This window comes from Hyaena hyaena, unplaced genomic scaffold (assembly GCF_003009895.1).
Source record: "Hyaena hyaena isolate Hyena2069 unplaced genomic scaffold, ASM300989v1 scaffold_267, whole genome shotgun sequence".
Classification (NCBI taxonomy): domain Eukaryota; kingdom Metazoa; phylum Chordata; class Mammalia; order Carnivora; family Hyaenidae; genus Hyaena; species Hyaena hyaena.
Genome location: NW_024080903.1, coordinates 2014738 through 2086826, shown reverse-complemented (window position 1 = coordinate 2086826; position 72089 = coordinate 2014738). Strand labels below are relative to the sequence as shown.

The following is a 72089-nucleotide window of genomic DNA, read 5'->3' as shown; positions in this document are numbered from 1 at the left end:
CTACTAAAGAATGAATGGGCCAATCAGGCAATTAGAGAAAATATTTAAAAATATATGGAAACAAATGAAAACAAAAATACAACAGTCCAAACTACTTGGGATGCAGCGAAGGCAGTACTAAGAGGAAAGTATATGGCAATCCAGGCCTATTTCAAGAAACTAGAAAAAGCACAAATACAAAATCTAACAGCACACCTAAAGGAACTAGTAGGAGAGCAGCAAGAACACCCCAAACCCAGCAGAAGAAGAGATATAATAAATATCAGGGCAGAAATAAACAATATAGAAACCAAAACAAACAAACAAACAAACAAAAAACAAAAAAAACCCAAAAAACAAAAAAACAAAACAAAAAAAAACCTGTTGAACAGATCAATGAAAGCAAGAGTTGGTTTTCTGAAAAAATAAATAAAATTGATAAACCTCTAGCCAGGCTTCTCAAAAAGAAAAGAGAGAGCACCCTAATAGACAAAATCACGAATGAAAATGGATCTATTACAACCAATCCCTCAGAAATACAAGCAATTATCAGGGAATACTATGAAAAATTATATGCCAACAAACCAGACAACCTAGAAGAAATGGACAAATTCCTAAAAACACACCCACTACCAAAATTCAAAAGGAAAGAGATAGAAAACCTGAACAGATCCATAACAAGTGAGGAAATCGAATCAGTTATCAAAAATCTCCCAACAGATAAGATCCCTGGACCTGATGGCCTCCCTGGGGGATTCTACCAGACATTTAAAACAGAATTAATACCCATTCTTCTCAAGCTATTCCAAAATATAGAAATAGAAGGAAAACTTCCGGACTCATTCTACGAAGCCAGCATAACTTTGATTCCCAAACCAGACAGAGACCCAGCAAAAGAAAACAAACAAAACTATAGGCCAATATTCTTGATGGATACAGATGCAAAAATACTCAACAAGATACTAGCAAATCTAATTCACAGCATATAAAAAGAATTATCCACCATGATCAAGTGGGATTCATTCCTGGGTTACAAGGCTGGTTCAATATTCACAAATCAATCAATGTGATACATCACATCAACAAAAGAAAAGATAAAAACCATATGATCCTATTGATAGATGCAGAAAAAGCATTTGACAAAATACAGCATCTCTTCTTAATAAAAACGTTCGAGAAAGTCGGGATAGAAGGAACTTACTTAAACATCATAAAAACCATTTATGAGAAGCCCACAGCTAATATCATCCTCAATAGGGAAAAACTGAGACCTTTCCCCCTGAGATCAGGAACATGACAGGGATGTCCACTCTCACCACTGTTGTTTAACATAGTGCTGGAAGTCCTAGCATCAGCCATCAGACAACAAAAGGAAATAAAAGGCATCAGAACTGGCAAAGGTGAAGTCAAACTTTCACTTTTCGCAGACGACATGATACTCTACATAGAAAACCCGACAGACTCCACCAGAAGCCTACTAGAACTGATCCAAGAATTCAGCAAAGTTGCAGGGTACAAAATCAATGTACAGAAATCGGTTGCATTTTTATACATCAACAATGAAGCAACAGAAAGAGAAATCAAGAAACTGATCCCGTTCACAATTGCACAAAAAACCATAAAATACCTAGGAATAAACCTAACCAAGGATATAAGAGATCTGTATGATGAAAACTATAGAAAACTTATGAAGGAAATTGAAGAAGACACAAAGAAATGGAAACATACGATGCTCATGGATGGGAAGAGCATCCAAATTGCACCAGCATTCTTCTCAAAACTAGAACAAACCACCCTAAAATTGTATTGGACCACAAAAGACCCTGAATAGCCAAAGTAATATTGAAGAAGAAAACCAAAACAGGAGACATCACCATCCCAGACTTTAGCCTCTACTACAAAGCTGTCATCATCAAGACAGTATGATCTTGGCACAAAAACAGATATATAGACCAATGGAATAGAATAGAGAACCCAGAATTAGACCCACAAATGTATGGCCAACTAATATTTGACAAAGCGGGGAAGAGAATCCAATGGGAAAAAAGAGCCTTGGGGTGCCTGGGTGGCTCAGTCAGTTAAGTGTCTGACTTCGGCTCAGGTCATGATCTCACAGTTCGTGGGTTCGAACCCCGTGTCGGGCTCTGTGCTGACAGCTCAGAGCCCGGAGCCTGTTTCAGATTCTGTATCTCCCTCTCTCTCTGACCTTCCCCTGCTCATGCTCTCTCTCTCTCTCTCTCTCAGAAATAGATAAAACATTAAAAAAAGAAAAAGAAAAATAGACAGCCTCTGTAACAGATGGTGCTGGGAGAACCGGACAGCAACATACAGAAGAATGAAACTAGATCATTTTCTCACACCATACACAAAAATAAACACTTAATGGATAAAGGACCTGAAGGTGAGACAGGAAACCATCAAAATCCTAGAGGAGAAAGCAGGAAATAACCTCCTTGACCTCCACCGCAGCAATTTCTTACTCGACACATCCCCAAAAGCAAAAGAATTAAGAGCAAAAATGAACTATTGGGACCTCATCAAGATTAAAAGCTTCTGTATGGCAAAGGAAACAATCCATAAAACTAATAGGCAACCGACGGAATGGGAAAAGATAGTTGCAAATAACATGTTGTATAAAGGACTAGTATCCAATGTCAATAAGGAACTCATCAACCTCCACACCTGAAAATCAAATAATCCAGTGAATAAATCGGCAGAAGACATGAACAGACACTTCTCGAAAGAGGACATCCAGATGGCCAGCAGACACATGAAACGATGCTCAGCGTCACTCATCATCAGAGAAACACACATCAAAACCACACTGAGACACCACCTCACGCCGGTCAGAGTGGCTAAAATGAGCAAATCAGGAGACTCTAGATGCTGGCTAGGATGTGGAGAAACAGGCACCGTCCTACACTGTTGGTGGGAATGTAAACTGGTGCAGCCCCTCTGGAAAACAGTATGGAGGTTCCTCAAAAAATTAACACTAGAACTCCCCTATGAACCAGCAATAGTGCTGCTAGGAATTTACCCAAGGGACACAGGAGTGCTGATACATAGGGTCACATGTACCCCAATGTTCATAGCAGCACTCTCAACAGTAGCCAAACCATGGAAAGAGCCTAAGTGTCCATCAACGGACGAATGGATCAAGAAGATGTGGTTTATCTATACGATGGAAAACTACATGGCAATGAGAAAGAATGAACTCTGGCCATGTGTAGCAACGTGGATGGAACTAGAGGGTGTTATGCTGAGCGAAATAAGTCAGGCAGAGAAGGACAGATGCCATATGTTTGCACGTATAGGAGGATTAGGAGGAACTTAACGGAGGACCATGGGGGAGAAGAAGGGGGAAAATAGTTGGGGAGAGGGAGGGAGGCAAACCATGAGAGACTCTTGAATGCTGAGAACAAACTGAGGGCTATGGGAGTGTGGGGGACAGGGGAAGGGGGGTGATGGATATGGAGGAGGGCACTTTTGGGATGAGCACTGGGTGTTATATGTAAACCAACTTGACAATAAACTATTTAAGGAAAAAAACTTGCACCAGCATTCTTCTCAAAGCTAAAACAAACAATCCTAAAATTTGTATGGAACCACAAAAGACCCCAGATAGCCAAATATTGAAGAACACCAAAACGGGAGATATCACAATCCCAGACTTTAGCATCTACTACAAAACTGTCATCATCAAGACAGTATGGTATTAGCACAAAAACAGACACAGAGACCAATGGAATAGAATAGAGAACCCAGAACTGGATTCACAATGTATGTCCAATTAATCTTTGACAAAGCAGAAAAGAGTATCAAGAGGAAAAGACAGCCTCTTTAACAGATGGTGCTGGGAGAACTGGACAGCAACGTGCAAAAGAATTAAAGTAGACCAGTTTCTTGCACCGTACACAAAAATAAACTCAAAATGGATGAAGGAGCTGAATATGAGACAGGAAACTGTCAAAACCCTAGAGAAGAAGGCAGGAAACAACCTCCTTGACCTCAACTGCAGCGATTTCTTATTTGACACATCCCCAAAGGCAAGGGAATCAAGAGCAAAAATAAACTATTGGGACCTCATCAAGATAAAAAGCTACTGCACAGCAAAGGAAACAATCCATAAAACTAACAGGCAACTGACGGAATGGAAAACGATAGTTGCAAATGACATATTAGATAAAGGGCTAGTATCCAAAATCTATAAGGAACTCCCCAAACTCCACACCTGAAAAACAAATAATCCAGTGAACAAATCGGCAGAAGACATGAACAGACTCTTCTCCAAAGAGGACATCCAGATGGCCAACAGACACATGAAACGATGCTCAGCGTCACTCATCTTCAGGGAAATACAAATCAAAACCACACTGAGATGCCACCTCACACCGGTCAGAGTGGCTAAAATGAACAAATCAGAGGACTCTGGATGCTGGCGAGGATGTGGAGAAATGGGCACCCTCCTACACTGTTGGTGGGAATGTAAACTGGTGCAGCCCCTCTGGAAAACCGTGTGGAGGTTCCTCAGGAAAGTAACACTAGAACTCCCCTAGGACCCAGCAATAGCACTGCTAGGAATTTACCCAAGGGATACAGAAATGCTGAGGCATAGGAGCACATGGACCCCAATGTTCATAGCAGCACTCTCAACAATAGCCAAAACATGGAAAGAGCCTAAATGTTCATCAGCTGATGAAGAGATCAAGAAGATGTTGTTTATCTATACAACGGAATACTACATGACAATGAGAAAGAATGAAATCTGGCCATTTGTGGCATGTGGATGGAACTCAAGGGTGTTATGCTAAGTGAAATAAGTCAGGTAGAGAAAGACAGATACCATATGTTTTCACTCATAAGTGGAACAGGAGAAACCTAACAGGACCATGGAGGAGGGGAAGGGGAAAAAAATAGTTGGGGAGAGGGAGGCAAAACATGATAGACTCTTGAATACTGAGAACCAACTGAGGGCTGATGGGGGAGGGGTAGAGGGGAAGGCATGGAGGAGGGCACTTGTGGGGATGAGCACTGGGTGTTATATGGAAACCAGCTTGACAATAAAGTATAAAAGAAAAAAAGTAAACAAGTGTTGGTGAAGATGTGGGAAAAAAGGAACCCTTTGCACTGTTGGAGGGAAAGTAAATTGGTTTAGCCACCATGGAAAACAGTATCGAGGGTCCTTAAAAACACTAAAAATATAACTGCCATATGACCCAGCAATTCTACTTAGGGTATTTATCAAGGAAAATGAAAACACTAATTCAAAAAGATATGTGCATTCCCATGTTCATTGCAGCATTATTTTCAATAGCCAAGATATGGAAACAACTTCAGTGTCCATTGATGAATAAATGCATAAAGAAAATGTGGTATACCCTGTCAAAATACTAACAGCATTTTTTCACAGAACTAGAACAAATAATCCTAAAATTTGTGTGGAACCACAAAGACCCTGAGTAGCCAAACAATCTTGAAAAAGAATAAAACCAGAAGTATCACAATCCCAGATATCAAGACATACTACAAAGCTATAGTAATCAGAACAGTATGGTACTGGCACAAAAATAAACACATAGATCAATAGAACAGAATAGAAAGCCCAGAAATAAACCCACATTTATACAGTCAATTAATCTTCAACAAAGAAGAATATGTAATGGGAAATAGTCTCTTCAACAAATGGTGTTGGGAAAACCAGATGGCTACATGCAAAAGAATGAAACTGGACCACTATTTTACACCATACACAAAAATAAACTGAAAATGAACTGAAGACTTAAATGTGAGACCTGAAACCTTTAAAAAGAGAAGAGGGAGAGAGAAGAGAGCACAGGCAATAATTTCTCTGACACTGGCCATAGCAACATTTTTCTAGATAGGTCTCCTGAGGCAAGGGAAACAAAAGCAAAAATAAACTATTGGGACTATGTAAAAATAAAAACTTCTGCACAGCAAAGGAAACAACCAACAAAACTAAAAGACAACCTAGTGAATAGGAGGGGACATTTGAAATGACATATCCAATAAAGGGTTAGTATCCAAAATATAACTTATACAAAACTCACCACCCAAAAAGTAACCCAATTTAAAAATAAGAAGACATGGGGGTGCCTGAATGGCTCAGTTGGTTAAGCATCCAACTCTTGATTTTGGCTCAGGTCATGATCTCAGTTTCGTGAATTCAGGCCCTCCATGGGCTCTGTTCTGACAGCATGGAGCTTGCTTGAGATTCTGCTTCTTTCTCTCCCCCTCCGCCACTCACACTCTGTCTCTCTCAAAATAATAAACTAAAATTTAAAAAAATTAAGCTCATGAACAGATATTTCTCCAAAGAACACATACAGATGGCCAACAGCCACATAAAAAGATGATCAACATCACTCATCATCAGGGAAATGCAAATCAAAACCACAATGAGATATTACCCCACACCTGTCAGAATGGCTAAAATCAAAATGACAAGAAACAAGTGTTGGTGAGGATGTGGAAAAAATGGAACCCTCGTGCACTGTTGGTGGGAATGTAAACTAGTGCAGCCACTGTGGAAAACAGTGTGGAGGGTCCTCAAAACATTAAAAATGAATCGCCATGCAATCTAGTAATTCCACTACTGGGTATTTACCCAAAGAATACAAAAACACTAATTAGAAAAGATATATGCACCCCTATGTTGATTGCAGCATTATTTACAACAGCCAAATAATAGAAATAGCCCAAATGTCCATTGATAGATGAATGAAGAAGATATGGTGTGTGTGTTTCTGTGTGTGTGTGTGTGTCTGTGCGTGTATACTCAGCCATAAAAAAGAATTAATCTTGCCAAATGCAACAATTTGGATAGATTTAGAGAGTATAAATCTAAGTGATATAAGTCAGAGAAAGACAAATCCCATATGATCTCACTTACGTATGGAATTTAAGAAACCAAACAGAAAAGAGAGAAACCATAGAACAGACCATAGAGAGAACAATAATATATATTTCTCTTTAATAGAGAGAACAAACTGATGGTTACCAGCGGGAAAGAGGGTGGGTGAATGGGTGAAATAGGTGAAGGGGATTAAGAGTACATGCCCTATTATGATGAGCACTAATATTTAATGGAATTGTTGGATCACTATATTGTACATCTGAAACTAATATACCACTGTACATTAGCTATACTGGAATTAAAATTCAAAGAGAGATTATATTTTGAAAAAAGAATACGTGGTACACCCACACACACACACACACACACACATACTGGAGTATTATTCAGGCATTTGCAACAACATGGATGGATCTTGAAAGCATTATATTAAGTGAAATAAGTCAGACAGGAAAAGACAAATACTGTATGATCTCACTTATATGTGGAATTAAAAACAACAACAATAAAAGCCAAGCTCATTGATACAGAGAACAGACTGGTGGCTTCCAGGGGTGAAGAATGGGGAAAATGGCTAAAGGGAGTTATAAGGTATAAAGTTCCAATTATAAAAGAATTATAAATTATTATTATAAAATAATCCCAGTTATAAAATAATTGTCATGGGGATATAACATACACCAAGGTGACTACAGTTAATAATACCATAGCACATATTTGAAAGTTACTAAGAGAGTAGGTCTTAAATATTCTCATCACAAGAAGAAAAATTCTGACTATGTGTGGTGAGAAATGTTAACTAGATTTATTGTGGTGATCATTTCACAATATATACAAATATTGAATCATAATGTTATGCTCCTGAAACTAATGTTACATGTCTATTTTGCCCTCAATTTTAAAAATAAAAAATAGAAAGTAAATGAGAATCCAGATATCCTGGTTCCCTAGATTTTCTCCATTAATTAATAAAATCACCTATGAAAACCAAAAAAAAAAAAAAAAATCTGGATGTTGATATACTATCACCTAACCCTTGACCCCACTCCTGCTTTATCAACTGCCCTGATAATGTCCCTTACAATAAAAGCAACACTTCAGGGGCACCTGGGTGGCTCAGTCGGTTAAGGGTCCAATTTCAGCTCAGGTCACAATCTCACAGTTCATGAGGTCAAGCCCTGCATGGGGCTCTGTGCTGACAGCTCAGAGCTTGGAGCCTTCTTTGGATTCTGTGTCTCCCTCTCGCTCTGACCCTCCCTCCTTCTCAAAAATCAATAAACATTAATTTTTTTTCCCAAAAAGTACTAGTTCAGAATCCAGTCAGTCAGTTGTCTGCACTCTCCCTCGCTGTGGAACGGTTCTCAGTCCTTCCTTGATTTTCATGGCCTTGACACTCCTGCAGGTTACAAGCCAGTTATTTGGTAATTTGGTTTTGTTTGAAAAAACCTCACAGCTAGTTTCAGGCAACGGCCTTTTGGCAGGAGGAATCACAGAAGCAATGCTGTGTTCATGGCACATTCCAGCAGGTCACACCCCTTCTGTTTGTCACCCACAAATGATGTCCATTCCTTCTGACCACTTGACCCCAATGGCATCTTCCAGGCTTCCCCACTGTGAAGCTTTTCTTTCCTCTTTTGTAATTATTAAGTGTTTTGTAAGGAGGTATTTTGAGACTAGGGAAATGCTGCATTCCTCATCAAATTTTTAAGTAATTTGTTTCTTTACATCAGTATGGACTCCTATTTTATTCAATTAATTATAAGTCTTTTCATTATTTTGATGTCAGAATGTCTCAGATTTAGCTAGTGGGAGTCTCTTCAAACTGGCTTCTGCATCTTTTTTATATTCCCTCATTATTCTTGAAGCATATTCTTGTTTTCTGGTTCAACTAGATGTTTCATGTTCATCTCATACTTTAACTGCATCGGAACTGAAACCAACCTCTCCCCTCCCCCAGGCCCCAAGGAGGTTCCTTCTGTGGGGAATGGTGTTTAGAAGCCAAGATCTGGGCTGTAGGTGTGCTTACTGTTCTGGGGTGCCACTGCTCTCGGGCCTCGCAGGGACAGAACTGGGGGTTAATGTATGTGTGTGCAATAATACCACACGTGTACACATGAGCAAAGAGAGCTTCCAGGCGTCCTCCACACACGGGCTTAACAGCCCATGCCAAGCCACTGTCACCACCCTTATTCCCACACATGGCCACCCTCTGCTGATGTGGGCTTCACACCCTTCACACCATGCCCTCTTACCCAGCTTGGGCTTTCCATGTACAGACCTCCTGTCGCCCTGCTTGCACCAACGACGACCATTCTCACATCCTGCCTGCCCCCCACCATGGGTTTCTTTCTCGCCCTACTCCAGGCATACAGCCCCTGCTTCCCGCACCCATGTGGAGCTGGGCGGAGTCCTGCCACAGTTTAGGACTAAGAGGGAAGGAAAGGGGATGAGGAAGGCTGTTTCAAGTTCTAGGTACATGCGTACATATATACTGCCATATTGCTATTATCAAATTTATTTACTTACAAAAATTATAGAAAGATGTCTCAGCTTGTCAGACTCTGACCCCACATCCTGAAGTCAGATTCTCTACCACAGAGACTCCCAGTGAGCCTTCCACGCAGCCATTCCCCCAAAGCCACTGCATCTGCTCCTCGCTTGAGGCAGAGCACTCCTTACCTCCTCATGTTTCCCCTCCCCCTCTGTGAAGCTCTGTCTGCTGTTCCCATTCCAGTCTCCCCTCTCCTTGCTCCTGCAATGGAGACAGAGCACAGCATTAGGGCTCAGGATGGGGCGCTCCAGGGGCCCCATTTCATTCGTGTTTTGTCCCCACCAGCCATTAGGGACATGCACGTAATAGGACCCAGTGGATATAGATGGAGAATACATAAGTGATGGCAGCCACATTTCAGGAAAGAGGCAGGAGAGATCATGGATCACAATCCCATCTCTGCAGGCAGATCAGCAGGCAGGACTGCAGCCAGCAGCCAGTTACATCCAAAGTTGCCAGATGTGGTGCTGAGAGGTTTTTTTCTTCAATAATTATTAAGTATGTGTCTAGACAGAAAATGTCTTTTTGCTGTCTTCTGGCCCCTTACCTGTCCCAGTGCAATCTCCGCCTGGGGGGACCAGGGGGGACAGAGGCAGGGCATAGGGGTGTCTCCACCTCCCTGATCTCAAGTTACGATGTAAGGTCTACACCTGCAGTTTTTTCTGCTCAGTAAATGTAAGCAGTGAGGGAGAGAGATAGTTTCAACAAGGTTTTAATGAGGCTGGTGGTGGCAGGATACCTTGCTCCTTGAATTCAAGTTACATAGGTAATAAAAACAGTGAAGTAATTGTCTACCCTAGACCTTCACTGTTGGGGGTTATCAGCAACCAACCAGATGACTTACTTTATTGATTCCTGAACTTCAAGCTTTGAAACTTCTGCATCATCTAGCAGCACCTTACTTCAGCACTGAAAGCAACAATTCCATGTACCATGGTTTAATGGGGCAACTCGACTCAATCACTTTTTTTTCCAATTGGTAACACTGTTAGATGACATGCCACTTATATTTTGAGAAGTACATAAATGTATATTTTAGAAAATTTATAAAATATGAAAAGATACAAAGAAGAATATCACTCCTAGTCTCACCACCCAGGTGTAGCTAGGGCTTTTTTGCACATCACCCATTGATGACCCTTTTACTTCATAGTTGAGCCATACTGGGACCTCTGACATTCAGTGTTAATTAAAAGCAAATAAGAACAATATTTGTATACCCATGTTCATGGCAGCATGATTCACAATAGCTAAATCATGGAAGGAGCCTAAGTGTCCATCGATGGAGGAATGGATAACAAATATTGTAATACACACAATGGAATATTATTCAGCCTTTAAAAGGAAATTCTGACACCTGCTATGACATGGATGAACCTGGGGGACAAAATGTTAAGTGAAATTAGCCAGTCACAAAAAAACAAACCCTGTATGATTACATTTATGTGAGGTTCTTAGAGGAGTCACAATCATAGAGACAAACAGTAGATGGTGAGGGCTGGGGGAGAAGGATGGGGAGTCAGTGTTTAATGGGGACAAAGTTTCAGGTTGGGAAGATGAAAGAGTTCTGGAGATAGATGCTGGGGATGGCTGCACAATATGAATTTATTTAGTATCACTGAACTGTACATTTAAAAATTGTTAAGATGGTAGTTTTTATGTGTACTCTACCACAATAAAAATAATTGGGAGGAGCTAAGATAGCAGAGTAGTAAGAGGACCCTAGGCTTGCCTCTTCCCTTGAACACAGCTGGATAGATATCATTCTGAACAACCAAGAAATCGATCTGGGGACTGACAGAACACACTGCACAACTAGAGGGAGAGAAGAGGCTACATTGTAGAAGGCAGGAAGTACAGAGATGTGATTTGAAGGAGAAAAGGATCACAGGTGCTGCAGAAGGGAAGGGGCCGTGGCCATGGAGAGAGGTGGGGTGAGAGGGGGCAGAGGAGGGAGAGAAATACTTCCCCAAAGCCATTGACCAGGAAAATAAGAGAGGCTGTTTTTCTGTGAGTTTTTACAACCAGTGGGGCTCAAAGACTGGAGTTTTAGACGTCCATGTGATGCCCGGTGTGGAGCCCTGAGGGCACTGCAGTGGCCCTGTGGGGAAGGCGGGCAGAAGCTAGGGACAGACGGTACAATCTAAGAAACGCTGGATGCACTGGGAGAAATGGCTCCCCCTTCTTGGAGCACATCTGGGCGAGGTGGCATTGCCTCTCCAGGGACAAAAGAACCAGTGCACCATCCCATCCCTTTCCCTCAGCATAGGTGCAGAGAAACCTGCTGAGAGTAGCTAACCTGGATACTGGCTCTTTGCCACACTTTACTCCAAAACCAACAGTCCTGCACTTTGGTACAACTTCCCTTCTGTGACAAGCCTGCATCAGTCCTAGCACAGCAAGATCCTGCCCCCAGAGGACCAGCATGGATCCCTGCCATACCAGGTCCCTAAAGTTTGGAGTTTTAAAACTCAGCCAGCATGCCTGGGATAGAACACAGGTGCACTGAGCTGCCAGGTGGGCAGATAGCCCAGACACAGTCAGGGTGAAGGCAGGGATCTGAGGAATCTGGGACACAGGAGGGGAGATAGTTTACTCTTCTGGGAGGGCTTCCCAGACAGCAGCAGGTGCAAACTTCCCTCTCTGGGATGAAGGAGAGGGATGGCACCATTTCTCTCCTCTGCCCCTCAGTGTAAATTTCAATAAGCAGCACAACGCCAACATTGGCAGCCTAAATTACTTAAACCAAGTCCCTCCCCCTGTGTTCTGAAGGTGCTGCTTTTTGGCTCACACTTGCCTAAGAACCAGAGCAGCACGCCCCTTCCCCAGAAGACCAGCACAAAACCACCATATACACAAAGCCTACTGACCACAGAGTGCTGCAAAATTTCAGCACTAGTGCAAATAGCATCAGGTCTCTTTTAACAAGCAGACCAAAGTATACCTAGTTAAAACTTGCCACACTCTGGAAAAGGTCCAAACAGTCCCCACTGCAGGCAAGGAGAAACTCTGCAATTGACTGACCTGAGAGAAAGAACAGCCAAAACACAGCAGCAGAGTGCATGCAGCACACATCAGAGACACCCTAAAGCACCAGGCCATGGACAGTATATGACCTCTTCTTTATAAAGCTACTACTCTCAGGAGCAGGAAATATAACAGGCTTTCCTAACAAAAAGAAGAAGGCAGAGACCTGTCTAGACAAAATGCCAAGATGGAGGAATTCATCCCAAAAGAAAGACCAAGTAAAGGTCACAGCCAGGGCTCTACTCGAAACAGACATAAGTAATATGCTTGATCCAGAATTTAAAGCAACAATCATGAGGATACTAGCTGGTCTCAGGAAAAACATAGAAGACACCAGAGAGTCTCTTACCACAGAGATAAAAGACCTAAAAACTAGTCAGGCTGAAATTAAAAAAAAAAAAAAAAAAAGCCATAACTAAGACGTAAAACCAACTGTATGTAATCACAACAAGGATGGAAGAGGCAAAGGAATGAATAAGTGATATAGAAGGCAAAATTATGGAAAATAATAAAGCTGAAAAGAAGAGGGAAAGAAAAGTATTGGATCATGAATGTAGACTTCAGGAACTCAGTGGTTCCATAAAGTGTAATAACATTCATATCATAGGAGTCCCAGAAGAGAAAGGAGAAGAGGCAGGTTTATTTGATGAAATTATAGTTGAAATATAGTCCCTAATCTAAGGAAGAAAATAGACATCTGAATCCACGAGGCACAGAGAACTCCCATCAAAATCAGGCTAACGCCAAGATATATCATAGTCAAATTGGCAAAATATAAAGAAAAACCAGCAGCAAAACAAAAGAAGTCCCTAGCATACAAGGGAAGACAATTAAAGTTAGCAACAGATCTCTCAAAAGAAGCCTGGCAGGCCAGAAGGGAGTAGCATGATATATTCAGCATGCTGAATGGGAAGAAGATACAGCCAAGAATACATTATCCAGCAAGACTACCATTCGGAATATAAGGAGAGATAAAGAGTTTCCCAAACAAAAACTAAAGGAGTCTGTGATCACTAAACCAGCCCTGCAGGAAATATTAAAGGGCACTCTCTGAATGGGAAAGAAAGAACAAATGCAGCAGAGACTAGAAAGAAACAGAGAAAACCTCCAGAAACAATGATAAAACAAGTAATACAATGGCACCAAATTTATATCTATCAATAATTACTCTGAATGTAAATGGATGAAATGCACCAATCAAACGACATAGTGTATCAGAACGGATTAAAAAAAAAAAAAGATCCCTGTATATACTACCTACGAGAGACTCATCTTAGACCTAAAAACACCTGCAGATTGAAAGTGAGGGGATGGAAAAACAAAAAACACTTATCATGCTAATGGATGTCAAAAGAAAGCTGGAATAGCAATACTTATATCAGACAAACTAGATTTTAAACCAAAGGCTGTAACAAGAGACAAAGGGCACTGTATCATAATAAAGGGGTCTATCCAACAAGAAGACTTACAGCCCCAACTTGAGACACCTAAATATGTAGAAACAATTAATAATAAACATAAGGAAACTCATTAATAATACAATAATAGTAGAGGGCTTTAACACCCCACTTACATCAATGGACAGATCATCTAAGCAGAAAAGAAATAAGAAAACAATGTCTCTGAATGACACACAGCACCAGATAGACTTCACAGATATGTCCATAGTATTCCATCCTAAAGCAGAGTACACATTCCTTTCAAGTGCACATGGAACATTACCCAGAATAGATCACACACTGAGTCACAAATCAGCCTTCAGAAAGTGCAAAAAGACTGAGATCATACCATGCATATTGAAAGAACAAATATTGTTAAAATGTCTATCCTACTCAAAGCAATCTACACATTTAATGCAATCTCTATCAAAATACCACCAGCATTTTTAACAGTTACAAATCCTAAAATTTGTATAGAACCACAAAAGACCTCAAATAGCCAAAGCTCTTAAAAAAATAAAGGCAAAGCTGGAGGCATCAGAATCCTGGACTTAAGTTGTCAAGACAGTATGGTATTGGCACAAAGACAGATACATAGATCAATGGAACAGAATAGAAAACCCAGAAATGGACCCACAGCGAGATGGTCAACTAATCTTTTACAAAGCAGGAAAGAATATCCATTTGGGGAAAAAAAAGACAATCTCTTCAACAAACGGCTTTGGCAAAACTGGACATGCAGAAGAATGAAACTGTACCACTTTTTTTACACCATACACAAAAGTAAATTCAAAATGTATGAAAGACCTAAATGTGGGATAGGAAACCATCAAGATCCTAGAGGAGAACACAGGCAATAATCTCGCTGACATTGGCCATAGCAACCTCTTACTAGATATGTTTCCTGAGGCAAGGGAAATGAAAGCAAAAATGAACTATTGGGACTTCATAGAGATAAAAGGCTTCTGCACAGGAGCTTTTAATCTCCTTGAAGTAAACATTAACAAAACTAAAAGGCAGCCTACAGAATGGGAGAAGATATTTGTAAACAACCTATCTGATAAAGGGTTAGTATCCAAAATCTGTAAAGAACTTATCAAATCAATGCCCAAGCAACAACCCAGTTAAAAAATGGGCAGAGGACATGAATAGACATTTTTTCCAAAGAAGACATTCAGATGGTTAACAGACACATGAAAAGATGCTCAGCATCACTCATCATTAGGGAAATACAAATCAAAACCACAATGAGATACCACCTCACACTTGTCAAAATGGCTAAAATTAACAACTTGGGAAACAACTGATGTTGGCAAGACTGCAGAGCATAGAGAATGCCCTCTTGGATTCTTGGTGGGAATGCAAACTGGTGCAGCCACTCTGGAAAACAGTATGGAGGTTCCTGAGAAAGTTAAAAATAGAACTACCCTACAACCCAGCAATTGCACTAGTAAGTACTTACCAAAAGGATACAAAACTACAAATTTGAAGGGGTACATGCATCCCAATGTTCAAAGCGGCATTATCAATAATAGCCAAATTATGGAAAGAGCCCAAATGTTTATCAATTGATGAATGGAATGGGTAAAGAAGAGGTGGTGTGTGTGTGTGTGTGTGTGTGTGTATTACTCAGCCATCAAAAAGAATGAAATCTTGCCATTTGCAATAACGTGGAGCAAGAGAGTATTATGCTAAGTGAAATAAGTCATTCAGAGGAAGATAAAACACCACATGATTTCACTCATATGTGGAATTTAAGAAACGAAACAGATGAACATGGAGGGAAGAAAAGAAAGAGAGAAACTATAAAACAGACTTTAACAATAGAAAACAAACACAGGGCTAACGGAGGGAGGTTGGTGGGGAGTGGGCTGGATGGGTGGGGATTCAAAAGGGTACTTATTGGGATGAGCACTGGTGCTTCTGTAAGTGATGAATCACTGAATTCTTCTCCTGAAATCAATAATTGCACCACATGTTAACTGGAATTTGAATAAAAACTTGAAACAAATAAAAAAGAAGCAAAGGAGTCCAAACTTTTGGCTGTAGGCACTTTAGAAATACACTTCGGATTCTTGACTGATGTGTTTGTCATGACTCCTTCCTGCTCTGTTTAAGAGTTCCCATGTACAACCATTCTTTTGCACACACCCTGTCTGGTTTCCCTATGGTATGATAGCCCTTGAGGACCAAGACTATGTGGAGCAATAAATCCTTTGGGGGTCTGTTTTTGAGTAGACCTTACAGGCCACATGACAGTTTTTTGAACATACCCCAATTACATTAATTTCTTGGCAATGTATCAGGCTGGTCCTTACTTGCAAGAAACAAAAATGACTAGCTGATTTAAGCAAGGTTTGGAGTGTTTCCAGTGGGAACGGGGGCAAGCAATCACTTGAATATGTTGCTTTCTAACTGGATACGAACTTCAGTACCCAAAGGAGCAGCACAGAATGAACACCACGCTTCCAGCAAAGACAGAGCCTTTGCACCACTTACATTCTAAGGCTCGTAAGAGCAGAGACTGTCGCTCACGCCTCAGCACAGGCCCAGCTGGCTCCACAATTGCTTATCAGCACCTACCTTGGAAGGTGGTCGCAGTATCACAGGAAAGGTGCCCAGCCACCCCGAGGTTCTCGCCTGCCACACAGCAATGCCGGCACAGAGGTCCTCTCTGAAGGACAGCGGGAGGAGCCGACGTTGGGGGCCTTTCTCTGAACCTGAAATGAGGTGAGGCCCCAACGTGAAAGCAGGCAGGGATGGGCTGTGCACCCGCAGTTGTTCGTGTCCTCGGACACGACTGAGTCCTGACCCCTGCACACCTCTGCATACATTTTCAAGCATGACCTGAGCTGGCCACAATACAGCAGCCATCACGGGAACGTTTGCTGTTGTTGGGATTACAGGCGGGGTTTCTGCAGTCACATTTGCAACAGCTTTCACAGGCTGTTGTGATTCGCTGGACTTCCCTGGCTTTGGAAGGATCTCTTTCTCTCTTTCTTTATCTTTCTGTGACTTTCTCTCCTGTAGTTCCCTACCCTCCCTGGGTTGACAACATCGTTAGAGGGCATGAAAGCCAAATACAGGTCGACTCACTTGCCTGGATTTCTTCTTCAGGAGAAATCACACCAATTTAAAGCAACAGGCCATGTTATTCCTAGGCCAGAACAGTGTTCAGGTGTGACTTAACCCTTCCCTCAGGCTCCTTCTGGCAGGGGAAGCAGCGAGCTCATGCAGCGGCACCTGGGCAGCCTCAGCTGCTCCCCATTTCTCCTCATTTAGCTCATTTGTTACCACATAGTTATAACATTGTTTTTTCTAAAGACTTGTCATCATTCTGACATAGCTTATGCTAGGAAACAAGGCAATAGCTCCAGTTTAGATTTGGCTTTACCAACCATTGTCCCATAGGAGCTAAGAAAAGTCACTTAACCCTTGGGGCCAGTTTGCTCATTTGTAAAAAGAAAAGCCTAATGCGCCTCTTGCACAGGACTGACAAGACTCAGACGGGCACGGAATGCAGGTGCTATACAAATGCAGAATATATACTCTCAGGAACCACCGCTATTGGAACACCAAGAAAATCACACCTGTTCCTCACTGGAATTCTCAAAAGCTGCCTTTACAGTAGTCTCTCTAATCACCAAACAATTGAAACGGTACAAGTAGTATAAATGCTCTCCCTCCCACCCAGAAAGACAAGCTTAGGAAGGTAGGTTTCTTACCCAGTCAACAGGGGACAGGTGTTCAATTCTAGCTCCGGTTATGATGCAGGCGCATGGTAAGGTGTCTCCACCTGGGTGTGCTCCCTCTGCCATCATTATTTTAGTTGGCAGGGGTGAAGGGATGACCACAGGGAGAGAGATTTGGATGGTTGCACGTGCCCGTCTACAACTGCACCAGTCATCACTGTTAATAACTGCATCATACACATAGCACGGCGTCACAGTGTACGATACAGATGCCCTCAATACATATTCTTTAAAATTAATACATGCCGCAAAGTACCTCAGCCCTTGCTCCACTATCCCTGTCAGGCTTATAAATGGCAATAATGGAAACAAGAAAAAAGTAGTTAATCAAATTGAATTAATGGCTACTTCTATTAAGCAACTTTCTATCAACTTAAAAACATAAGCGATCCATGTGACGTTTTGCTATTCAAGCTATCAAGCTAATAATCAATGCTATTCTTTGTACAGTCATTAAAAACTTTTTAACAATTCCATTCATAAGTAAAATGCACAAATTTAGTTAATCCTAAAGTAATGTTTATTACAGACCAAAGCCTTTGACAGGAGCCTTGAAGATCTACACAGAGCTGGTGAGCTTGCGGGTATGTGAGATATGCTGCGTTGGGTTAGATCTCAAACACTGCTGTGATTTAAACACTAAGATGTAGATATATTTAAATCAAAACTTTTTGGATTTTAACTAAGCTATCTTAATATTTAGGTTCCAGCTGAATTTGCAACAGATAAAGCTATTTAATCTATTTACTTGTTTTTCATTTCACGCAATTAGCACTTGGCAAAGAATCAAATGTTAGAAGATAAATCTCCAGAGCCTCCAGTGATGAGGGATAGAGTCACTAGAACTCTTTTGGTGCAACATTAATGTCCGACTTTGACTTTAGAAACCTATGGTATGGGGCACCTGGGTGGCTCAGTCGGTTAAGCGTCTGACTTCGGCTCAGGTCATGATCTCATGGTTCGTGGGTTCGAGCCCCATGTCAGGTTCTGTGCTGACAGCTCAGAGCCTGGCACCTGCTTCAGATTCTGTGTCTCCCTCTTTCTCTGACCCTCCCCTGCTCATGCTGTCTCTCTCTCTCTCTCTCTCTCAGAAATAAAAAAAAAGTTACAAAATTTAAAAAAAAAGAAACCTATAATTTGTAATATAGTAACGAAGACCATGCTAATCTAAAATCATGAAGTCAGAGGAACTTATTCTGGCCTCACTCTTTTAGATTTTGGATTTGCAGTAACTCTGCCCATCTTGTAAATCAAAACATACCTCACACTTACCCAAAAGCCACTGAAATGAGGCAGATATAGAAAATTTTGAGATGTGTAAGATATTCTTAAAGATTCAAATGGAAAACTCACAAGAACATGTCCAATAGCTGACGCACTTCATCTTGTGTTACCAAGTCTCAAGCTGCCCTTTGTATTTTTGTTAGCATCTTCCTACTACCAGACACATCATCTAAATCGACATAAGCTGTAAGAGTCAGACACATGTATATAGCATAGTCCCAGGGAAATTTGGTCCAAAGATACTTTAGTGTTTAGGAAGAGCTACATTATTGCTCCCATAGTGAAATATTTATAAAATACTGTAATGCTGCTGAAAATCTTAGAGGATGCCCACAAATAGAGTTTTAATAGTGAAAAGACACTATTAGAATATAACATTACCAAATGAAGGGTAGCAGCTTAATTGTTTAAATATTAAAGTTTAAATGGAAGAAAACTAATCACTCTTGACACTCTTCCTACACATGGCTTATCACCGCAGCCAGAGGGACCTGACTATTGAGGGTGCAGGCGTAAAGAAAGAAATCTCTCAAGACTTTTATGCTAATCTAAATAGTTTGAATTATGTGATGCAACCAAATGACTGGGATTGAGGTAGACTTCACGCTGGAAAGCAAAACCAAAGACTGTTATGGTTACCTGCAAGAACACACCATGTTCCAAACTCTTTAAAACTGCCTGTTCAGTCTTTTTGTATAGACATTAGCAACCCTGAGGGAAAGCAAGTTATAGACACCAACTAAATTATCTTTATGCAAGTCACTGCAAGCAAGCAGCTTGCTGATGAAATGCCTAGGAAGTGGCAAAGACCCATTCTCTGTTTCCAGTGGATGGAAAATGAAATGTATGATTATACTGAAACCACTTCTCATGAAACACTGAAGGAACCACTTCCCATCCCCTGCCATTCTGTAAATGGAAAGACAGGCATATGGGGCAAGAACTTGGCGTGCGTTCTCAGAATGAATAAGGTTAAATAGTTCATTTTCAGAACTTAAGTATTGAGAAATTAGATAGGGGATGTTGTTTAAATTATACTAAATCCCTCAGTCATTATGGTATTTTGATCCTGGGAACAAAGTAGGTTTTATTTGGGCAACAGTGTGCAGTTCTAAATATATATTTAAGGAATCATTTCTAAAGTGGGACTCCAATAGATTAGAACTTATAGACATGGTAATGTCCTTAGACCATTTAACTTTATTACTGAATAGATTTCATACTGAATTTACCACGTTTTTCACGTTAGTTTTAAAAATACTGAATCAAGGGGCACCTGGGTGGCTCAGTGGGTTAAGCATCCAACTTCGGCTCAGGTCATGATCTCACGGTTTGTGGGTTCGAGCCCCACATCGGGCTCTGTGCTGACGGCTCAGAGCCTATTTCAAATTCTGTGTCTCCCTCTCTCTCTGCCCCTTCCCCACTCATTCTCTGTCTCTCAAAACTGAATAAATGTTAAAAAAAAAATAAAATACTGAATCAACATTAACATTTATTGCTACTGAAATTAACATTTCAGTATCTATTTTTAGTACCTCAGTATTACCTTTAGTCATCAAATCAATTAACATGGAGTATTATGTAGATTCCCAGGCATCAGCAATGTCAGTGGCTAGAATACAGCTAGAAAACTGCACAGTACTGGGGTGTTGATATATGTGTGTTGCACTCACTTCTAATTCAGTACTTTACCGGATGAGAATGGTTACTACCATCACCTGCAAATAAAAATGAAGTCAACAGTGAAATAGATTGTGACCAGGACACAGGGCCACCTAGAACCAGTACAATGTCCAGTTCATATGAGGTTATTGGTTTTCTAAATTACAGAAGAACGGTAGAACTGAATGTAGCTAAAAGGCCCTTGTGGATGTATTTGGGGTCATGTGACCAGAGCAGGGCAAGAGGTCACAAGCAGAGGCTGAGCGTGAAGCTCCTTGTGCATTTCTTTTTTTTTTTTTAATATTTTTATTTATTTCTAGGAGAGAGAGAGAGACAGCGTGAGCAGGGGAGGGTCAGAGAGAGAGGGAGTCACAGACTCTGAAACAGGCTCCAGGCTCTGAGCTGGCAGTCAGCACAGAGCCCGACGCGGGGCTCGAACCCACGAACCGCGAGATCATGACCTGAGCGAAAGTCGGACGCTTAACCGACTAAGCCACCCAGGCGCCCCTCCTTGTGCATTTCAAAAATTCCTGCATCAGTTACTATGCCTCCTTTTGTGTAAGTTATCTTGCCGACCTATGCACGCATTCTATTTAGTTATTTGAAAACACATATAAAATCTAAACTAGTTTTTAAAAATTACCTTCCCTCCAAAGTGCATAATTTCACAAGTCCTATTCCACAAAAAAGCCAACTGTAGAGGAGCCCTCTGTCCTTTTTAAGGCCAAAGACACTTTCCTTGTAATGAGAAGACCTTAAATTAAGGTTTCCAGCATTCCTGGGGATACAGTCTATGTGATCATATTAACGTGTGGTGTTGAGAGTGTGGGCTCTTCTGCTTATTCTCCACTGTTTTTCTCAGTATGAGTATTTCATAGACAGCAGAGGGGTCTCCATGCCTTCAGTCTTCCAATTCTGACAGCTGCTTGGTAGGGGGCTGGGGAAGCAAAAGGAGTCAACTTATCTGTAAACCCTGGAAAAACTGTTTTGTATGGATTTTACAACTCAACTAACAATATTATCTTGAGATATTTCTATGTATCTATACAGAAAAGTTGTCTTAAGAAAAATTACTGAACCATTAAAAATCTACCACTCACTGCTACTAGTTATTCAATATTCTCTAGCTTACTTCTAGGTAAATGGTAACTTATTTAACATTATATTAGACTTTCCACATCATGGATTGTAAGCTGGAGGAAACCAATTTCTGAAAAAATATATTCATTCACGACAACTAATTCTGCACTTGTACTTGAATGTAGAACCACACAATCTTAGTTTGTTCTTAGTAAATGTCTCTATGGTTGCTGAAGATTTGTTTATGATTTGAATCTTAATAACATTTTAAATTTTTACTGGAAAAGCTTTCCTTCTGAAAAGGACTCCATATATTTTTTCCCTTAAAAATAAACAAACAGCTCATGAGTTTGCATGGGACACAGAAGTGGTCAGAGGAGCTACCTTTGTCAAAGGCTATGAAAAGCTCATCTGAGCTACTCCTTAGCACCTTATAAATGTTTCCCCTCAAAATGTGTCGACAGATCATGTGCATGAATGACTGGTATTAGTGTTTTTTCTCAATATGACAATATAGTGGACAGATACAACACATTTTTTAGTTTGATTTTAATCTATTTTATAAGGTCTTTCTATTTTATTAGGATGCACTATACATCTGGATACACAAAGACCTAGGTACACGTATGGAGAGAGTAGATATAGTACTAGACACAAAGACAGTATTGCATCATGAAGTGACAGGTCACCTTGAGTAAGTTAAGTTGACCTGGAGTAGGGTGACAAACTTGTCCCTAGTTGCCTGGATGTTCCCAGTTTGGGCCCTGTAAACTCCAGAGAAATACAAGTCCACTGGGACAGCTGGTCATTCTACCTCTAACCCCATTTCTCCACCTATGAAATAAGAGACATCGTATCTTGTCCATCAAGAGCACCAAGCTCTCCTACCTTGGGCAACATAAGGACCTGTCTTATGCATCAGATCCCATATATGTAAAATGGAACACTATCACCTCTCTATAACTAAATGTTAAAGTGCAGATAGCCCTTTAGGAAACAACACAGTAAGCACTCAGCATGATGTGACGTTATCATTAATACTACTGTTAAAGTATCCAGCCCATTTCCTACCAATGGTAAACAGCTGATAAATGTCTAGGAACACTGCTTAAAAACTGAAGTGAAAACTAGGTTAGAGTTTGGGGCCGAGTTTTTCTTCTTTTCTTAGGGTTATTTGTTGCTTTGTTTAGTGAGCTCTTAGGAAATCTAGAACTGGGGGTGCCTGGGTGCCTCAGTCAGTTAAGTGTTCAACTTTGGCTCAGGTCATGATCTTGCGGTTCCTGAGTTCAAGTCCTGCTCCGTCCCTCTCTCTCCTCTCTCTGCCTCCTCCCCCCAACCCCCATGCCCCAGTTTGTGCTCACACTCTCTCTCTCAGATAAATAAACTTTAAAAAAAACCTTTTTTTAAAGAAATCTAGAACCGCACGGCACTCCTCAGATTAAAGGGGCAGCTGGATGAGGCTGGGAGAGGAGGCAGGCGGCCGCCCTCCCACACGCACCCGGGAACCTGACGGCAGGAGCTTGGCTGCGCCGGGCTGCCTCAGGGAACACACTCGCACTGGAGGCCTCACCAGGGCCATGGCCTTTGAAGGTGAGGGGAGATCGGTAAAGGATCGACTACTGCACAGCACAGAATTTCCAGAGCTCTTACTTCAAAACTTATGAAGAATGAGAACATCATGTGCTTCATGAGGTAGATGAAACTAAACTGAGTTTGAGAAGAGGGATAACGTGCACCAAGGAAGCCAGGTGACCGAAGGCCTTTTATGAGCAAAAACCCATTCCTGATAACCACGTGGGTCATTCTGAAAGAGCTCCAGAAAAACATCTATGCCCAGAGATCCGAGTCCAGCGTGGGGATACAGCAGCTGTGCAGGATCTCTGTTTTCATACCTATCTGTGGTGTGTGGATGAAGGTCTTCTGGCTCCTGATTGGCTTGTCACTGATTGTAGGTTGGTCTCACTGATGGAGGTGAAGGGTGGAAGTGTCCGCACGCAGGTGGGCTAACTGAAAGAGCCCCCTGATGCCATGCGCACCATGCAGGTCTCCATGCTCCTGGGCCAGCTCATCTTGGACTCTGGCACCAAGGCTGCCATTGCATCCAGCACTGTCCTTGAACATGGCCATCTTGGCCTCTGTCTGGCCTGTCTGCCCCATCCCTGCAAACCTCCATCGTGATGTCTGCCATCCAGATTCTTGCCCTGTGGCCCATGTTACAGAAGGCAGCAAAAGGCATATCTTTCCAGCAACCATGTGGGAGTCACACTGCTGTTTGCACTTGCAGCCTTGGGAGGGCTGCTGTCTATTAGTGCTGTGGGAGCTGTCCTGCGGCCTTCTGCTGGCTTCCACCTCGGGCCTCTGCCCTGTATCATTCACCTGCAGATTTTTTTTTTTAATATTTTTATTTCTAGGAGACAGAGAGAGAGAGAGAGAGAGAGACAGCGTGAGCAGGGGAGGGTCAGAGAGAGAGGGAGACACAGACTCTGAAATAGGCTCCAGGCTCTGAGCTGGCAGTCAGCACAGAGCCCGACGCGGGGCTCGAACCCACCAACCGCGAGATCATGACCTAAGCGAAAGTCGGACGCTTAACCGACTAAGCCACCCAGGCGCCCCCACCTGCAGATTTTTAAAGAAAATATCCACAGAGGTGCCTAGGTGGCTCAGTCGGTTAAGCATCTCACTCTTGATTTTGGCTCAGGTCATGATCTCAGTCTGTGAGATTGAGCCCCACGTTGGGCTCTGAGCTGATAGCACAGAGCTTGCTTGGGATTCTCTCTCCCATTCTCTCTGCCCCTCCCCTGCTCATTCTCTCTCTCTCATTCTCTCACTCTCTGGCTCTCTCTCAAAATAAATAACTTTAAACAAACAAACAAAAAAGAAAACATTCATGACCCTTGATGTGAGGCTGAGATCCAAGGGGACTTGTCCAGATCCCTCAGCCACACTAGAAACCTCCATTTCGTTATCAACCAAGCTGACAGACTGGCTTCCCAACCAGTCTAAGACGGGCAGGTAACCTCCCATTCTGGAAGCAGCATGCTGATGACAGTGGGAGACCGAGATCATTCATATGAAGACTTAGCAGCAAAGGCTGACTGACAGCTACAACACAATTAGAAGTCAGAATTCCTGTCACAGTGGTTCTCGTCAGCGTGGATTCAATGACATTTTTGGTTGTTATGAAGGAGAGAAGGCAGGGGTTGCGGGAATGGCAGTGCCATGACTTGAAGCAGCTGAGGTTATGGCTGCCAGCCCAACACTGTACGGGACAGGGCAGTCACCCCCAACAAAGAATTATTGCCCAAAATGCCAAGAGAAACCCTGACTTGTATCCCTAAACAAAGTTGGGCTAGCCGCTCTCCTCACCCCGACACATAGCAAACTGCTGCTGTCGACACCTCCAGACCTGGCCTCCACCACACTGACAGTCACCAACGTGGCCTCAGTACAAGCCTGCCACCCAATATCCGCTTTGACAGTGGAGGCCAACATTACAGACGTGTCAAGAAGATCTCACCACATCAACTGTGGGGACACTGGTAACTAGCTCTTTTGGGTTATCCTGACCTACTTTCACAGTGACAAGTAGTGTTTTTTAGCAAATAAATGTGGTATCTATTTCTACATTTAGATGATTACTGAGTCACAGTGACATAACTGTTGACATAACTGTTGAAAGAATTAAACAGCTCTGTTTGCAGTGGTATAACAAATTTTAATTCAAAATAGACACTCTGAAACAATAGGTTAAAAAAAAAATAAACTTCAACAAGCTCTTTTTGGATTTACAACAGAGTATACCAACAATCACAGACCAGTTTCACAATTGCCTCAAAAATGCACATTATAGCAATTACATGCAAGTATTCTGTTTTTTAAAATCCATAGAGTAACTTTATCTTCTTTCCCAGAGACTGTCATGGCCTCTGAGTGCGCTGGACAGGTGCCTCTGCTGTGTATCGCCAGGAATACGACTTAAGGTCAAAACTGGCCGGTCTCCATTGCTGATTCTGGTGCTTTTAGTTATTCTGTGTGCAGAAAAAAACCCTGGAGGTTCAACTGTCCAAAGGACAGTAATACAGTGGAGTTCTTCAGCAATACCCCATCCCATTAACCCAGACAACTGGGCTACAGAAAGCCCATTTCCCCAGAACAAATATGTTCACTTCTAGGAAACCATCAGAGACGTAATGTACCAACATGGAGACAGCTCTTGCTCTACTCATTTTGCTTTGTCCCCTAAAAACCTATGCCTACATTCCAGTTAGTATCCACACTCAGGGGTAAAAATGTTATTCCTGAGTAACATGGTCCTTCCCTTTCACTGATTCATGAACAGTCAGGTGAGGAAGCAAATTCGTGTGTGTGTTCAGCATTTATTCTAAAGGCACTAAAAATTTATTGTCTTACTTTTGAATGGGGAAATGACTTACCACCATATCAAAAAGGGAAGAAGTCTACACTGAAAAGGGTTTCTGCACCTACAAAATTGCTTTATTTGAAAATAACTCTTAACGAGCTAAATAGCAGGCTTCAGCTTCAGTATATTTTTAACAAAGGAAAACATTTGGTTTTCTATGAGTTGTAATAAAAGACAGCTGCTAGGACAAACTTGAAGAAATGTAAGTCAAAATCATAACCTAGTAAGCAAGTACCTTGCAACGAAGAAGAAACAGCGGAAGTTAATGCAGTGCATCCTTAGGGAACTGTACACGCAGGGTGTGTGCTCACCTCTGTCAGCACTGATGCTTGTCATTTGCTGCTACACAAGAAGCTAATTGAGGGAGGTCAATGCAGTTAATCAGGCATTCTGAAACAAGCTGAAATTTCCTTAAATGAAAACACATATAGATTTCAGTTTTCATCCTACAATACTGACACTACTGGGAAACAAGACGTGCATGAAAGATCCAAGGATTTAATTTACATGACAGGGAAAAACTAAAAATAATTGTTACAAAATCAAACTGCAGGAAACAATAAATCTGAAACAACTATTCACTTCTTTTATATAGAAGTCTTTCTGAGCACCTGAAATAAATCTAAAGAGCAGCATAAAGACCACTGAAATTGATTAGTTCAACATACAGTGAAGAAAATAACATTTTTTTAAAATCTCAATTGAAAAAACTAATTATCTAGTACTTTAGATTTCCTAACTTTTTTTTTTTTTACAAGTTTTGTGGCTCATACTCAAAGTTCAACCTGTGTTTAACATTTTTAAGTTCAGACATGTCAAAGCCTAAAAGTACAGAAGGCTTGTGATTTTTTATTGCTTTCATGCAAATATATCTTCTTTTTCCAAAAAATGAAGCCACATCAATTTTCCATACCCACAAGAGCGAGGAAAGAAGTTCTATTTCCTTTTTACTAGGATATGGTCTCTTGTGGAAATAATCTCTAAGAAATTGCTTTTTTTCTTCATACGAACGGTCTTCGTATTTTTTGGGTTTTAATGCTAAAATTTGAAGAGCGTCTTCACTACCCAGTGGCCCCTCGGTCCTGACTTCATTCCTCTGTCTCTTAAAAGGCACTGCACTTGTCACCTTCTCAGGAGCCGGGGCTCCGTCGGTATTTATGACTAGGGGCCGCTCCTCCACGTCCCTCTGGTCTTCTGTCCCCAAGTGGCCATCAGGCAGCTTCCTCTTGACAGGAAAACTGGAGTCATGGACCACCTCCCCGTTCACAAAGAGCAGCTCGCTGTTCTCGATCAGACGAGGCTGTGTCTGGAGGTCTGAGCTGCTGTCCTTTGGGGCGCTCCTGCAGCGCAGCAGGTGGATGGCAATGGCTGCCAGGGTCATGTTGCCCGTGTAGACCCCACAGCAGTGGATGCACTTGAAGGCCGGAGACTTCAGAATTGTATGGACTGTTGGTGTGATGTGGTGCCTCTCTTTCAAATGCAGCTCGTATGCCTCAGTCGTCACGAAGGTGCCAAAGCAAAAGGGGCAAGTGAGTGCTTGTTTGCTGGGGCTCCCAGAGGTGCCCTCTGTCTGGGGCCTCACCTTTATGTACACGGGCACCAATGACTTGGAGTGTATCCCCGCCAGTATCGCCAAGTAGACTTCCCGCTCCCCCAGCTCCTCCTTTGGCAATATGGTAATGAAGTCAAGGTGGGGAAAGAGCAGGTTGCCATTAGCATCGATATCCAACTGAAAACCTTTGTTACTATAATCCACAGGCAATTTCTTCTTCCCTCGGTGCATAGTCCTACTGTGCTCCGAAAGGCCTTTAATGTCGTGGAAAGTGCACGGACAGAACAGGCACCCCAGGCCGTGCATCAGCAAGTGATGGATAAGCTCCTCCTCCGACACTAAGCACTTACAAGAGAGACAGCGAACCGTTTTCTCTCTCATCCACTTTAAAAACGGTGCACATGCTGCCAGCTTTTCAGGCTCCAGTTTTTCAGCAGATTTGGATTCACTATGCTTATGAGCCACCTCCATGTGAACCTGGTAGACTTTGGAAGGGAAGAGCTCGTTGCAAACTGGACAGGTTTTCCACTGCTTCGCCTGTTTGAGCGCCTGGCCGGCCTCTGCCACAGATGGAGAGGCCTGAACAAACACATTCTGCGTGGCGTTTACCACCACTGGAGGAGAGGGCATGCTGGCCATGGAGCTGGCCATCTGCGCGGCCGTGCCCGACTGCAGGAGCTGGATGGGCACCTGGGGCGGGGGGACAGTGGCGACGCCGCCTGGAGGCACAGGCAAAGTGACAGACACGGGCGCAAGCGTGTACGTGGGGATCCCATTCACCTGCTTCCCTGTAGGGATCAGCTGTCTGAGAATAGAGCCTGACGTGAGGAAGGTGGTGTTCTGAGCAGCGCCAGGTCTAAGTGGCTGACTTGCAGGCAGGGCGCTGGTGCTCACAGACTGGCTAAGCTGCAGGACTCCGGGCCTCACGGGCTGGCCCACGGGGAGCACTCCCGACACGACGGGCTGACTGAGCTGCAGAACGCCGGAACTCATAGCCTGGTTCACAGGGAGAACGCTCGATGAGACCGGCTGGTTGGGAGAAAGGAGCCCCGGGGGCACCACCTGGCCCGCAGGCAGAACCCGCAGCGGGACCGTCTGGCCCGCAGGCAGAACCCGCGACGGGGCCGTCAGCCCAGCGGGGAGAACCCCGGACGGGGCCGTCTGGCCAATAGGGAGAACCCCTGACTGGACCATCTGGCCCGCAGGAAGCACCCCAGAAGTTGCTGTCTGTCCCGAAGGGATGACCCCAGCAGGGGTCATCTGGCCTGCAGGCAGGACTCCTGGTGGGACTGTCCGACTCACAGAAATCACCCCCGGCGAGACGGCCTGGAGAACCCCGGGAGTGACAGACGGACTGACTCCTGGAGGAAGGACTCCAGGCCCAGCGGGTCTGTTTATGGGCCCGACCGGCTGGCTGAGGGGTACAGCCCCTGGACGGATGGTCTGGTTTATGGGGAGGACACCAGCTGCAATAGACTTATTTACGGGTCCGACTGGCTGACTCAAGGGCAACACAGGATTTGCTGACTGACTGAGCGGGACTCCATGGGAAAGAAAGACAGGCTGGGGAGCCGAGGGTGGCAGAGGGAGGTTGCTCTGGCCCACAGGCAGAGGACTGGGGACCAGGGTCACGTGGGACTGGGCAACGGCAGGCGGAGAATGGGTGAGGCTTCCAGAAGTGCCCGAGGCCACGGTCACTGGCTGGGCTGCGCCCTGCACTGGCTGCACGATGGTCTGGCTCTGGCTGCTCTGCGGCAAGGCAAGACGAAAGCAGGGGGGTGTGGCTGCGATGCCCGGAGCACCGCTGTTCGGGGGCATGGCCAAGGGTGCCACTGGCTTCGGAGCGATGTGCATCTGCTTCAGAAGTCCGGGCTTCTTAATATGTTCTGAGATCACGGATCTAAGCTTATTTTCCAAATCCCTGTGTATATCCGACGTCAAAATATGATACATTAAAGCATCCTGGCTGCTGGCGTTGGCGCTGCACTTTTTACAATAGTACTTGTCAGATGGTGGCATCTTCTCAGTAGAAAGGATGTCGTCGGCTTTCGGCTGCTCACCTGTTTCCTCAGTTCGCAGGCCAAAGTAGGAGTTAATTAAGTAGTGAAAATGGGCTACCAGCACATGCTTCTTCATACTGTAGTACAATGTGTTTGAAAAGTTACATTTTAAACATGTAAAACTTATCACATCGCTCCTAGAAGACTTAGTTTCACCTAAAATATTCACTGTGTAGTTCTGGATTTTCCGGACAGGTGCATGAAACATTCTGAAGTGCCTTCCCACAACTTTGGGTTGAGAGGAAAATACACAGTTTGGGCAAGGGATCACCAGCTCTTGATCAATTTCATCTTCATGGTAGCGATGTAAATGATTTTTGAATGAAGTAAGCACTTTTGTAGAGTATTTACAGAGGCTACAACAGTACGGCTTTGTTCGATATCTCTGTTAAAAAAAAAAAGTCAAGCATATTTTAATAAAAATACCAGGTGCTACACCTTCTACAGTTCACAAGTATATGATTCTTTTTCTTTTAATGTGCTGGAAAATGTAACACTGTCACCTCCCAGGGAATGTGTTTTTTCTAAACCAGAACAAGCTGTTTCTTAAAGGGCCAGAGAGTAAATACTGCCTCTATGCCAACTACTTGGCGCTGCCACTGTCACACAAAGTGCCGCAGAGAATATGTAAGTCAATGAGCATGGCTTTGTGCCTATAAAACTACAGACACTAGTTCAAATTTCATAGACTTTTCATGTCACACAACAGTACTCATTTCCTTTTCCTCAACCATCTAAAAAAGTAGCAGCGATTCCCAGCTGCAGACGGTGCCCGCAGGCCCTGGCGCACACAGCACGTCGCTCACTGACCCCTTCCAGGCCATCAACTAAAACTCAACCTCCTTACTCCAGCAGAAGAAACTCACTCAGTTCTCTGCGAGAGAAGTTGGTTTCTCCCTTTCCCCTCCATTTCCCATAGCTCCAACGTTGTTTGTACTTCAAATTCTAAAACCTCTAGAATTTACCTGCAAACAATCTAACATGAAAATTGTAGGGGCGCCTGGGTGGCTTAGTCGGTTAAGCGTCCGACTTTCGCTTAGGTCATGATCTCACGGTTCGTGGGTTCGAGCCCCGCGTCAGGCTCTGTGCTGACTGCCAGCTCAGAGCCTGGAGCCTGTTTCAGTCTGTGACTCCCTCTCTCTCTGAACCTCCCCTGCTCACGCTGTCTCTCTCTCTCTCTCCTAGAAATAAATAAAAAAACATTTAAAAAAAAAAAAAAGAAAATTGTTACACCATCATTACTATCTGTTCTTTCCCTCTCTCCTAGAGAAGGTAGGAGCCAAATGAACGGTGCTTACAACACGCAAGTGTCCAACACACTATGTGACAAGTTGTAAGGAAAGAGGCTATTCCTTCAGTGCTATGATAATCCTGAACGAGTTCCAGGCCAGAACTCAGACCAACCACGCAGAACTTCTCTTTGGGGCAAACACAGGTGAACCCAATAGGCCTGAGGCGTAAGAACAGGCATGTGTAAGAGAGCTGGCCACCTGAGCGATGCATCCAAAAATTTGCTGGCTTGTGGAGGTTTGACACCCATGAAGTCTTTGGTCTCGTGAGTCTGCAGACCCTGGAGGTGCTGAACCACGGAACACCTGGCCCTAGTGTCCCCAAGGAGGAAGGTAAGGCCTGGACCTTCACGCGAGGTCCAGCGTTGGCTGTGGGTGACATCTCTCTGCAACACTGCTTCTTGCCACCGCGGTAGGTCACCCCACCCTTCCTAAGCCTGAGTTCTCAATGGCCCCTGCACACACACTCTGTAGCTTCTGTCACCCTCTCTCTCCTATTCATACAGGTTTCCCTCTTCTCACAAGTCAGAGAAATCACCCAAACATGTTCAACAACATGGAACTGCCTTCTCAGCAGTTAGCAAAATCCCAGGTTCTGCCATTTCTGAGAGCCTGCAGAAGAAACCTAAGGTGACGGCCAACCCCAGACCAAAAACTAAAAAACAACCCATATTTCACTATCTCAGAAATCTGGATACACCTTACAACTAACAGTTCAACAGTACAGCACAGTTTAAGTATCGCTTTAGGTTTTTTTTTAGCGGTTCATTAAAAAATCGTGTGTCTTAGAACATAGTCAATAATTTTGTAATAACGCATGTTAACAGTGACTACACTTTTCGTGGTGAGCACTGAGAAATGTATAGACATGTTGAATCACTGTTGTACATCTGAAACTAATATAACATTCTATGTCAACTATACTTGACTGATACAATTTTTTTAGATTTTTTTTATTTTTATATTTTATTTTTTTATTTTTGAGAGAGAACACGCATACGTGCAAGCAGGGGCTGGGCAGAGAGAGAGAGACACACACAGAGAGAGAGAGAGAGAGAGAGAGAGAGAGAGAGAGAATCTCAAGCAGGATCCACGCTGTTTGAAGCCTGACACAAGGCTCAATCCCACCACCTGGGGATCATGACCTGAGCCAAAATCAAGAGTTGGACACTCCACTGACAGCCACCCAGGTGCCCCTAGAATTTTTTATTTTTAAGTAATCTCCACACCCAATGTGAGGCTCAAACTTAAAACCCTGAGATCAAGAGTCGCTTGGTCTCATGGGGCATCCAGGAGACCTAATAATACATTTTTTTAAATGGTGTGTTTTATACTTGATGAAGTAGTGTAGTAAAAAAAAAACAACTAGTTAATGAAAATTACACTCAATGAAAGAGCCAACAGAAATTACTAACAATTGCATATTACTTACTATCTGTTAGTGTTGAATGAGTAGGGAAAAGATTTCATAAAATGATTCCATTTTAAAATTTTAAAAAGACTCATCGTTGGAATGAGTAGGGAAAGATTTCTTAAATATGAAAACATAATCCATAAAAAAACTGGACTTCATTAAAGTAAGAAAGCTTTTACTCTACGAAAGACACTGTTCGGGCGCCTGGGGGCTCAGTTGGTTAAGCGTCCCACTTTGGCTCAGGTCATGACCTCATGGTTCATGAGTTCACGCCCCACGTCGGGCTCTGTGCTGACAGCTCAAAGCCTGAAGCCTGCTTCAGTTCTGTGTCTCCCTCTCTCTCTGCCCATCCCCCTGCCAAAAGTGAATAAACATTAAAAAAAAAAAAAAAAGAAAGACACTTCAAAAAATAGAAAGACAAGCCATGGGCTAGGAGACCATACTTGCAAACCTCATACCTAATAAAGGACTTGTATCCAGAATACATGTTGTAGACATGTTCAAGTCCCAATAAGAAAAATAACCCAATTTTTAGAAAATGGGCAAAAGACTTTAACATTACCAAAGAAGGCATCCAGGTGCCAAATATACACATGAAAAGATGCTCAACATCTTTAGTCACCAGGTAAATGCAAACTAAAACCACAAACAGTACCACCACACCCCAGTAAAATGGAAAATAAGTAGAGAGACCCATAAGCACCATATATGAGACAGAATCGAGTCTAGCTTGCATGCAGAGTAACTAGATCTGCCTCCCCACCACCGCTGCATCACAGGGGAAAAGCAAAATGGTATAGCCACTTTGGAAAACAGTGTGGCAGTTTGTTATAAAGATAAATATGTACTTAATGACCACACACAATCCAGCAATCTCAAGCCTAGGCACGTCTCCAAGGGAAATGAAAGCCTACGTTCCCATAAAAGCCCCCAGCAAAAGCTCTAGGGTGAGTGATCCCTCGGGAACACAGTGAGTGGAGACCTGGGCCCGACTGGCAACAGAGGAAGAGCAACGACCAAGGACAGACGCAGAGGGCTGCAGCGAGGCGTCCTGGGTCTGGCAGAGACTCCAGCCCTGGACAGTGCACCGTCTCCCTGACAGGCTGCTTCCTCAGGTCCCAGACTAACTGAGCTCCGTCACCTGAAGAACCTTAGCACATCTCTGTCCCCAAAACCCAAATGTCTAACAAATCTTTTTTCTTTTTTTTTTTTTCTTTTTAATATTTTTTATTTATTTCTAGGAGAGAGAGAGAGAGCGTGAGCAGGGGACGGTCAGAGAGAGAGGGAGACACAGAGCCCGAAACAGGCTCCAGGCTCTGAGCTGGCAGTCAGCACAGAGCCCGACGCGGGGCTCGAAAACACGAACCGCGAGATCATGACCCAAGCGAAAGTCGGAAGCTTAACCGACTAAGCCACCCAGGCGCCCCTAACAAATCTTTTTTCTGAGCCGCTCAAGACCAAGGCACACAGTCCACGTGACTGCACATTTCTGCCACCTTAGGGACAACCAGGAGTAAGTGCTGAGCCAGCAGACAGCACGGTCTCTACCACACCAGGCAGCAGCGGTTTTTCTCAATATGTTGTCTAGCCAACAAATCCAATTCTACTATTTAACACTTTGTGCCTAGACCCTGTTCACCCCAACAGAAACAAACTCCTTGAGGAAAACTCTAATTTGTATCTCTGTGTATTAGGCACTCCAAAAGTTTTACCTACTTTGTAGCAGGTTTTTAAAAAGTGTTTCTTGATGAAAAGCATGTAATTATATATTACACTGCAGGTTACGTTACAGGATCTTCTGAGAATTCAGAAGACAAAAATCAGTGAGATGTAAGAAAAGATTTATGAAGTCAAGGGGTTCGAAGCAAGGCGTATCGGAACAGCCATGTGCTATTCCAAGGAGGACAATAACCAAATCGAAGCAGTTTCCAGGCATCTTGTGTCTGATGTAGAGGGGGGAGTGTCTGCTCAAGGAAGACAGGAGACCAACAGGTGTGACACAAGACAGAGGCAGAAGAGTCGAACTCAGGTGAACAGCTGACAACAGTAATGTCGATAAAGAAAACTGTGACAGAACAATGATCAATCAGTAATAGGAAAAATTTATTTAAAGTCAAAAGTCTCAGGGCGACTGGGTAGCTCAGTTGGTTAAGTGTCCGACTTTGGCTCAGGTCATGATCTCGCAGTTTGTGTGTTCAAGCCCTGCATTGGGCTCTGTGCTGACAGCCAGACCCTGGAGGCTGCTTTGGAGTCTGTGTCTCCCGCTTTCACTGCCCCTTCCCTGTTTGTGCTCGGTCTCTCTCTCAAAAAGAAACATTAAAAAAATTATTAAAAAGAAAAAAAAAACCCAAAAGTCCAAGGCCAATATGACTTGGACAAACGTGGAAAGGGAAATGGAGACTGGGACAGTTAAGTCAAATCTGGGTCGTGCTGACCTTGATACTGATGAAGGTGCTAATGTTACGGATGGCTGGGTAGTAGGAAAGGTTTTCCAGAAGCAAATACTTTAATAAGGAGAATGTAGCTTGAGTCTGCTTGGGTTTGAGGTCTCAAATTATTATAAATCGTGTTCCTCAACTAAAAGATACATATTTTAAAATTTTAAGCTTTAAATTTTAAATTTCTGAAACCAGGTGTACCTTCATCATGCATAATGTCATGACACTTACTTTTACTCAAAGTAGTTAGAATTCCAAGGCCCTTCTTACATGAGTGTCATCTTATGATCAAGGACAAATAATAGTTTCACTACATTACTTTATCAACTTTAGATACAGAAACTTCTCAAGGCATCAATGATTCTACGTTCTAAGGCATTTCACCTTTTCTTTCTCTTTCCCTGAATGCTTACATTATACCTCTCCCCCTCACTAACGAGCAATCCCAACACATGTGATGTTCCTCAAAACTAAACTGACACTTACCCCAACTTCTGAGGAAACATAAAAATCAAATAAAAAATACATACCACTTTCTTTCCAGAAGGTTCCCAGAGAGAAATATCTCCCCATGATGTGTTAACAAAGTACTTCTCTCCTGGATCAAAGCCTTTAAGGTCCTTTTAAAAAGGGAGAAAAAGAGAGATCATTAAGCAATTTCAGAAGATAAATAACCTGAAGGGATTACTTAGCACCTAAGAAATCCACATGGGAAAGTGAAATGAAAATGGAGCCCAGGAGCAAACTGCAGCCATAAAGCACAAGAACAGAGGAAAAGGCTGAAATAACCCAATTAAATATTAAAGTTTTAAAGGTCTTTTGAAAAATTTTTTTGATATTTATTAATTTTGAGAGAGACAGAAAGCAAACGGAGAAGGGGCAGAGAGGTAGGAGACAAAGAATCTGAAGCAGCTCCAGGTGCCGAGCTGTCAGCACAGAGCCTGACACGGGGCTCGAACTCATGAACTGCAAGATCATGACCTGAACCCAAGTCGGATGCTTAACTGACTGAGCCACCCAGATGCCCCTAAAAATTTAAGTTTTAAATTCTAGTTAAAAACTATATTTTATTAAGAATTAAACATGAGATTTCCCACGAATATTTTTTTAAAGTTTATTTTGAGACAGAGAGCGCAAGGTGGGGCTGGGGCAAAGAGAGAAGGGACCGAGGATCCGAAGAAGACTCTGTGAGTGGGGCTTGAACCCACGAACCCTGAGATCATGACCTGAGCCGAAGTCGGACGCTTCACCGGCTGAGCCACCCAGGTGCCTGCGCCCCCACCCTCAACCAATAGTTTTTTTAAAAAGAGAAGCTCCATGAGCAAACACGGTCTTCTGTCAGTGGTAAGCACTTGGGAGGTTCTTGGGAGAGTATCAAGTGGGAGCTCCAAGTGTGTGCCTGACCAAGGACACCAGAGTCAGCCATGGAGAGGACAGCATGGACTAGGGTGTGACCAGCACAACAGAAGGGGGTGAGGAGACAGTGAGAGCTTGGCAACCAGATGCAATGGGGTTCACATCAACCCCGTGTCAAACAAACCAAGTGCAAAACGTATCTGGAGAAAAACTGGAGAAATCGGAATATGGACTGGGTATTAGATAAGAAAGGCAAACATTTAATAACACAGAAAGATGCAGGTAACTGAAAAAGTAATAAAAAAGCACAATCAAGAAGAGCTCACAGTAGTAAAGACTATTCACATGTGTATGTGTTTACACTTGTACGTACAAAGAAAGAGAAGGCTAAACAATATGATGTCATTAGTGGTAATCCCTGAATGGCAGAAATGTGGCATTTTTAATTTTATTTTCTAAAGAAATGATTACCTCTATTTTCTAACTTTCCTAGTTTATATTGCTGTTTTTATAATAAGTAAATATTATTTTAATATAAAAAAGATTTGTTAAGCCAGATGATAATATAATAACTGTCTTCAAGTATACATATGCCAATACACTGCTTACCAAGTCAATTCAGAACTGGAGAAAAGTGCAAATTATTACAAAGATTTAAATTGGAAATAATGTGTTCTGAGGTTTATAACATACATACAAGTAAAACGACAATAACACAAAGGCTAGAACAGGAAATGAAAGCATAGTATTGGGGTTTTTTTCTTTTAATTTTTAGTTATTAAGTAATCTCTACACCCCATGTGGGACTAGAACTCATAATCCTGAAATCAAGAGTTGCATAGTCTACCAATTGAGCCGGCCAGACACCCACTGTAAGGTTCTTATATGTGGAGCAGTATTATATTAGAAAGGTAAACAGAGGCACTTGGGTGGCTCAGTTGGTCAAGCCCCACATAAGGCTCCGTGCTAACAGTGTGGAGTCTGCTTGGGATTCTCTCTCTCCCTCTCTCTCTCTGCCCTCCCCTGCTTCTGCTCATGCTCGAGAGCTCTCTCTCTCTCTCTCAAATAAATAAACTTTAAAAAAGGTAAGCAAAAACTTATAGCTAATAAGCCAATAATGGGAGAAAAAATAGAATAGTAAAAAACACTGAATTCAAAACAAAGCAGAGGAAGAATAAAAATGAAAGGCACAGAAAAGACAAGTAAAAAGAAAGAGACACACGGGAGAATTAAACCCAACCAGATCATTAACCACATTAAAGAATAAGACCTGGAAACTTTATTTTAAAGTAAAGGCCAGATAATAAATATTTAGGGCTTTGCCAGCCAGGCAGGATCTCACACAATTACTCAGTGCCACCGTCATGCACAAAGGCAGCCTTATGTAGCCTTATGGCTACAAGCATGGCTATGTTCCAAGAAAGTTTATTTACATAGTTGCAAGCCACACTTGGCCCACAAATCATAGTTTGCCTACCCTTGGTCTAAATACTTTAATTAAGAGGCACAGACTATCAGAGTGGGTAAATAAGAACAAGATCCAATTATATGCTATCTACACAAATTTCACTTTGAACATTTTTTTAAATGTTTATTTTTGAGAGAGAACAAGTGGGGGAGGGGCAGAGACGGACAGAGACAGAGAATCTCAAGCAGACTTTGCACTATCAGCAAAAAGCCAACTTGGGGCTCCAACTCACAAATCGTGAGATCATGACCTGAGCCCAAATCAAGAGTTGTATGCTTAACCGACTAGGCCACCCAGGCACCCCAAATATTTCACTTTACAAAGACACAGGTTAAAGGTAAAAAGATGAAAAGACATGTGTCATGCTATAACTAATCAAAAGGAAGCTGGAGGAATCATATTACCATCAAACAAAGTAGATTTCAGGGAGAGAAAAGAATATTAACATGGACAGAAAGTCACTTTATAGCAGGGCCAATTCATCAGCAGAACAAAGCAATCCTAAACATGTATGTACTTTAGAAAGAGAACGTACATGAGACAAAAACTAACTGAATTGAAATGAGAAATAACCAAATCCAAATATATGGTTGGGGACGTCAACAACCCCTCTTCTCTAAAGGAGCGGTATCACAAATCCCCAAAACTCAGGAAGGACACAGCGGCCCGAACACAACGGACCGCCTGACCACACGCCGACGGGCCTCTCAACCCCGGAACAGCACACACACGAAACACTTACCAAGACAGAGCTTGTGCAGAGCCCTAGGTCTCAATACATTTAAAGGAACTAAAATAATTATGAAGTATGTTCTCTAACCAAAGCAAAATTTTACAGAAACATGTAACAAAAGATAATCTAGAAAATTCCCAAATTCTAGAAATTAAACAACACCCTTTTAATTCATGGATCAAAGAAGAAATCATGAACAAAATTAGACAGTACTTTAAAACTGAATCAAAGTGGAAACACAGTAAAGCAAATGTGAAGGATACTTCTAAAGCAATGTTCTTAAGGGAAATTTATGGTGTTAAGTACTAAGAAAATAAAGACCTAAAAAACAAGACCACTACAGCTCCTACATAGAAGAAATTATATGAACAACTTTATGTCAATACTATGACAACATAAGTTGAAATGGATAAATTCCTTAAAAAAGGACTACCAAAGCTCACTCAAATAGAGATGATAACCTGATACCTAGTCAAGAAATGAATTCATAGTTAGAATCCTTACCATAAAGAAGACTCCAACTCCAGATGGCTTTCTTGGGAATTCTACTAAACATTTATGGAAGAAATATTATCAATTCTACACAAAGTTCTTAAGGAGGAAGAAACAATTCCCAACTCATTCCCCAAGTGCATTACCTTGACACCAAAACTAGACAAAGATACTAGAAAAAATTAAAACTACAAACCATATCACTCATGAACACGGATGTAAAAATCCTTAAGAAAAATTTTGCAAATCAATCCAACATATAAAAAGAACCAAGTGACGTGCCTGGGTGGCTCAGGTCACGATCCTGCAGTTCGTGAGTTCAAGCCCCACGTCAGGCTCCCTGCAGACAGTGCAGAACCTGCTTGGGATTCCCTCCCTCTCTCTCTCTCTCTCTCTCTCAAAATAAATAAGTAAACTTAAAATATGGGGCTAACCAGGGGCGCCTGGGTGGCTTAGTCGGTTAAGCGTCCGACTTTCGCTTAGGTCATGATCTCGCAGTTCGTGGGTTCGGGCCCCGCGTCGGGCTCTGTGCTGACAGTTCAGAGCCTGGAGACTGTTTCAGATTCTGTGTCTCCCTCTCTCTCTGACCCTCCCCTGCTCACACTGTCTCTCTCTCTCTCTCTCCTAGAATAAAACATTAAAAAATATATATATATGGGGCTAACCATCACATTGCATGGTAACGTAATGAACATTCTTATCACTACTGTAAACTTTATTATGAATTTTTTTTAATTCAATACCACCAAATGTTAAAAATACAACTGAAACCCTCACACACTATTAACATGATTGTGGAATCACACAACTACACTGGGTAAAGGTCTGGCCGTTGTATATAAAACTAAACAAATAAGCCCAGAAACAGATGTCCACAAAAATACTTTTACAAGAATATTCATAAGAACCTTATTCATAATAACCAAAAACTAGGAGGAGTCTAGGTGTCGACCGTTAGGAGAAAGGATCAGTGAACTAGCCCATCCATGTAATGGGTACTGCAACCACACAGAAGAATCATTCACAGGAGCACATATAATTTCATTTACATAAAACTGTAGGATACGCAAATCTAACCTATATACAATCCTACCCAGTCTTTATTTTTTTTATTTTTTTTTTAAATTTTTTAATGTTTTATTTATTTCTAGGAGAGAGAGAGAGACAGCATGAGCAGGGGAGGGTCAGACAGAGAGGGAGTCACAGACTGAAACAGGCTCCAGGCTCTGAGCTGGCAGTCAGCACAGAGCCCGACGCGGGGCTCGAACCCATGAACCGCGAGATCATGACCCAAGCGAAAGTCGGACGCTTAACCGACTAAGCCACCCAGGCGCCCCAACCTACCCAGTCTTTAAAAACAAAGAAAACTTTTCAAATCTTATCTCCATAAAGGCTCCCCAGCTAGAAGTGATCTTTCTGCCTGTTTCTCGCTCTTACTGTTAAGTGTGTATCTTGACTCCTGCTCCAAGAACATTCTTAGTCTATTTACTAAAAGATGATACTACACTTCAGGGCCGTTTTTTGAGCATCAAACACATGCCAGCCACAATGCAGGAGGTACCCACGTGTTATCATCTGAAATATCCTGTGTCTATACACATACACTTGTATTCTTAGCTTATCTGTACATTCTTTGCAAACATTACTTAAATACACACACTTAGTGTGATAAAAAGATTTATAAGAAAGTTATAAGAAATGATTTATAAGGTTACTCGGATGATCAAGTATATATTTCTCAGATAAAGTTGGTCTTTGTTCACAGTTCCTGAAAAGGCTTCCAAGCTGTAAAGGTGCAGGGGAGATTTTGTTATTAACGAAGTTGACTTGTAGAACCCCCCCAAAAGGTGCAGCTGGTTCCCAGGACGACCAGCCCAGCTTCTAGGGAGGTGAGAGGGCCTGGAGGTTGGATTAGCCAATGACTTAATCAGTCATGACTATAAAAATTTTATTTCCCTCTTCAGAGAGCTTCCACATGTGGGAAACCAAAACACTTGTGTTATATGAGGGTGGGGGAACCCCCCTACACACCCACATTGTAATTGAGTATGCAAACGTGATTATTGTTTTTAATTTTAGAGAAAGAGAAAAAATGGAGGAGGGACAGAGGAGAGAGGGGGAGGAGGGAGAGAGAGGGAGAAAGGAAGGGAAGAGGAGGGGAGGGAAGAGGAGGGGAGGGAAGAGGAGGGGAGGGAAGAGGAGGGAGGGAAGAGGAGGGGAGGGTAGAGGAGGGAAGGGAAGAGGAGGGGAGAGACAGAGAACCTTAAACAGGCTCCATGCTCAGTGCAGAGCCTGATGCAGGGCTCAATCCCACTACCTGGGATCATGACCTGAACTAAAATTAACAGTCGGACACTCAACCAATGACCACCCAGGCACCCTGGAATTGGGTCTAGGAACTTTAAAAGACTTATCTGTTAACAATGGACTATGTCTACTATCGGCCTTCTAATCTCGTCTCCAGATAATTACCTTGCTTTCTTCCTCATGCATAAAATATGACTTATAAACAGAGATGCAAAGAACTCTTGAAAATTCTCTCACTTTAAGACTGTTACTGAGCAGTAGTATCTACCAAAGGCTTCGACTTCAGTATCCCCCCCATCCTTGTATTTCCAAATGGATTTTCCATCACAGTCTGTTATTAAAAGTACTGCTATACTTGGGAGTTTTACTTTCATTCATTCATTCAAAAAATATCTGTTAAAAAAATATATACGTGTGTGCATGTGAGCGCCAGATCACAATTCTGGTCACAGTTACCACAGTGGATAAATGAAACAAGGAGGTTCTTGTCTTCTTACATTCAAGCAGGGGAGACAGATAATAAATAACATCAGGTACCATGAGATTTGAGCAAAGCAGAGCAGGTAACACAACAGAGAATAGAGGAGAAGGCAGCATTTGAGAAGTAATGAGATACTCTGAGATAGTAATGTTTGAATGGAGAATTATCTGGGATCCTTCAGAAATTAGTATTTGTCTACTTGAGAGCAACAATCAATTGCAGCCATAATGAGGACCCTGGTAATTTACTAGTCTTTCAGTATTAGACCAACTTTTAATAAATAAACCAATCTGGCTGAAAGTCTGAGATTTGAACATTAAGAAACTGAACATCTCCCAGGTCAATACTGTGAATCGAACTGTTCACAAATTTAAAAAAATCCAAAGTAGGGGCGCCTGGGTGGCTTAGTCGGTTAAGCGTCCGGCTTTCGCTTAGGTCATGATCTCACGGTTCGTGGGTTCGAGCCCCGCGTCGGGCTCTGTGCTGACTGCCAGCTCAGAGCCTGGAGCCTGTTTCAGTCTGTGACTCCCTCTCTCTCTGACCCTCCCCTGCTCACGCTGTCTCTCTCTCTCTCTCTCTCCTAGAAATAAATAAAACATTTAAAAAAAAAAAATCCAAAGTAGACACGGTCTTGTTTTGTTAGTTATGAATAAAACATGCATACAATTACCAATGGCTTTACAAATACACACCAAACCTTATTTAACAGTATTTATTTCTTTAGTATATATGTCAGCCATATATTCTCAAGTTGTAAGAAAGGAAAAATTATACAAGAACATAACTTATCAGCGTATGTGACTGTGATTTTAATTTTTAAACTTTTGTTAAGACTGCATATATTAAATTCACAAATCAGAAAAACTCTATCATATCATGTACGAATCCCCATTTGGTAATTACTCCAACAATAGTGGGAAATTAAGTTAGGAAGGGTGTTCTTTTGCTAAAATAATAATTCAATACTTTCCCTTCAAGATCAAAAACAAATATATTTGATAATTAATGACAATAAAAAGGCCCACCTAAAAGTGACTTTAAAAACTTGAGCAGCTTAAAGTAGCTCACTTTATGTCAGAAAGACATAAATAGGAACTAATGATGTGCTCATGCAGTCATTTGAATTACTAGCAATTTCCATCTTGAAGACTCTTATCCATTCCTCAAAAACTCCCAGTTCAAATCTCCCTCCAGAAGCCACCCTCTAACACCACTGTCTTTTCTGCATCTGCCTTCGGTGCTCTTACCTTCAGCAACTCCTTGCAGCTGTCGAGCCCAATATCCACAAGAATGCCTTTCACCTTCTTTCGTACCTTCCTGATGTTGTCAAGATTTTCCACAGGAATTTGAAACATTTTTGAATTTTTCCTTAAAAAGAAAGAAAACAAAACTGAGTACCTGTATCTACATCTACATTCTTAACAGAGTTGGTAAAACGCTAAGAACAGAGTAATTTTCAATAAATTATGCTAGGACACCTACATATCCACATCCCAAAAAATGAAGCTGGACCCTTTCTTTCCACCAGACACAAAAATCAACTCAAAATGGATCATACACCTTCATGTTAAGAGCTTAAACTTTAAATCTCAAAAGAAAACAGGCATAAGTCTTCATGACTTTGGATTTGGCAATGGATCCTTAGGTACGACACCAAAAACCACTAACTAGAAAAAGTTGGACTTCATCAAAATAAAACACTTTTACACCTCAAAGGAAATCATCAAAAAAGTAAAAAGAGAATTCACAAAAATAGGAGGGAACATTTGCAAATCATATTTCTGAGAAGGAACTTATATCCAGAATATATAAAGAAAAAAACTCATAAAAACTAAAAGACAAATAACCCAACTTAAAAATGGACAAAATATCTGAATATTTCTCCAAAGATAATATGCAAATAGCCATTAAGCACATGAGAAGATGCTAAATAACATTAGCTGTGGGAAATGAAACTCAAAACCACAATGAAATATGTAACTTTACACCTACTAAAATGGCTAGAATTTCTTAAAAATGAAAAACTCGGTGTTGGAAAGGATGTGGAGCACCGGATCTCCCATACCATACCTCCCATAATCATGTAAAATGGTGTAGCCAATTGGGAAAACAGTCTGGCATCTCCTCAAAAGATTAAATATATAGGTATCGTATGAACCATCAATTCCACCCAAGAGAAATTAAAAACATGCATCCAAACAAAAACCTGTTCACAGATGTTCACGGGGGGCAGCATTTATAACAGCCCAAAGTAGAAACAACCCACATGTCCATCAACTGATGAACGGACAAATAAAACGTGGTATGTCCATACAATGAAATATTTGGCCATAAAATGAAATAAAATACTGACACGTGCTATGATGTGGATTATCCCTGAGGAACATTACGCTAAGTAAAAGAAGCCAGACATGGAGGACCACATGTTACATGATTCTGTTCTTATCAAGTGTCCAGAACAAATTTATAGAGACAGAAAGTAGAATGCTGGTTGCCTAGGGCCGCGGAGGACTATCAGGCGATGGCTGCAGAACAAGGACAATGTTCTCAAAATCCAACATGGTGATGTCTGCACAACTCTGTGAATATACTGGACGCCAGTGAATTATTCACTTTAAACAGGTGAATTGTATGGTATATAAATTACATTTCTATAAAGCTATTGTTTTAATGTTTATTTTTTTATTTTTGAGAGAGAGAACAAGAGGGGCGGAGGAGGGGTGGGGGCAGATAGAGGATCTGAAGCAGGCCCTTGCTAACAGCAAGAGCCCAACACAGGGCTTGAACTCACAAGTTGGACGCTTAACCAACTGAGCCACACAGGCGCCCCTCCATAAAGCTAATTTTTAAAGTATCTGAAAAGGCATAAAATTAAACTAAACCCTGTGGTACTTGACCAGAAAAGGAAGTACAGGTGTGACCTTAGTGTTTTTAATATATACATAAAGAAAAACTAAGTATAGTTGTAAATGTGTGTGTATATATTCCATAGCTTTGTCACTAAGAGAGCCTAGAAGCAGTTACACACTCCAGGAGCAGTGAGCACTCCTAAGACCCAACTCTTACTTTCTAAATAGAACTTTCCATTAAAAAGAACCAGGACTCCTTAGAGAAATGGCTGATTCCAGGGCTGGAGCATGGAAAAGATAAGATGAGCCATGATTGTTCTGTACCAGAACAGTACCAGAAAATAAGGAAGTTGCTCAAAGAATGATGAGACATGTCAAAAGACTCAAAAGAAGTTCAGCTTAAACAAGTCCCCACAACCCAACTAGGGGACAATTTGGGCACCCAATAAATGACACTAACAGATTACAACCTGTGCCACTGAACTTTCCAAAGACAATGCAACACCATCTCCCATCACACATGCTGTTTGAAAACATGATCCTGACGGTCCTCCTCGTTAGTGGGGCATAGATGCCTTTGAACCTTTCTGTGGCTGCCTCACCCAATGAAGTACGGCAGGAGTGATGCCATGCGACTTCCAAGACTAGAGCATCAAAATGCCACACACTCCCGCCTGCTCTCTAGGAACCATCACTCTTGACATCTAGACACCACATCGTGAGGAAGCTCAACTAGCCCACGTGGAGAGACTACACGGAAATGCTCCAACATCAGCCACCAGACATGTGAGTGAAGACAGAGTTCCAGACACCTGGCTATCAAGTCACCCCGGCCTTAGAGTCTTCCCAGATAAAGAATCAAACAAGCCGTCTCCCCTGCTCCTGCCTGAACTCTGGATTCAAATTGTTGAGTTTTAATAAAATGTTTCATCCTATGAAGTTTTGAGGTGATTTGGTATACAGCAACAGTGACTAAAATAATCCACCAGAACATAAATTTAAGTCCATGGTGATATAAATAAATACACTGAAACTCTGATCAGGAATGGTATTCTTTTTTTTTTTTTTTTAATAAATTTTTTAATGTTTTATTTATTTCTGAGGTAGAGACAGCATGAGCAGGGGAGGGTCAGAGAGAGAGGGAGATACAGAATCTGAAACAGGCTCCAGGCTCTGAGATGGCTGTCAGCACAGAGCCCAATGCGGGGCTCGAACCCACAAACCACAAGATCATGACCTGAGCGGAAGTCAGACGCTCAACTGACTGAGTCACTCAGGCACCACCCAGGAATGGGATATGTCCATGATTTCCAAGCAGCTTCCTCAACATTACTTGATAATAACCAAGAGTAATTCACAGAAGTCTGGTAGACTTCTTAGCCTGAATTAAGAGATACTGTACAAAATAGCCTGCAGTTATCAAAAGTGTCCAGACCACACAAGGTAGCACTACTCATAACAGCCAAACTGCGGAAACAATTTAAATGTCCACAAAACGGTAAATGGATAAACAAAATGTAACCTACTTGGCATTAAAAACTAAGTACTGATGCATGTCACTATAGGAATAAATCTCAAAAACATGCTAAGTGAAAGAAGCCAGGTACAAAGGTCCTCACGCTGACTCCACTTATGTGGAATATTTAGAAGAGATGACTCTACAGAGATGAAGGTAGACCACAGCTGGCTGGGAGTGGGAGCAGATTACTGGAGTGCCAGAATGTACCATCATCAGGTTGTGGTGAGAGCTGTACAACTCTACATGAATTATACACTTAAAACAAAAATAATGGAAGAAAAACTAAATACCATTTCCCACTGAAATTGTTCGCACTGAAAGGGACTAAAAATAAGTAAATACAGTGGGCAAGTCTAACTTTTACTAGAAATGCTACTGGAGTGCTGGCAAAACTTCCATGGGATCTGAGGGTTCAAGGGTAATAATGTATTTATTTCCTAATGCTGATGGCTGTATTCTGGATATGCCGGAGAATACTTTAATTGCAGGAAACTGCATTTAGCTTACTGTGGCATCTTGTTTGGGAACTTACTTTCAAATATTTCAGGGAAAAAAAGTTCTTTGTATTGTACTTGCAACTTTGTATAAATCTGCAACTATTTAAAAATTTTGGGGGGAGCGCCTAGGTGGTTCAGTCAGTGAAGCATCCAAACTCTTGATTTTGGCTCAGGTCATGATCTCAGTTTATAGAATTAAGCCTCTGCACCATAAGTGCAGACCCTGCTTGGGATTCTCTCTTATTCTGTCTTTCAAAAATAAATATATAGGGGGACCTGTGTGGCTCACTCGGTTAAGCATCCGACTTCACTCAGTCAAGATCCCATGGTTCGTGGGTTCGAGCCCCACGTCGGGCTCTGTGCTGACAGCTAGCTCAGAGCCTGGAGTCTGCTTCGGATTTTGTGCCTCCCTCTCTTTCTGACCCTCCCCTGCTCATGCTATCTCTCTCTCTCAAAAATAAAAAAAGAAACGTTAAAAAAAATAAACTTAAAAAAATTAAAAAAGATTTTTTTAATGTGCAACGTATCAAAGCTAAAAATTGAGTCAAATTCAAGTTAAAGAACACCAGGTAAAATAACAAATGCAAATTTTTTTATTATCAGAATAACTTTTAAAGATCGACAATATCTACTGGTAGTAGAAGTAAGTACACAAATCATAATTTTTACCTGTATAGAGGGCAATTTGGTCATATCTCAAGATTTAAAAAATTTTGTTTAACGACTTAATTAATTAATTTCATTTATCTTTTTTTTTTTTTTTTGAGAGAGAGAGAGAGACAGAGCGCAAGCGGGGGAGGGGCAGAGAGAGGGAGACACAGGATCCAAAGTAGGCTCCAGGCTCTGAGCTGTCAGAGGAGCCTGATGCAGGGCTGGAACCCATGGACAAGGACCTCAGGCGAAGTTGGATGCTCAACCGACAGAGCTGCCCAGGTGTCCCTATATCTAAAGATTTTAAATCACAATTTCTGAGTCCGCAATTCCACTCTTACACCCCTCTTGTAACCCCTCTTCCCCCACCATAAGCCTGGTGCCCCTCCAAGTTTACACTTATTGCATGCACCATGTTGCAATTCTCTATTTATCTATGTCTCCTACTAGACTGAACTTCTTCAGAGTAGGAATCATGTTTTATTCGCATGTCTGGGGCCTATCACAGAGTGTAATATACAGCAAATGTTCACAACAAATGAACAAGAGATTAAATAAAACAGGGTAAGAATCATAAGACATGCAGAAAGTACTCTAAAGGTTCAAAAAGGTTACAGAGGGTTAGAACTGGAGCCCAAGACGGTCTAGGTGAATAGATCAGCATTGTAAAATGATTGAGGTAAAGGGAAAAGTCTGAATATATTTGGCAAAAGATAAGTAAAACCAAAAAGGTAGACTGGAATCAAATGAGCGGGTTTGGTGGGAAGGAAGGGTTAACACGTAAGAGGGAGGAATTCAGGGTGGGCACAAAGGAAACACAAAGTTTTTCAGAAGCTAATTTGGAATGAGTTTTCCAAATTCCATTATCTATGTCAAAAGTGTATCTTAGGCTCCAAAGGAGAGACTGAAGGATCATTTAGTACTTGATAACTGAAGGAAGGATAGTGAATCATAAGAAATACAGTAAAATAATAAAATTATTAAAAATGAAATGCACTGAATTGGGTTCTGGCTTTCAGAAGCCTCACCTCAGAGGAGCTGTCAAGAACCTCATGATGGTGCTCCTAAAAACTAAACACAAGGTCACTGTAGAGCCCACCCTGGCTTCTCTGGCCAGAGCAAGCCTCAGCCAAAATTGTGAGATGCTTTCCACTCAACTATCAGACTCGCTTCCATCTCCCCTAGAGCTCCGTTATCCTCTCTACCTCTGGCTTCTTCCTTCCCCAGAGCTGGCTGTTGATTAGAACTGTCCACGATGAAAGCCATCATCCCCATGTATTTGAAACGAGGACACTAACTTTACTGCTTGCAAAGAAGTATGGCCTTACAGAGTAAGCGGTGGTCTTCTTCGAGGGTTTTGAGAAGCATGGCATACAGGACCCGGTGGCCTTTCAGCAGCACTAGTTTAGGGACTGGCCGATTATCACAGGCTGCTTCCTGGGGGCTGCTGGGGACCCTAGCTCTGAGGAGGAGGATACTGAAATGAGGCCATCAGTGATGGGGCAGGGTTTAAACAGGCCCTGTAGTTAATTGTTCAAGGCTTGGGAGTGAGACCAAGGAACTGTCAGTCTTCTTCCTAGAATCTGGAGAATAAGAACTTTTTATTCTCAAATGTAAGCGTCCCCATTCCCGCACCACTGTTACTGTGGTTCCCCCCAAAACCAGCACATTAAATCCTTCGCCATTAGGAAACAGAAAACTGATGAGGCTGCACTAATCCATCAATCTCCATTCACCGTAAATTACCTTCAATGTCAGCGTGTGGTACACATGGACCTACCAAAACTCCCACTGACGTGCACAAGAAAATACTATTTCCCAAAGAGGCATTTATAGGGTTTCTTTTGTTGCTTTTTTAGTACCTTGATCATTTAAGTACATTCCATTCTGGAAAAAAATAACACTCCAAAAAACAGTCATTCAGGTAATAGATGCTACTTTTTAAGCCAGAGAACTTTAGAGTTCATGTAAATCTAAGTTCCAAAGGGATTTCACACGAGGCAACACTACACAATGGTCTCACCAGCAAGGATTCTGGAATTGGGGGCGCCTGGGGGGCTCAATCAGTTAAGCCTCTGACTCGATTTCAGCTCAGGTCATGATCTCAACATTCATGGGTTTGAGCCCCACGTTGGGCTCTGCGCTCACAGAGCAGAGCCTGCTTGGGATTCTCTCTCTCTCCCCCTCTCTCTTTATCCCTCCCCTGCTTGCTTGTTCTCTCTCTCAAAATAAATAAACATTAAAAAGTGTGTGTGTATATATTCTTTAAAATCTCTGACAAATTACTTAATCTCTGGGCCTCAGGTGACCATGTGTAAAACACAGAGTACAAGCTACTTCTGAAGCATTTGTGAGGATGAGTGAGTTAACACAAGAAAAGCACCAAACATAAGCAATGTGTTTGCTACTGTCCAACTTCAAAAATCTAATGAAATGTACCAACCACTGGAATAATACAGGACTTCTTTTTAAGCAACTTAAATCATATGCAATACTTGTGCCCTACATGAAAGCGAGGTTCAGAAGGTCTGGGTTCCAGCGCAGGCAGATCCCGGCCCAACTCCACAGGCAACACTCTAACCTAACAGATGGGTGACAGCCAGAGGGCGGCATGGCAGGAACACTGGGAACTTACACCCATACCACACCTGGGTGCGTTCACCAAGGGGACACGCCAAGCCTGGTACGCTCAACCAAGGGGACACCCCAAACCTGGTACGCTCAACCAAGGGGACACTCCAAACTTGAGTGCACTCACCAAGGGGACACGCCAAACCTGGTACATTCAACCAAGGGGACACGCCAAACCTGGTACATTCAACCAAGGGGACACGCCAAACCCGGGTACACTCACCATGGGGACACCGCACACCCGGCACAAATCTAAAATATGTCCCAGGATCCCTCCGGGTAAAAGTCTTGCCACAGCTCTGCCGGTCTCCCATGACCAACCGCTAAGCCTACATCCAGCCTTCACGGTCTTGCCGCCTCTCCGACAGACAAGTCAACGGGTTCCCCCCCTCCTGTCCGTCTCCCAGAGCAGCAACCCTTCCCCTTCCACGCGTAAAGACCACCGGCTCTGCAGTCCCAGCTCCAACCGAAGTATCAAAGTTCGATCATAAAACCGCCAACCCTCCAGCCATCGCTCTAAGTCAGTCACACCTACATCACTTACCTCGGACCAAAGAGGAGCCTGCACTTTTCACAACCTTCACTTTTACACGCGGTCCCGCCCCCCCACCCCCGTTGTGTGCAGCCTCCCCCAGACCTGGGTGAACCCCGGCCCACCGGCACCCGCTCGCTCCGCGGCTCCTCGCGGACCCCAGAGGCCGGGGCTGCCGGTTCTATTCCATTATAACCAGCGTTAACCGCATTCTAGCAAGCCTTCCTCTCAAATGCAAAGAAGACACTTAAAATATTCAACTACGATGATGCAACTGCGCACTATCGGAATTGTCAGTTATAATTTCTTGACGTTCCAAGGCCAAATGTTAGGAGAAATCTTGCAGACACAAGCTCTGTCGACGCGGGCAGCGGGGGCACTCGGAAAGTTACAATTTTATTGTCAGCATCTGCATATCCATCACCGCCATTCACGTCCAAAGCTCCGGGGCGAAGGGATTGGCCGTCGCGGTTCGGCGGCTCCTCCAACAGTCTTCCCCGCCGGGGGAAAAGCGCCCCAGGGCGAACCTCGGGGCGGCCGCAGCCGCTTGTACGACGTTAGCTGCCGCTCCCGCCTGCTCAGAGAAGAGGCTCCGGGGCAAGGCTCGGGGACGCGGCGCTGCGGGGAGGCGCGCCCGCGGGGGCCGCCCTCACTACTCCCCAGCCCGCGCGCCCCTCGGCTCCGCTCCGCCCGCTCCGCCCCTCACGCCCCCGACCCCCATAGCCCGCGCCCGCCCCCCGCCGTCCACCCCCGACCCCCACGTGACGCGGAGGGATGACGGGCGCCGTCTGGGCCGCGAACCCCGCGCCCAGAGAACGTCGCGGGATTCGTGAGGCGGCCCCGGGCCGCGGGCTGTGGGCGGGGCGGGGCGGGGCCGCGGCCGCCGTCGGGACTCCGCGGGCTTGGGCCGGGCAGGGCCGGGGGCGTCGCCGCGGGGCTGGGCCGGGGTCGTACCTACCGCTGGGCGCCAGGAGCGCCGCTGCGTCCCCCGCCGCTTCTCGCTGCGCCGCCGCGGCCCGCCGGGGCCCCGCGCCCGCGCCCGCCTCCGCCCCGCGCGGCGGGACCCCCGCCTCGGCGCGCGCCCACCCCCGCGCGACCCCGTCCCCTCCTCCCAGCACGGCCAGAAAGAGAAAATGGCGCTCGATTTGCCTCCGGAAGTGACGCGCGCCCTCATTTGCATGCCAGTACAGCCAGCCAATGAGAGGAGAGTGTGCATGGGACCCCTGGACACTGCCCCATAGGACCCTTGGGGCCCCTGCCTAAGGCTGAACTGGAGGCTCTGGAGTGGGAGTGGGAGTGGGGGGTCCCCTGTTGGAGCCCCTGCCCCTCCCCCCCTTCCTGCCACAGTGGGCTGGCCTGCCAGCCTCTCACTAGCATCTCTGCAAACTCTCGAGAGAGTTTGAGTAGGTGGTGACGTCATTAAAAGGGGGTGGGGCGAGGGTGTCGTCAACCACGTGACCGGTCACGTGTGCTCACCAGAGCCTTGACTTCATTTGCATGGAATGGAGGTGGAGCTAGTGACAGTAGCTGGAATGGGTGGCCCCGCCCACATCTCAGAGCCAATAGGAAACCAGCCGTGAGGACAGTCTTGTCCTGCCATTGGAGAACAGAACTTGGGCTATCAGAACTTCGACAAGTGTGCCCTTGAAATTGACACATCTTGGTGAACTGGCTGGATGGGGTCTCCTGAACTCATCATTCTTTTCTGAGAAAATTGTCACACTTTTTCTTGAGAATTTTGGTTTTTAAGTTAGGGCTATTATATGTCGTGCAGTGAAGAGGTTAATTGCATACATTTGTAAAAACTCTTAATTGCCCTAAAAGTTCACTTTTGCCCAGATTTTAATTGTGAAGCAATAATATTATATTTCTCCAAACGAGTTAATACATGGAGTAGGAGCTTTCAGAATTGCTTTGGGTCTTCATCCATTGAGTCAGACTTGCATGGGGGAAGATAAAGACCACACCCCCTTCGGGGATTTTGCACTTTAGTGACAGGCCAGGTGTGTATGCAAACATCTCCTTTTACCTATCTGGTCCTTGTCCTATTCCTGCTCCTTAATGACCATTCCAGAACTTTCCCACTTCATTGACCCTCTCTGGGCAACACCTGCCCTTCCTCGACTTCATTTGCAACAGAAGACCATGTCTCCTTCCAGAACACCAAGACCATCAGACTTTGTCTCCCTCAGTCTCCCAGCTGCTATGTGCTCACCTATTTCCTAAGCAATTATCCCGACCTTAGAGCTAGTTTCAGAGGCCGCGTCTGCCCCTGTTTACCACCGGTCCATCCCTCCTGGGACCTTGTTTGCCCTGCCCACCACCTCATGTTCAGTCATCCTCTCCCATAATTTCAGCTCCTCCCTCCTTACAGGTACCTTCTGCTCGGTAGAGCCCAGAGACCAAAAACATAGCAGGCACTAAATAATGTCTGAATTAATTTAAAAATTGTGTTAAATTCAGGGCTAAAATTAAATAACCACAGTTTGCTTCTTCACAGGAATTTCCTGCAGGAATACAAGTCATAATTGAAAAAGAGTTTGTTCCTTATATTTATTAATGAATTATGATTTAATATGACAATGAATCACAGTGGTAAATGGGTATGATATTCCTATATATCTTCCTTTGAGAAATCATGAGTATAATGAAAAGTCAAAGCTTTCCAATCCGCCTTGATCCAGATAAATGTGCTCTAAAGACAGCATTTTGTCACATTTCTTCCAACATTGCCTGGGCTCCCTTGACTCAACATCCTTGTATTCTCTCATTGCAACCCTCACCACTGCAGAAATGCCTGGGTCACCAGTGACCTCATAATTGTTAGACCCAAGAACAGAGACGAGTCCTAGCCTTTCATCTTTCATCAGTCTCCCTTCCTAAAGCTCTTCTCTCCCTGACAACGCCCAAACATATGCTTTCATCTTCTCCAAGCTCTCTGACTGTTCCTTACATCTTCATCAGTTTCCCTTCCTCAACTGACCTTAAATGTGGGTCTCCAGGATTATGCCCACTTTCATTCATTTTTCAACACATATTCATTACCCAGGTCCTATGTGCCAGGCACTGTAGTAGTATTGGAAAACCTATCCCTCTCATTTTATTACTGTGCATACTGTCCCTTCTTCATCTCCACTGCAGATTCAAATTACATCATTTCAAATCCGAGTCAATATATCTACCTCTTTCCTAAGCTTCACTTTTATTTCTCTGGCTGCCAATTGGCAGCCCCACTTGGGTCTCTCACAGGCACCTCAGATTTAAAATGTTCCAAACAGCCCATCATCCCTCCCTGTAATTACAGTGAGCACTGTGCTTAACTGTCCTTCATTTTCCCATCTCCAGTTCTCCCATTTTACATCCTAAACATTCCTCAAATCGGTTCTCTCACTGGCAGCCTTGGGATTCAGGTCATCTGACAAACACCAACAAAAGACCTACCTTATCTCCTGCTTTGGGTCCTCAGGAACATTCTCTAGTCAGCTATTCTATGACCTAGCTAAGGCAAACTGGACCCCGTCATCTTCTTCCCGTCTTCAGCCATTCCACAGCCCTCCCGGCATCAAGCTGGCATGGCACACGAGCTCTCCAAGCTTGACCAGTCCCAGCCCTTCTCCTGCTCCGGAAAACACCACGCAGAGTTCGTTCATAGAATTCCTTTACTCCCCCTACTTGAACTAATTTTCATTCCGTTGCTATTCAAAGCTGAGTTCTGCTGGCCTCTCTTCCAGGAAGATCTCCCTAACCACAACCACTAGACACAGAAACAACACAGGACGTAAGAAGCACTTTTCCTTGGTATTCCAGAACATTCTGAGTGTGTCTGTCACTGCACTCACCGGGTTGTTCTGTCAGCATCTGCCTATGTGTCCCTCTCCCCAGGAGTGCTGCACCAACAGGGACCATGTCTTCTTCAGCACTGTATCCTTGGTGCCTAGGCTACTTTAATAAACATAATGTAAACAATATTTTAATAAATATGATAAAATTTCAATAAATGTTGAATAAAAGTTTTCTCCCACTCATTATGAAAAATTTTGAACATATTGAAAAGTTGAAATAATTTTACAGTGAACACTGTCACCGAGATCTTACAATTAACATTTTGCTCTATTTGTTTTATCAGCCATCCAAATATTCATCTCTTGATCCATCCTTTTTTTTTTTTTTTTGCATTCAAAGAAATTGCTGACATCAGTCCAGTCCACTACGTCCCTAAATACTTAAGCATGGATATATAATGAATGATGTTTAAAACTACAACCAAGAGCTTTGATGTGGAAAGACTGTCCCTCTCCTCCACAGAAGGAATGAGCAATCTGACCCAGTGCAACTCATCAAGATCAGTTTCAAAGGCTCAGGAAAGTTCATGGCAGAGAGGTCAGCCAATCGTCCAAACTCGGTAGCTACACCAAAGGAATTATCTGCGAGGCAGGTCATGTCACACGAGTTAGTTCTGCTTCTTCTTAACCAACTTGGTGTCAGAACAAGTACAGGTGCTTTGATTTTAGTTGTTCAGTTGGGTTTAAAAGTGAAGGTGCTGTGCTGAATCTTTCCGAGTCCCTCATCTAGTTCACCCCATAATCAGCATTAGCATTTGTGAGTCCAGCATAAAGAGCGTAATATGGGTGACCACAGAACAGAGGAAAATCTTTTTTATTTTATTTTTTACATTTATTTATTTTTGAGAGGCAGAGAGAGACAGAGCACAAGTGGGGGAGGAGCAGAGGGAGATGGAGACACAGAGTCCAAAGCAGGGTGCAGGCTCCAAGCTGTCAGCACAGAGCCCGATGCGGGCGGGGATCAGGCTCACAAACTGTGAGATCATGACCTGAGCCAAAGTCAGATGCTTAACGAACTGAGCCACCCAGGCACCTGAGGAAAAAAATCTTAAACTAGCCTAACATGTCAGCCCACAGGTACTTTTGTGTGAATTTAAAGGGTCAGGGAAGCCCTTTGGGTTTCTGCTAGCTGCCCTGAGGGCAAGGGCACTAGCTTGGAGAGAGTAGTGCTATTATAAGGGCCTTTATATGTAAAGAAGGAATGGGGGTGGGGGGAAGCATCGTATCCTCTGGGCAGACCCCAACCCACATCAGGATACAGACGGGTGAACAGAGTGGGGTTGATTTCAGCTCCCACCCACCCACCTCAGCTTGTCTCCAAGTAGGGTATGAACACTCTACAGCTATATTTGGCAGCCCTGACTGATTTGTGCACAAAGAATAAACTATACACATGCTCATCTACAATAAAATAAATTGCTAAGGTTAATCTAAAACCATTGAAATTCCTATAGGAAAGAGGAACAGTCATTCTTTATGAACAACTTACATGTAACCATGCCTTTCTTGTCTTTGTTTTACATATACGTTTTGTGTGTCTATTGGGTGCCAAGAAGATAGTGATGAGAAAGAAGCAAAAGCTTAGAATCCAGTGGAGAAGATCACTAGTGAACCAGCTACACAATGAGAGTTTAATTATAAACTGAGGTAAACACTCCTGAAGATTAGCTCTCCACACATCTGTGATGCAGAAACCTGATCTAGAATAGAAATCTTTTTTTTTAATTCAAATTAGTTAATATATAGTGTAAGAATAGTTTTAGGAGTAGAATTCAGTGATTCATCACTTACTTATAACACCCAGTACTCATCCCAACAAGGGCCCTCCTTAATGCCCATCACCCATCTAACCCATCGCCCACACCCCTCCCCCTCCAGCAACGTGCAGTTTGTTCTCTGTATTTAAGGGTCTCTTATGGTTTGCCTCCCTCTCTGTTTCTATCTTATTTTTCCTTCCCTTCCCCTAGGTTCACCTGTTGTATTTCTTAAATTCCACATATGAGTGAAGTCATGTGCTATCTTTGCCTGACTTACTTCATTTAGCATAATACTCTCTAGTTCCATCCACAGTGTTGCAAATGGCAAGGTTTCATTTTTCATCACTGAGTAGTATTCCACTGTAGATTTATTTATTTATTTATTTATTTATTTATATACCACATTTTCTTTATCCATTCATCAGTAGATGGACATTTGGGCTCTTTCCATAATTTGCTTATTGTTGACAGCACTGCTATAAACTTTGGGGATGCGTGTGCCCCTTCGAATCAGCATTTTTGTACCTTTGGATAAATACCTTTGGATAAAAGTAGTTCAACTCTGAAGCAGGCTTCAGGCTCTGAGTTGTCAGCACAGAGCCCGATGCAGGGCTCAAACTCATAAGCCAAGCCATGAGATCATGACCTGATCCAAAGTCAGATGCTCAACTGACTGAGCCACCCAAGTGCCCCATGGGTAGAAATCTTGAAGCAACAACCTGAAGTCAGAAGCACAAGTAAACATTAATGGCTCAAAGCAGTGAGAAGAGGTAAGAGGAGGTGACTCCACGCAGCAGGAGCAGCCTCTGGAAAGGCCCTGTGCCTGGAGGGAGCATGGGGTAGTCAGATTGATCAAAGAGACCAGAATGATGGAAGTGTAGATCACAGGAAGAAAAATACCAAGAAAGGAGGCTAGGGACCACACTGTGAAGCCATTTTGGTCTATTTAAGACCAATGAGAAGCCAAGTCAGTGTTTTCAGTGGGTGGGTTGATAGAATTAGATTTGCATTTGAAAAGTATAGCTAGCTATAGCAGAGAGGAAAGAGTGGTGATGGAGGAAGGGTGGTTGTAGGAACAAGAGTTAGGAGCTTGCTGGACTGGCCCAGGTGGAAGATGATGGTAGCGTGGAGCTGCAGTTAGAGTAGTAGCACTGAAGATGAAGAGAAGCAGGCAGCTGTAAGAGATTATTTGGTAGGCAAAGTGAATAAGACATGATGGTAGTTTGGACACTGCCGTGAGTGAAATGTAAGGAAGGATGGCATTGAACAACTCAACACCAAAACCCCCAAAATAATCCAATTAAAAAATGAGGAGAGGAGTTGGATAGACATTTTCTCCAAAGAAGACATCCAGATAGCCAACAGACACATGAAAAGATGCTCAACATCACACATCACTCATCATCAGAGAAATGCAAATCAAAACCACTGTTTTACTCCTGAAGCCAAGACTACACTGTATGTTAACTAACTTGAATTTGAATTTTTTACATGTTTATTTATTTTTGAGAGAGAGAGAGATCGAGAGAGAGATCGTGAGTGGGGGAGGGGCAAAGGGAGATGGTGACACAGAATCTGAAGCAAGCTCTGGGCTTGAACCCATGACCTGCAAGATCATGACCTGAGCCGAAGTTGGATAACCAACTGAACCACCAGGCACCCCTTAACTAACTTGAATTTCAATTAAACAAAGAAACAAACAAATAAACCACAGTGAGATATCATCTCACACCCATCAGAATAGCTAAAATCAAAAAGACAAGAAATGATAAATGTTGGTGAGGATGTGGAGAAACACGTACCCCTTTTTCTATTGGTGGAAAATGCAAACTAGTGCAGCCACTGTGAAAACCAGTAAGGAGGTTCTTCAATAATAAAAAATAAAAATAACATATGATCCAGTAATTCCACTACTGGACATTTACCCAAAGAAAAACATAAATTTAGAAAGGTATATGCACTTCTATGTTTATTGCAGCATTATTTACAATAACCAACATATGGAAGCAGTCTAAGTGTCCATAGATACATGAATGGATAAAGAAGATGTGACAGATATATATCACAGTATTATTCAACCATAAAAAAGAATGAGATTTTGCCATCTATAACAACATGAGTGGACCTAGAGGGTACACTAAGGGCAATAAGTCAGACAGAGAAATGCATACACTATATGATTTCACTTATACATGGAATCTAAAAAACAAAACAAACGAACACACAGACCCTTAAATACAGAAAACAAACTAATGGTTGCCAGAGAGGAGGGGTGTAGGGAAATGAGCAAAATGGGTGCAGGGGATTGGAGGCACAGGATTTCAGTTATGAAGTGAATAAATCACAGGAATAAAAGGTACAGCACAGGGAATATAGTCAGTGGTACTGTAGCCACATTGTATGGTGACACATGGTAGCTACAGTTGTGCTGAGCACAGCATAACATATAGAGATGTTGAATCACTGTTGTACACCTCAAACTAATGTAACACTGTGTGCCAACTATACTCAAATTAAATGAATAAATAAATAAGTAAATAAATAAATAAATTTTTAAAATTGCAAAGCCTCATAAAAGAGGGAAAGAGAAAGAGAAAATGATTGTGTTGAGGGTGGATAGTGGAAACACTAGAAAGAGAATGAAGGATCACAGATTTGGTCTTGACCATGTTGAGCATGGTGACTGAGACCTTCAGGTGTTAATATCAAATAGATAGTTGGAAACAAGGTCTGGATCGAAGAAGAGAGCCTGGCATAGTAATATAAATTTAAAGTTACCATAATATGGATGATAATTAATCCATGAACATGGATGAAAGAGAGTAAAGAATGGAACACAAAGATTCTAGTATAAAAAATATACTAGATTGAGGTTACTTCTCGGAGTCACTTCTACCCTGTGATTCTATATGTGAATACAATAACACAGTTAAAATACAAATCACTCTGTAGACCACCACCTTCCTAGGCTTATTATGACAACAAGATAATGAAAACTTGTAAACTGTATAGTCGGTGTTGGTGTTATTATGTAGTTGGCAAAGCGTTAGATCCCATAGTGATAGAAAAGAATTCTACAATAATAATTCTAGAAATAATTTCTTCAGAAGAAAAATTTCAGACGTGTTAATTTAGATTATCTACATGAACTACTGTAACACTTTGGGGTAGGTTGACAGGGTAAAGCTTGGTGAGGTGTACGGCCAACGTAATTCAGCTTACGATGGTGGGTAAACACAGCCAAGTAATTGATGGGACAATAACCAGTGGATTAATGGTGAAGTCTGGTATCGATACAAGGAGCAAATTACCCAGGCAGGCATGGGGGAGAGCTGGCCAGGGGAAGTGATGTCTATACTGAAGATGTGCCCAGGTGAAGAGAGAAATAGGAATATTCCAGGTAGAATAAATGGCCTTTCCCAAAGCCAGAAAGGAAAAGAAAACAAGACACATTACAGGAAATAAACAATCAATTTGGTTATCAGTGCAAGAGAGAGAAGAGATGGAAAACCAATCCGTTTATACCCAATTACAGAGAGTGACTTCATTCCAAGGGCAATGGAGAGCCATGAAAGGTTTTAAAGCAAGAGGGTGATCTAAACAAGTGTATGCTTTGGGAAGGTCACTCCAGTTTCAATTTTTAGTACCTGTTTGTTTTAGACAGTTTCATAATCTACATAAATCCAGTTTGTCATGTGGAAATAAATGGATATGACCCAGGTGAGAACACACAGCAGCTATTTATTCAGATCTTGCACTAACAAGTGAGTTGGCCAGCGTCACTTGCGTTTGGTAGAAAAGGGGGCGGAAGAAGGTGCTCCGGTTGGAGGCTGCTGGCACAGGGAAGCCAGGGTCGGTTAACTAGATTTGTCACAGCCTATGGTTGGGGGGGCACACAGGTTACAGAGCGTGTTTGGCTTTCTCTTCTGGTCCTGATTTGGAAGAGGAGAAAACAAACAGGGAAGCTGGCAGTCATTGACCAAGCCGAGATCATTCTGAGCTGATGGCTACAGAGATTGCTCTAAGTGTCATTTGTATAGTTAGTCTCCCAGTTCTTCTCCCCTTTAGAAATCCTGTCACTTGTGAGAGGCTGGCCAGTTCACTGGAGGCTGGAGATCCAGATCTTCACAGCTTGGGGACTGTCTAGGTGCCTCCACAATCACTCATATCATGATAGGTAGTCTTTCTGTTGCTGCATCATCTGACCTGATAGAGCAGCTGCCCAGAAGCATTCAAGACCAGACAGGATGTGACAGATCAGCATCATGACAGGCTTTATGTCATGACCACTATGACGAAGACAAGAACAATTCATAGTCTTGTAGGGTGCTTTGGAACTAGGAACCCCCTTTGCCCAACCCAGACCCCCCCAAAAAAAAATCCCAAAGGCCATGATGATTAACCTTAAAGAGACAAATGACTTTTCCTTGAGGCAATGTATGGTCTGCTCTGCTTTGCATGTTTCATTGATCCGAGCACAGCAAGAAGCATCAGCCGTGACACAGAACCAGCTTGACCGGCCAGCAGGGACTCTAGAGCAAGCCCCATCGCCCACCAGCATTTGTGTGGCTCTGTAGCTTCCCAGGGCAGCAGGCTTCACAGCTTCTCTGGGGTTAAACAGTAACTCTCCTCTTTGTAGCATTCCCACCTTTGGGAATATTGCTCTGGTTGCTGGCATTACAGTGAGTCAGAAATCCATCCAGAAAAAGTGCCTGAATAATCAAGGTAGTCTCATTTTGGAGGCCATGTCTGAGTTAGGGTTTCTAGTGTAGTGGTCTCCACAATTAGGGCCTCTGTGGACAGACAAGCCTCAGAGTACTGTTCCTAAAGTGAATCATGTGTTAGTCTGATTCTAGATCAGGAATTCTAGAACCCCTCCTTTAGGAATGTGGTGAGAACCTCAAGACAAGGGGAGGCAACCTGGCTGTGCATGCATGTGCGACACTCCTCACAACTGTAACATAGAGCCCACACCCCCATTCAGACTGCATGTTCCCATATATGGGAGACAAAGAAGCAAAAATTGTTCAAAAGTCTACACCCCACTGTGCTGGGGTCTCAGTTTTTCAGGTACAAACCCACTGAGCCCATGCCAGCAAGACAAATAAAGTTGCTTCCTGGACAGAAGAGCCTCGGTGTCCCATCTCTCTGTGTGAGAATCCTGCTATGCTGAGGCAAACAGCACCAACTGTCCTGGCCCCTAAGAAAGTAGTATCCAGCAGGGGCAGATGGAGCTCCAGGAACAAAGGACTTACTTGTGACACAGGGGGAGAGTAGGGTCTTATTTTATCTGGTTGTGTATTTGGGTCTCTATTTGTCTCTTTCAGGTGGCAGGTGTCTTGCCCATTGTTCTATGAAGATATTGAATAGAAATTTAGAATTACCTAGAGTCTAATCAATAGATTTTAATAATTGATTCTTTATCTGGGAGAGAGGGGCATGAGCAAAGTCACAGGTTAGGAAGATTTATGATGACAGATTGGCTCACACAATTAAAGAGGCTGAGAAGTCCCACATTGTTTGTGTGAGCTAAAAACCCAGAAAGCCAGTGGTGCAATGCCAGTCCACATTGTGTTGGTGCGAATCGTGGTCCAGGGCAGAAGAAGACTCCTTCCCGATCATGCAGGCAGGCAGGGAAAAAAGGGAAGTAATTCCTCCTTCCTTTTGTTCTATTCAAGCCCTCAGCAGCTCGGTGGCTTGGATGATGCCACACATACTGGGGAGAACGTCTACTTTACTGAGTCCACCAATTCAAATGCTAGTTTTTTCTAGCAATACACTCACAGATACACACAGAAATAATGCTTGTCTGGGTGCCCCACACTCTTCACACTAAAATTAACCATCACAACGGGATGTGGCCGGGAACCAAAGCCTCAAGGGCCTTTTAAATATCTTCAGTGGATTTTATCTGGCTGCTACTCTTCATGGGATGTGAATATGTTTTAGTTATTGTGTGCTTATTTTCAGGATCAGCTGAAGTATTTCCTCGCCAAAAAACTATAGCCCTTTATGGTTGCTAAACAGTGTTTGATTTTGTGTTTCCAACCAGGGGCATCCCAACTTTTATATCAAGTGATCAAGGCACACACTATCAGAACTATTATGAAAGAACTCCATGAAGTGTTCCTACTTGCTCAAAAACTATCCTGCCTCTGTCATCTACAATATTCTGGAAATTCTCAAAGAGCCAAAGGCATCCTTCAACTAGCAAAATTTTCAGAAAGTCTGAGCTTCTTTGGGGAAAAGTACCCCACTAGCCCTTAGGGCCATATGGTTTACTCTGTCAAGGGCACATCAGTTACCCTAGGACCTGGTAATGGGGAAGCCCTGTGCATTATTAAGGGACTTCTCCTCTGGGACTGAACCCTGCCCTGCTGCACACAGACACGGGAAAATGTTGCGAGGGACTCATGTACTACTTCCTCCATCATCAGCAGGTAAAGGAGGCCTTCCCACATCATTCTAACAGCCTCTTCATGACCTTCAACTTAGAGCTTTAGTCTACTGGAAGAGACATCTGAGAAAACTGCTCTTGAACTTTATTGGAAAGCCTCTCGCCTTCCAACCCAGTGATAGATGTATCACTAACAGCATATCCAGTAGTAAAACTCAGGAGAGTCAGATTTCACAACCGGGTTCATGAGTTATGACTAAATAACTGATCCAGAATTACATCCAGTTGGAAGACTATTTCCATAAGGGACCTCAAACTTCAGCCCATCTTCAGAAGCAGGCAGTGGACCCGAAACCTAAAGAGCAGGCTGACAGCCTCAGAGTGGAGCACTTCCATCACAGCTGTAGTGAGTGATGGGCTCTGCCAGTTGAGTTAAAACTCCAGAGGCTTGTCTGGATTTCCCTCCACAAAGAGACGATGGGGAGTTTTATAGTTAGGGTTGCCAAGGAAGGAGGGTGGTGAAGAGCCTTCTTCAGGTTCCAGAATGCCTGATCATGCTTCAGCTCTGGGACGAGATATTCCTCAGTCCCTCCCTGAAAACTTAGTCAAATCATAAAGAGGTGTCAACAATCTCAGGAAAAAATGGCCCTCGTTATCTGCAATATCCACTTAAACCTGGAAATCTTCCCAAATGTCATTTGGGAAGGAGTCTGGGACAAGTTAGGCTAGTCTTTGGTCCACTGGGAGAGTGTTGTTGTTTTTTAATCTCCTGAGCTAGGTTATTGCAAAATTGTAACTTATCTTTTGAAACTTTATGTCCTTTCTCTGCCAAGGCTGAAAATGAATGAAGTCCTTTTCACAGGAGTTGTTATCTGAGGAAAGTAGATCATCCACATAGAGTGTCAGAATTGAATCACGAGAGAGATTTGTATCCTTTAAGTCTTGATTGAGGACCTGGGCAAAACAAGAGGAAGGGTCAAGTGGGCACCCAGGGCATAACCATGCAGGTGTGCTTTTGTGCTTCGCAGGTAAAGGCAAAAGGCACACGTGTCTTTATCAAGGGACCTACCGGAAAGGGCAAAGATCCTCCGCACTGAGCAAGTGGCTTCAGGAGGGATTGAAGGCAGGATGGTACTCGGGTGAGCGGAAAGGGGAAGTGACAAATTTGTTGATGCCTAAGGCCTTGAACAAGTTGATGTCCTCACCCATTTTGTTCCTTTACTGAAAGAACAGGAATGTATGTGGCCAAGTGTGGGACGCAAGAAGGCCATGGGTGAGAGGTCGTCAGCTAGAGGCTTGATTTCTTCCTTTGCTTCTGGCTTCAAGGAATGTAGAGGAAGTTCAGATGTTTTAGTAGGATCCAGTTGAACTTTTATCGTTCTAATTCAATTATTTTTCCTATGTCCATGGAATTTTTACACATGTCCGGTACAGCATCAAGATCTTTATATAGAGTCTGCATCAAATATCATGGAGAAGGCAGACTCAACTTGATTATGAAGACAAAAGTTGTCTGGGATTCAAGGAATAGTCCCTGTGGTGGGCATTTATGGCCCACTCAATTTTTACAGGAAATGTTGCAAGTATGGCTTTTAGGAGATGTCAATCTACTTTTCTGGCTTTCTTTGGACTCTCAGGTTTATCATGGAAAGATGGATCCCAAAGGTCCCTTTCCAGGTCAGCCCAATTGGCTTTTGCTATCCAGGATTTGGAATATGAATTCTGTTGATAAAGGTCAGATAACCCTGCGTCATATGGGTCCAAAAGAATTCTAAATCCGATGAATAGTTGTTTGGCTTACCTGGGTTCAGAGAAATCCTTAATTACAGTTCTTAATTTGTCTTGGGTCAGAGGATTAAATTCCACAGTTACCTACATAGCTGACTGACAGAAGGAAAAATCTTTAGAGGCAATTGGTAATTTGAGGTTTTAAGGGAACTGTTGGGAAAGTGTAGGGGTCTGTAAGATAGGGATAGGAGGGCAGAGTGTATGGAAGTGTGTACAGAGACCAACCAAGGGGGACACCAGGGGATGCGTCTAGCTGGTTGTTGGTAAAGTGTGTTAAGTTGTTCATTAGCTTTAGTCGGATAATCTTCTAGCGAAATAATTTCCTATTCAGAACATAATTCGGAGGGCTATGCATACTAATTATGAAATGCTTCCCATTTGGGCCTGAGAACTCTTACTCCCTTTCTTTTCTAAATACCTCTCAAATGAACAAAAATTTTTTTTCAAGCCAGATGTTTCTCAGACTGGCTCAAATTGTCCTTGGTGAAGTTATGTCATTGAGAAAGATAGGCACAAGTGTTCAGATTATAAATGAGAGTACATATAAGAAGCAGGAGTTTTCCTGGAAGAGAGGTTCTAGACTTAGCACATGATTGCTGGCAAGAGCTGGTGGGAATGTGATGCTCATTCACCTCGTGTCTCAGGCCACCACCTGACAGTTGGCCCAGCCGGTGGAAAACCAGAGAAAATGCTCTCTCTGAATCAAAGCCAGGCTCTCAGGAAACAAGACTGAGACAGAAGGACAACCTCATCTGGTTTCATTGGTGACCCATAATAGTCTGTCCAAGAAGACACTGGTCCATGGGAACTACAAATCCAAGTTTTGTGAGGCTGGCTCAGACCACAGGCTCATGGGCCTATGCTGGGGTTCTACTCTGTGATTCTTGTCATTATGATCAAAACACTTTTAGCACAACAGAAAACTGCAGTGTAGGGGCACCTGGCTGGCTCAGTTGGTACAGCATGCAACTCTTGGTCTCGGGTTGTGAGTTCAATATTCATTGGGTATACAGATTACTTAATAAAATCTTAAAGACTAAAAATAAGAGGGGCACCTGGGTGGCTCAGCCAGTTAAGTGTCTGACCCTTGATTTTAGCTTATGTCATAATCTCACGGTTCATGAGATCGAGCCCCACATTAGGCTCCATGCTGAGAATGTGGAGGCTGCTTGGGACTCTCTCCTCCTCCTCCTCCTCCTCCTTCTTCTCTCTCTCTCTCTCTGTCTCTCTCTCTCTCTTTCTCTCTCAATAAACAAACATTAAAAAAAAAACAATAATGCAAAGAGAGCAGAAGGGAAGGCAAGAAATGGTCTGATCCCACCAAGGATGCCACACAAACCGGAACAAATAACAAGATCCGGGCAGCAGGCTGAGAACAGCTTAGAAATTCCAACCAGAGACTGCAGCACTCAGACCCTGTGCCAAATGACCACAGGAGCCTCTGTGGGGACTGCATCTGGTCAAATGCGGGGGCCGCAGCGACAGGGCAGACTAGACCCTGGCAGAGCCTGCATAACTGTGGAAATAAATGAAGGGCACGTAGATGAGAACAGAGTCTATTCGTCCAGAGCTTGCCATGGCCAAGGGTTCAGCCACCATCACTTGGTTTTTCAGAGACTCAGAGTGGAACAAAGGACACCTCAGGTGGGTCCTGACAGAGGCTGTGAGTCTGGGGTTGCTGCAAACAGCTCCTGAAAGTGGGACGTCCGATGCCATGGTTTGGGGAGGAAACGTAGCTTTCTCTGAGCCAGAAGCAGGGGTGGAAATGGGGCAGTTGTCATCACTGACCAAGTCCGATTGTCATATATTCTTTGACCACTATCATTTGCATGTGTATTTTCTCAGTCAGGATCTTCAGCCATTATTAAAATAACAAAATAAGCAATTTCTCAGAACCACATAAGATCTCAGCAGCGTGCGTGGGGAGGGTCTAGCATAAAGGGAAACAGATGAAGATGCACATGCCCTTCCCTGCCTCTCTCAAAGGCCCTCAAGCCCAGGGGCTCCTTTCACCCGCCACCACCATCCACCTCACTCCTGATCTTTGCTCTCAATCTAATATCGGGTCAGGTAGCAGTAAGTGAGTGAGGGTGAGTAGAGTGATCCAGGTGTTCGCTAATCACACCCCCTCCTTGAGGTGTTTGTACTCTGACCCAGGAAAGTTTCTAAGACACAAAAGAATGAGGTGATAATGGTGGCTTCGTGACTTAGAATCTGCTCATCTGAGGAAAGGGACCATTTTTCCTGTCCTCTGAGGTGGCTCACTACACCCAGGAACTCAGGTCGGTAGCACTGTGTGTCTGCTGTCATGGACACTGTACTGTGCAGTGACAGCTAGTGATCCTGCCTGCCACGTTCCAACTCTGCTTGCCAGAGACGGGGCAGATGAAGGTGCGGTACATCGCTGCCCTCACCACAGAACCCAGGGGGAATCTCTTCTCAAGATGATGGACCCACAGATTTAGAGTAACTTCATGAGGCCAGTGCATTTCCCACAGCCAAAGAGGACTCAATTGTAAAACAAAAAATGTACTGGCAAGTGTGTTAACTTGACTATATTCAACTATAATCATTGCCTTTTTGGACTGAAATCCCATAACTGATTATAACCATGACTGGGTAAAGAGAAAATGCTTGAGTTTTATAAATATTTGTCTTAATATCGGAAAGCCCCAGCCTCACTCATGTATTAAAATGATGGCATTGACATAGATTGCCTTACTTAATAGATAAATCACCCTTGGTGATACAGTGACTGATGGAGCTCTCAGGAACTTGTAGGGATGCTCAGTACATAGTAGAGGGAACATAGGCTTTGGGGTCACGCAAAGCTCAGTCTTAATATGGGTTTTTCCATACAAGCTATGTCTTCGGGCCACTGTGGAACACCACTGTATACCACCACATTTATGAATTGGGGATCATATTTATCTCAGGACTTTTTATGAAAAATGGAATGAGATATCATGTCTAAGTAGCTGATCATAGTATCTGAAATCTAGTGAGCACTTTGTTAATGTCATGTCTCCCTCTCACTTGCAAGTATGTATCAATTGAATGCTGCTATAAGCCTTATTTGTAGAGAATGGTAACATGAAGACAAGTTGTAATTGCTCATTATTGATTGGAAAATGGCAAAATAGTTCCAATAATTTACTTTATTACTTGACTTTACAATAAATTGAGAAGGGGAAAGGGAGAGACTTTAACACATGGTAATATATCATGGCAATGTTTAGTTATGATTTAAAAATATGATAAATGATAATTCTGAGTGAAAATGATTAGTTGAAGATAGATGATGAGCTATGGGTTATACTTTCTTTTATTGAGATGAAACTCACATAATATACAGTTAATAATTTTAAAGTGTACAGTTTAATAGTATTTAGTATATTCCGTCACTTCTCTCAACTCAAAACATTTCATCACCTCAGGAGAACATCCTGTATCCATTAGGTAATCACTCCTCAATCCCCTCCCACAGCCCCTGACCATTAATCTTTCTATGTATTTGCCTACTCCAGATAGTCCATATAAAAAGGATCATATGTGCATAGGGGCACAATTACCCCAATGTTCATAGCAGCACTCTTAACAATAGCCAAAACATGGAAAGAACCTAAATGTCCATCAACTGTTGAATGGATCAAGAAGATGTGGTATTTTTATACAATGGAATACTACATGGCAATGAGAAAGAATGAAATCTGGCCACGTGTAGCAACATGGATGGAACTAGAGGGTGTTATTCTGAGCGAAATAAGTCAGGCAGAGAAGGACAGATACCATATGTCTTCACATATAGGTGGATTAAGAGGAAGTTAACAGAGGACCATGGGGGAGAAGAAGGGGGAAAATACTGGGGGAGAGGGAGGGAGGCAAACCATGAGAGACTCTTGAATGCCGAGAACAAACTGAGGGCAGATGGGGTGGGGGGAGGCGAAGGGGGGAGATGGGGATGGAGGAGGGCACTTGTGGGGATGAGCACTGGGTGTTCTATGGAAACCAACTTGACAATAAACTATTTTAAAAAATTCACGTCCAAGTTTCTATGAGGATATGTATTTTCATATTGTTTGGATATGTATGTAGGAGTGATATTGCTGGAATGATAGGGTAATTATGTGTTTACCTTCTTGAGGAACCACCAAACTGTTTTCCATAGTTGCTGCACCGCTTTACAGCAATATATGAAAGCTCCAATTAATTCACACCCTTGCCAATGCTTGCTTTTTCATTGCTAAAATAATAATAATTAATAATAACAATATCACATAGCACCTAGCAGTATTTAAAAATGTCCAGTTCTCAACACAAATGTACAAAGCATACAAAGAAAGAAGAAAGTATGATGCGTTCACAGGGGAAAAAAAGAAATTGGCAGTAAGCATCCTTGTAGAAACCAAGGCAATGGATTTACCAGACAAAGACTTTCAACTGCCTTTTTTTGTTTAGCATGAGCAGGGGAGGGGCAGAGAAAGAGGAAGAGAGAGAATCCCGAGGAAGGTCATGCTGTCAGCACAGAGCTTGACATGGGGCTCCATCTCACAAACTGTGAGATCATGACCTGAGCCAAAATCAAAAGTCAGATTCTTAACCAACTGAGCTACTCAGGTGCCCCACTTTAACTGTCTTAAATGTGTTCAGGGAGCTGAAGGATGCCATGAACAAGGAACTAAGGGCAATCAGAAGAATGATCCATGAACAGTAGGGAATATCAATAAAAGAACAGAAATTATAAAAGGAACCAAATAGAAATTCTGGATCTGGAAAGTACAGTAGCTGAAATTAAAAATTCACTAGAGAAGTCCAGAAGCAGATTTGTTCAGATCTTTCTGAAAGGATCAACAAGCTTGACTATAGGGCAACTGAAACTACCCAGTCTGAGGGGCAGAAAGAAAAAGAATGAAGCAAAAAGAACAGAGTCTAAGGAACTTACAGGACATTATTAAGTGTACCAATATACACATTATGGGAATCACATAAGAACAGAGAGAGAAGGGGAGCAGAAAATATTTGAAGAAATAATGGCTAAAAACCTCTCAGATATGATGGAAGACATGAATCTACACATCTAAGAAGTTCAATGAACTCCAAGCAGGATAAACTGAAAGAGTTATACAATGGAACATGTTACAAATTATCAAAAGACCAAAAAGAAAATCTTGAAAGCAGCAAGAGAGAAACAATCTGTAACATACTCAGGATTTTTGAAAAGACTAACAACCAAGTTCTCATCAGAAACCATGGAAGCCAGAAGGCAGTGGGATAACATATTTAAATAACATCAACTAAGAACTTTATAGCCAGCAAAATTATACTTCAAAAATGAAAGAGAAATTAAGACATTCTCAAATAAACAAAAACTAATAGAATTCATCACTAGTGGACCTGTCTTACAAGGGAAAGCTAAAGGGAATTCAAGGTAAAACAAAGGAAGCCTAGAAGATAACACAAAGCCATACAAAGAAATAAGACCTCTGGTAAACATACAAATAAATAAAAAGCTGGCATAATTGTATTGTTGGGCTATAACTCCTCTTTTCATTTCCTAAATGATTTAGGAGCTACAGGCATAAAACAATAATTATATATCTATGTTAATGGGCACACAGCATATAAAGATGCAATTAGTGACAACAACAGCATAAAGGAGGAGATGAAGCTTGACAGGAGCAGAGTTGATGTATGCTGTTGAAGCTAAGTTTGTTTCTATTCCATCTAGAGTCATATAACTTTAGGATTTAACTCTAATCCTCAGTTTCACTAAGAAAATAACAAAAAATATATAGAAAAATAAATGAAATAAAATCAATCCAACACAAAAGGAGACAGTATTGGAAGAATTAAAAAACAAAAAATAATAAATATAGAAAACAAATAGCAAATGGACAGATCTGGAGAGCCTAGCTGGTTCAGTAGGTAGAGCATGTGACTCAATCTCAGGGTTGTGAGTTCAAGTTCCATGCTGAGGATAGAGATTACTTAAAAATAAAATCTTTTATAAAAAACTGACAGAACTAGGGTGGCTGGGTGGCTCAGTCGGTTAAGCGTCTGACTTCAGCTCAGGTCATGATATCACAGTTCGTGGGTTCGAGCCCCGTGTCAGGCTCTGTGCTGACAGCTCAGAGCCTGGAGCCTGCTTTGGATTCTGTGTCTCCCTCCCCCTTTGCCCCTCTTCCATTCACACTCTGTCTCTCTGTCTCAAAAATAAACATTTAAATATTTTTAATTGACAGAACTAAGTCCTTCATTATCCATGATCACTTTAAATGTAAATGGATTGAATTCACCAATTAAAAGGCAAATATTGGCAGAATGGATTTAAAAACATGATTCAGCTATATGCTGCTTATAAGAGACTCAATTTAGACCCAAAAACAAATAACTTGAAAATGAAATGATGGAGAAAGATATTCCATTCAAATAGTTACCAGAAGAGCTGAAGTAGCTATACTAATGTAAGACAAAGTAGACTTAAGTTGAAAATTGTTATAAGGGAGAAAAAAGGGCATTACATATTGATAAAAGGGTCAATTAATCAAGAAAATATAACCATTATAAACATATATGCACTAAACAGGTGGAGCCCCAAAACATAAGTAAATATTGATAGATTGGAGGGAAAATAAATAGTTCTGCATTAGGAGTTGAAGACTTCAATACTCTACTTCAATAATGGATAGAACATCTATACAAAAGATCAACAACAAGGAAACAGAATTTGAACAACATTAAAGTCAATTAAAGCTAACAGACATATACAGACCACTCCACTCACCAACAGCAAAATAGACATTCTGAAGTGTACATGGATAATTAAATTTTAAATCAACAATTGAATGTCTGCTCTTTTGATCAATTGGCTATTTGTAAGAAAAAATAGAACTACTTATTTGGGTCTTTGTAACTAGGGTAGTCCTTAATACTGATACTTCCAATATGCTTCAAAGACTCAGCCTTCACAATACGGTGTCAAGCACAAGTAAGAATTTCCTTGGGTCTGCAGTTTCTTGATGTGCATGAAACCCATGTAGAATGATTGTTAAGTATAACATTGTATTGGAACTAAAGTTATACTGCTGTTTTCCCACTTACCAACTTTTTCAGGGGAAGAGATATATTTCTCACATTAGGAATGTGAAAATTCAGTCTTTAACAAATCCACTGTGTCTACTGATACCAGCGTAGTATGGAGGTCATGAGGAGTGCGTCCCTGATCCATCATTCCAGAGTCAAGCCTAGTTAGTTTCTTCTTGGGAGCCAGGAATTCTGGAGAAGGTGCTCATTTCAGATATAACTAAAACGTGGTAAAGCTTTTATGCACACATTAAAAGGAGAAAAATTAGTTTTCTTTATTGAGATGGAGGTGAACTTCAAAATCTAGAGAATTGACACTACAGTGATGCATGAGGGATTTCCCTCCATTCCATTATTATCATAAATCTATTCACTCATTTCTAACTCCTTAGACCTAGAGATTTCTTCCCATACACTAAATCAAGGAAGTTGGGGATCTCAAATTCATTATTGTGGCCACCAATTACTCTAGCTGTTAGTCAACCAACAAAGCAAACTTGTAGGAGTCACAACCAGTTGCTCATGATAATGAGTCCAGGATGTTTGCTAAGTACCTCTATATCAATAAATTCAGCTCAATCCAACATTGTTCTCCCCCTTATTATCAATAAAATCACTTTCAAACATTTTATTCAGAATTCTTCTGACAATAACTACAAAAAATCTTCATATATGCCTTTTTACCCAGGTAAGACTTTGTATTCCTCTTCCAGCATGTGCAGGTAATGAGTCTAGAGGCAGCAAAATGTGGTGGGGTGGGTCTTGAGAATAGCATTCTCTTGCAAAGTAATTGCCTTAGTGAGAACATTACAAAGTCTGCAACAAGGGAGGCTGACTTCAGGTAAGGGAATATCACTGGATTCTAACAGTGAGAGAGGTGCAGTG

General features: G+C 42.6%; 1 protein-coding gene across 1 annotated transcript; it reads right to left on the bottom strand.

The window, feature by feature from the left end:
- Positions 1–25352: 25352 nt before the first annotated feature.
- ADNP2 (ADNP homeobox 2) lies at positions 25353–51346 on the bottom strand. The gene is made up of 4 exons (XM_039245846.1): positions 51296–51346; positions 42906–43026; positions 35352–35441; positions 25353–30065 (listed from the first exon to the last, which is right to left on the bottom strand). The coding sequence occupies exons 2-4, from the start codon at positions 43011–43013 to the stop codon at positions 26820–26822; spliced, it is 3444 nt and encodes a 1147-aa protein (XP_039101777.1). The 5' UTR covers positions 43014–43026; positions 51296–51346; the 3' UTR covers positions 25353–26819.
- Between the last annotated feature and the right edge of the window lie 20743 nt (positions 51347–72089).

Coding starts and splice junctions, on each gene's coding strand:
- ADNP2 (XM_039245846.1), bottom strand. CDS start 43,013: ATGTTTCAAATTCCTGTGGAAAATCTTGACAACATCAGGAAGGTACGA. Junction 35,442..42,905: donor GCTGCAAGGAGTTGCTGAAG/GTAAGAGCACCG, acceptor CCTTTTTAAAAG/GACCTTAAAGGCTTTGATCC. Junction 30,066..35,351: donor AACCTTCTGGAAAGAAAGTG/GTATGTATTTTT, acceptor TTTTTTTAACAG/AGATATCGAACAAAGCCGTA.